Source organism: Eutrigla gurnardus, assembly GCF_963514095.1.
Source record: "Eutrigla gurnardus genome assembly, chromosome: 15".
Lineage (NCBI taxonomy): Eukaryota > Metazoa > Chordata > Actinopteri > Perciformes > Triglidae > Eutrigla > Eutrigla gurnardus.
In genome coordinates, this window is record NC_139938.1 from 19,483,722 (window position 1) to 19,534,571 (window position 50,850).

Consider the following 50,850-nt stretch of genomic DNA (forward strand, 5'->3'; position numbering starts at 1 on the left):
GTGACACTAGCTGTTGAAGCATGACCGTTTAAAATACTCACCTGTGTGACTCCATTTCGTCCATGTAGAAAAAGTTGCTCGCAAACAACCACGGATACAGAAAGTCACCACTTAACACGGTTGCTCATTCAGCTGGAACACCGGTTGCTGTAAACAACAGTGTGAACACATGCATGTTTTTTGATGACATGGCAAGAACATTTTTGTATCCTAATTTTGCGTGATTCAGGTTCGATGTTATTACTTTTTCACTACTAATTTGAATTTGAATAATCAGCGCCCCTAATGTTGCTTAATAATCTTTTTCCCTCCACTTGATGTGCACGTGTTATTCACAAATTCTCTTAGATCACTCGTATGCTCCAATTTAAAAACTAATTTGTTTTGTATAAGTGCTTCTCTCGCTAGTGTCCTTTTACTCCAAACAACTAGCAAGGTTAAACAATTACCACCACGGCTTTGAAATGTTTTTAACTGGGAGATAAAGCGGTTATAACCAGATTAGCCTGCGTCTTGTAATTAAGGGAGAACTGCTACGTTAGCCGATTGGCTAAAATGCTTGTTAGCCATTGGCTCACGAAGCCGTAGGGATGTAAGACTAACTGAGGGGCAGAAGAAGTCAACAGGGATGGGTTTCCTGCATTGCATCAGCAAAAAACACGTTTTTTTTTTTTACTCTTTTAGTGAGCGGAGGTTGAAATGTCACAGAACACCGTCCCCTCCCTCCCTCTTACTCTCTCTTAATAAGGGTTAATAGCCTCCTTTCTGCTCCCTCAAGGCAGCCCATCATAATTAATTCAGTGATTAATATCCTGGTCTCCAATGGTAATGTCTCCGTGGTAACAGGAGAAGAGGGGAGCTTAAATGTAATGGTGACAGGATATATAGTCTTCTTAATTGACTACAAATCCTGGATGAATGGAAGATATTTTGGTGATTTTTTTTCTCCCGAGGCGGCAGGATGTCGCATCGTGTTTCAGGAGTCAGAAAATATCAATATGAATGTGAAGGCGGCAGGTGGGACCGGTCATTCCAGGTGTTTGTAGTCTCGTTGCTTCACGTGGATCATCTCTGTCTATTCTGCCGAGTCATGGTTGCCACATTTTAGCCCTGATACTGATGGCTGCAGATGAAGCATAACTTTGAATTCAGGCCAATCAAAATCTGTGTTTTGGGGGGGAAAAAAAGAATAAATGACTTTCAAGTGGCCTCTTTGCAAGAGTGCCATTATTCTATTAATATGATGCCAATTAGCGTCGTTATCTAACTGACACGTGGTCGTGCTCCTGTGTTGCTCGTTGCTCGTCCTTCTTCACATTCGGCTGGTTTTCGTCACACTGTTCCTGCACCTGTATGAAACGGTGGAGGTCTACAGCTCCAGTCAGCAGCTAATATTACTGTCTCCTACTTTGATATTGTGGTTAGCAATTGCTAATTAAGAAGCGTTTATCAAAAAGCAATCAGCCTTCACACGGGACACACACTGCAGTCTCCTGGGTGAAAGTCCTTCAAAAAACAACCTTCTCCTTATGTGGACTTATGTGGACTTATGTGGACTCGCTCACCTGAGTTCCTTAGATGCAACCCTGCATGCATGTTCTGGCCCCGATCAGGTCAGGTATTACTGATCATGAAGCCTTTCAACTTCATGTTAAATAGACTTATATGAGAGACAGGCTTATTACCCTAATTTCATGATCAACAATCATCAACAATAAGTCCTAATCATCACGCTGCTGACTCTCCTTTTTGTAACAGAAATACTGTTTCCATTCACAAGCTCAGCCTTCAGTCTGAAGAGCATCAATGAAAACTCAACATTTCCTAAATTTCACATTAAAAGCTTTTCCAATACCTCAAAGAACATAATCCCTCCCCTGTTTCCAACTAGGCTTCAAATCTGAAATTAGTATTTGTATTGAAAATAAATAACTGTTTTGTACTTAACTTGTATTCACAGCCATGCCTTTACGGCTTTGTGCTGAAATTACAGTGATCAGGGGGGCGTTGGACAGGAAGTGGAAGTAGAAGCAGACGGCGGGATCAGGAGTGGCGGTCTGTCTGCCATGAATAAGTCAAACGGCGCCGTATCACCACAGGTGACACCGTCGGAGTCGGCCTCCTCATTTATTCCGGCTCCTCTCAAGGACGCAGCTCTTCCTCGTCCTTCTTTTATTCTTCTGTACCAAATCCTCTCTGACAGCCTCAAAGGAAATACAAGAGGAAGTGTGTGTTTGCAAAATAAAAGTCTTCACAGGAAGTTGGGGTCAGGCAACAAAACTACTCTCTTCAGACTAAAGACTGTGACGTTAACTTGACTAACAAACGATGTGATGAAATAATTCAACTTTCAGTTTCACACGGGACATTAACAGCGGTCTCCCAGGTGAAAGTCCTGTGTTTGTGTAAGACTTGTGGGATTGGACACACAAAATGTGAGCTAATATTTGAGAATAGAATTCCTTAATTTGTGATGTAAATTAATGGATTCAATGGATGAACTTTAATGTTTTTGTGCTGAAGAGATGAATTATATAAACTGTTGCCAACATATAAACTCTTTTTTTTTTTTTAAATCTCTCCTCAAATACAAAGTAGCATAACTTTAGTGAGGTCACCAGTGGGGGGAAGGAGTGCTGAGTAATTGCTTTATAATTGCTGAAAGATTCTTTTCCACATTATAATTTATTCTTTATACCCTGAGGCTACCCCCCCCCCCCCCCCCCCTCCCCCAAAAACACTGGAGCAATTTTTGTTTTGTTTCCACTTTATTTCTTTAATACTTCCCGCTGTCTGGGTTTCTTGTTTCCGTGCTCTCGTGGGAAAACCGCACTCATACTTCATTACAGTCAAGTTCTCCCCAACGTTTTCCACAACATCTTTTTTTTTTTGTATTGCAGAAAAATACTTGTAATGACCACACTTGAATATGTGCACAAGTACCACTGGAAACACAATAATAACCCATAGAATAGAACATAACACTAATATTAACATCAAAATCAAGATCCGAAATACTTTATTTTTAGGTTCGTTACAGTAGCTCCCATTCTAGAGCATAAGAATATCTATAAACAAAGAAAGAAATAAGTATGTTAAAATATAATAATAACACATCGATTTTATATAGGGCTGTTCCAGATGCTCAAAAGCAACAAAAACAAACAAAAAACATGTTAAGCAAATCAATTTCGTCCCAAGCTGCACTGCTAATGAAGACCAACCAATTGTGTTTTTTATCATAATTAATATCACGTTGAATCCATTTTACGTTGCAATCATCGGCACCAGAAAGGAGTTAATTGCCTCGTTGTTATAGTTGTAATAGTTCAAAGAATGAAAAACAAAGCAAAGTAGTCAAGAACATGAATAGAAAAAAAACAACAAAATGAAAAATACAACAACAATAATAATAACAATACAATTATTATAACTCCTTCAAGGTGAATAGAGAAACTCCCACATCCCCTCTGCTGACTGCCGACCCACGTCACTGTGGATCAAAGTCCTGCATCAGATAAGAGGTGTGCCTCTTTACCCTTTTTACTCATTATTTCATATTTCTAATTCTCTGAGCTCAAAAGCCACAACGATCCTCAAATCATTTCAAGGGGAAGGAAAATGGAGCGCAGGGGGAGAGAGGGGAAGTCATTTGTATTCAAATCCAGAGCTAATACATCAAGTAAGTCTATTTCATGGTGTGTGTGTGTGTGTGTGTGTGTGAGTGTGTGTGTGTGTGTGTGTGTGTGTGTGAGTGTGAGTGTGAGTGTGTGTGAGTGTGTGAGTGTGAGTGTGTGTGTGTGAGTGAGTGTGAGTGTGTGTGAGTGTGTGCGTGTGTGTGTGTGTGTGTGTGTGTGAGTGCTCTACTGCAGTACTTTCTCTACTGGAAGTCGCCTGAGTGGCTCCAGGCTGCTTTCTTCAGCAGCGAGCCAGGAAACAGAGGTTTTCCTCACCGGTTCTGTGATGTTGGAGAACGTTCTGTTCTGGTGGAACCTTCTAGGTTCTTTGGGTTCCTACGTCATATAATTTCCTCTGTGTGGATTCGAGTGAGAACAAGGATGGAAACATGTAAAGGTGGACTGTAGAGAACTCCTGTGTGTGTGTGTGTGTGTGGGAGGACGATGACGTTTGACCGGATTTATGATAGAAAACAACAACTGCTGCAGATGTCTCTCACTCTCTCTCTCTCTCTCCCTCTCTCTCTCTCTCTCTCTCTCTCACATCCCTCTCTCTATCTCTCTCTCCCCCTCTCTACCTCTCTCCCCCTCTCTACCTCTCTCCCCCACTCTCTCTCTCCCCCTCTCCACTCTCTCTCTCTCTCCCTCTCCCCCCTCTCTACCTCTCTCCCCCTCTCTACCTCTCTCCCCCTCTCTACCTCTCTCCCCCACTCTCTCTCTCCCCCTCTCTACCTCTCTCCCCCACTCTCTCACTCCCCCTCTCCACTCTCTCTCTCCCTCTCCCCCCTCTCCCCACTCTCTCTCTCTCTGTCTCTCTCTCTCTCCCCCCTCTCTCTCTCCCCCTCTCTCCCTCCCTCCCCTCTCTCTCCCCTCCCCCCCCCCCCCCCCCCCCCCCCCGTCTCCCTCTCTGTCTCTCCCCCTCCATCTGACAGGGAGGCCTGAGGGTTTTGTATCCTCTGCTGTTTGATTTGCACCGAGGGGAGATCTTGTTTGTTCTCCTCAATGCAGCATTTATGCTTTAAGATTCTCCTCACGACCTTCTGCTGCTCCCGAGCAACGGGCTATCTGTCTCCCCCGAGCGAACAAACAAGAAAAGAACAGCGCCGTAGCCACCGCCGGGGGGCTGCTCTTTTTAATCCCACCAATGAACAAAAAGAGAGGGGGGGGGGACAGGAGTAACCAATCTTTACTTTATCAAAGCCCGTCAACACACACGCATGTGTGATTTTTTTTGTTTATGAGGCAATCTACACTAATGAAGTGAATGGAGCTCTGGAAGGTTTGATTGATGTCAGAGCTCCACCTTGTGGCGGCACCGCAGCATTGTTCCACATTGGTGGCTCGTCTCTCCATGCTTCAGTCATATTTCATTCCTTCTTATTGTTGTGTTTTACGATCACTGACGGGCTGTTTTTATGTCTTTCTATCGTTATCCCCCTTTCTACTCTCTTCCTTATTTTACCACTCCCAATAATCATTTTTGCCAACTCTACTTTCTGGCAATTCCCTCTGCCTCCCCCCACCTCTTTCCTCCACCTCCACCTCCCCTCCCAAGGTCGCTCTCGGGTCGAATCGTCGGGGGAGTGTGGTGGTTCTTCACGCTCATCATCATCTCGTCCTACACGGCCAACCTGGCTGCCTTCCTCACCGTGGAGAGGATGGTTTCCCCCATCGAGAGCGCCGAGGATCTGGCCAAGCAGACAGACATCGCCTACGGCACGTTGGACTCCGGCTCCACCAAAGAGTTCTTCAGGGTGAGTCTCGGTGTTTAACCGGGGTTTAATTGTCTGCTCACTCACTTCTTACACACCGGAGAGAGAGAAAAAAGGCTGATCATGCACTCTTTCACAGCGGGGCTTAACAGGTCTCCATGGCAACCCCGTGTCCTAGAAATTACAATAATGTAGTCCTAATTAATTTTCATCAAATACATTTAGGAGGGAAACGTAATCGCTGCCCCCGGAGGATGTTCAGTGGCAAAGGTTTTTTTCAAGTGAAGGAAGTTCTTCATTTTTTTTTTTTTTTTTTTTTTACTACACACAAGTTGGAAGGAGGAGGCGGAGATCCGGGTGGATGTAAGGAGATAAGATGAGATAAAAGTCTATCGATCCCTGAGGGGAAATTCACAGTGAGAAACTTGGAGAAGAAAGAGAGCATAAAGTACTTTATGAATAAAATAACCGCAAATATAAAACTGTTAAAGAAATTGAATTAGTGAGCTAATAGGTATAAGTAAGAAGTACGATATACATTGTAATATATAATAAGTATATATTTAATATACTGTATGTGCAGTATTCCTAATAAAGGCAAACTAAAGTCCTAATGTGCAACATTAAAGGGCAACTTCGGTATTTTTGAAGTTTTTACCCTATTTCCCATGCGACTAATGTTTTTAAATTGGTCCAGTACGGAGAGAAAACGCTGCAGACAGCAGCCGCTAACGGGCTTTAATCCAATTTACTTGCCGTCAATATACGTCCACTAAATGTTTGTGCCATTAACTGTCACTATAAGTGACAAAATGATGGGAAAGACCCTTCAGAGGAATTCAAAGATACATTCTATACCTTTCGTTCGATCCAGTCCTGTCTTTTTCACATTATCAACTAAATATCCAGCCCTGGAAAATCGATATCTATGGTAAGATAGAAAAGTAGTCCAATGCAAAGATAAGCAGCACATGTTCTCCCTTGGGATGTATTTGTTACATGTTATGTTTTGAACTCAAAACCCCCCACAGCGGTCAAAAATCGCCGTCTATGAGAAGATGTGGGGCTACATGAAGTCGGCCGAGCCCACGGTCTTCACCAAGACCACGGCCGAGGGCGTGGCCCGCGTCCGCAAGTCCAAAGGGAAGTACGCCTTCCTTTTGGAGTCCACCATGAACGAGTACACGGAGCAGCGGAAGCCCTGCGACACCATGAAAGTGGGAGGAAACCTGGACTCCAAAGGCTACGGAGTAGCGACGCCCAAGGGTTCACAGTTAAGGTGGGTGGAATAGTGTAACAATATGTCCTACGTGTTGTTATGGTATTCCACCTTCCCTGGTGTGCCGCCTTTCTGTCTCGACTATACTTTACTTTATGTGGGCTTTTCATGTGTGTTTTAGGGCAGAAGTAGTGGCTTTTTGTCATGCATGCATGCAGGGGGGTCATCGTGATCACGCTTGGGAGGGAGGGGGCGGTGATGTCATTGTGTTTTTCTTCACAGCTCTCCACGACAGGTAACTCGTTGTGCTTGTGCTTGCTTGTTTATGGGGCAGAGATGTTGGAACGGCGCATGCAAGAAGATCTAGTACAGGTCTTATTTAGGAAAATGCTATTTTTAGATAATCTGCATTGTTAGATACAAAATGTAATGGAGATAGTTTTGCTAATGCTACTTGAGCTTTTTCTTTCGCTGTGCTTCCTTTTTGCAGCTAAGTGACTGAGCGAGTGTTTTTGGGAGCCATTTGAATGCTCAGCCCCGGGTGACTCAGTGGGATTTACAGACGGGCCAGAGAATACAGTGGCATTACTGTCGGGAGTAGCCCCTTGCATAAAGCAGTGGAGGACAGCTCCATGATTGATTGAAAACTTTATTGAACAACAGTTAACAAGAAGTATTCAAAAGGATAAAAAAACACAATAAAGCCCACAAAGGCTTGTTTCCATCGTGGTCCTCCAGTTTATTGCTTGCATTTTTATTATTATTATAATGTTTTTTTACTTTTTTTTTTTTTTTAACACAACAGAGCATTCTGACATTGGACCTGAGAAAATGAAAACAAGTAAATACATTTAAAAATGAATACATAAAAAGAACATTACCAAAAAAAAGGTTTTTTTTTTTTTTTAATAATATGATAAAAAAGAGCTAAATATATGTACCTACATACTTAGTTATATATATGTAAATAAAAGTGATACAAATAACAAACAACTAATACATTTAATTAAACAACAAAACAGAACAAAAAGTATTTCGGCTTTCGTGGTGGTTCGTGAAAAATACCAGTGAGAGCAACTTCTTTGAAAAACTTTGCTAATGGATAATAATGGAGCGTCGCCATCATTGATTGTGTGTAATTAGAGTGCATTGAAAACAGGAGGCAGACATTTAGTTTTTTAATGAATTAATTGTAACTGTGTGAGTACCAACAATCGGCCAACAGTAAATCTGTAAATCCCTCTGCACCGAGGTGGTTTTCTTCCAGGAAGAGTCCCTGACAGAGGTGGTCCCCCCTCCTGGTCTCCATCTTGGGCTTTTTATTTTGGGGGGGATTATCATCTTCTGTCAGTCACTCGTCCGGATATCAGCAAAGAAACACACCAGCAACTTCCAGAGCTCGAGGCTGTTATTTCACATGGCTCCGCAAAACAACATCATGGGCTAGAACTGAAATATCTGCTGTCGCTTCTGTGTTTCTGATCCATTTCCATTTCTGACTGTTTTTATTTTTCATAATGATGCAGATGAATTAATAGGATCAAAACACACACTGAGGCAAACCTCTCTCTCTCTCTCTCTCTCTCTCTCTCTCTCTCTCTCGCCAGACGTCACTACGGCAACCTTCAAAAGAACCCGTGAAATTAAAAACGTGCACTTATTTTTTAACGGCTTTTCATAGAGTCAGTCATGATTTTCCAGAAGAGCTTAATGCTCAGAAATCCCGTGAGCTTTAAATTGGCTGGTGTACATACATGTGTAAAAAAAAAAAAGTCCAAATTATTTGGAGGTGTCTGGTTCTCCACGCGTTGGCTGGTGCAAAGCTGACGGAATTGCCAGCCAATTTATTTTGCCAATATTTAATGTTTTAATTTGGACCTTTTCTGGGCCAGAAAAAGAGAAATTAATTACGAGGTTAAGTCTTTTTTATGCTGTCAGGGTAGAAAATATTAAGAGACACTTACATGAGTCCATGCACACAATAAATCCAGGATATTTTCATAGCATTATAGACAGATATTTGAGTCTGGACAGAAATATTACATTACCAGACATTTGTAATACAGTACAGAAAACAAAAAAGAAAATTCTTCGAATTGATATAATTTGTAAGTATGTTTCTTCCCCTTATTTCTCTCCATTATGTTCATATTCTGTCTCTAGTGGATCAGCTGTAGCTAACTAGCATAAGCTAATGCTAAAACTCTGAAACTAACTTTCTAATATTTTGAACTGATTAATTTTTTTAAATTATTACCCAGTAAAAAGTGTGATGGCTACAAACATATAACATGCAAACTTAATTTTCAGTTTTTAATTTAAAAAAAACAATTATATTGCCAGAAGAAACAAGATTGATAATAATAATAATAATAATAATCATAATAATATAATGTAATAATTATTATAATAATAATAATAATATTTCCCTTAGACAGCACATTAAAGGGGAGAGATTTGTGTCCAGTGTGTGTTTAGGTCCTGGAATGTAAATGCACTTTTCCACCCTTGTCCCTCTCTCACCACTACTCCTCCCTCCCTCCCCTCCCCCCTCCCTCTCCCCCTCCCCCCCAAATTGGACAGCATACTCACCCCCCCTCCTCTCACCAAATATGTCTTATCGTTTTCAAGAAGTGCAGTTAACCTGGCAGTGTTAAAACTCAATGAGCAAGGCCTGTTGGACAAATTGAAAAACAAGTGGTGGTACGACAAAGGAGAGTGTGGCAGCGGAGGCGGTGGCGAGAAGGTTAGCCGCTATGTCGCTATGTGCCCATGTGACCTTGATGCGGGTAAAAGAAAATGTGTTTGTTTGTATTTGGTTTTGGTAACAGGAGCATCTGCCGGGTCGAACCCCACGCCGTCACGACTAAATCTCCATACGGGGGAGCGATACTGTAAAGCAGTAACGTCGTGACGGAGTAGAAAAGTAAAACACCGTATTTGGGTGTTTAAGAATACGATTAAAGTACATTTTCTGGGCTAATACTTTTGGGTTTGCAGAACCCGCCCCTGCTTGTTGTAAGAAAGGTCCCGGCAGTATGTTCTCGTTCCAGAAAAGGCGATGCAGCCGGAGGGGGGGGAGCTGCCCCACATATATATGTGTCTGTTCACTCTGCCCCTCCCCCTATTTATACCCAAAAAACCCCGACCATGCAAACCACACCAAGCAAAGAGACACCAGTGGGGGGGCGCCCTTTCTTTCCCGGCTTCGTCACTTTGTGAAGAGTACTGAGCTGCTCTTGTTGGCCTTCTTCTGATTGAATAACATAAAATAACATGTCCTATGATGTTATTTATGTTATTTTCCTCCCCCTCCCCTCCGTCCCCCCCCCTCGTGATTTGAAGAACGCCTGTAAACCTTGCCGTATTGAAACTGAGTGAAGCAGGAGTCTTAGACAAACTGAAAAACAAATGGTGGTACGATAAAGGGGAGTGCGGACCCAAGGACTCGGGAAGTAAGGTCAGTCTCCAGCAGCCTGGGAGCCTCCCCTCCTCTCTTTGTCTTATATAAATGCACACCTTTTTGTTTGTTGCTGGCAGTATTCTGTTATCACAGCGAGGCTGGCTCATATGCACACACACACACACACACACTAAATACTGTGAGGACGAGCGAATGACAGGTGGTGGAGAGACGTTGAGGCGTGTAGCCTGAGGGACGCAGCGAGACAGGAACAAGGCATGGTGCAGCGCTCACAGATCCTACAGGCTCTCACACTCTCATTGGTTGTCACCTGAGGTGGTCCCGGGGTTTCAGACGCTACTGTATGTCACACTAGAAGCCTCACACACACACACACACACACACATGTTTGATGATGCACTGGAGCATGGAGCTGCCACATATTAAATAAAGCAGCATGCACCTTCCATGTCAGTCATGTCCTCGTTATCAGATCTGTAATCTGCAGGACACACACACACACAAACACACACACATGCTATCACCTGCAAAATGAGAGCGAGCATGACAGGCAAGACTTCTTTTTTTTTTGTTGTTGTCGAATGTCCCCTTAAGGACGTGTGGGTGTTTTATCGGAGGCAGATAAATGACAGGGAGGAGCAGGAGTCAGATCAGCTGCATACATTTGAATAAAAGAGGTTTAAGAGGTGAAAGTCAGAGCTGACAGACGAAGCAGGCGGAGGGAAAAGTAAGAGAGAGGGCAGAACATTTACCTCCGGTTTGCAGTTAGCCATGCAGATCATTTTAATTGTATACAAATCTCAACAGCAACATCTCTTTCCAAAGAACGATGTCTTCCTTTCTTTACGTAATCCACGGGAACCGTGATGTCAGCTGATTTCATATAGAGACCTGCAGTGATAAAGGTGCTAACCAGAACCATACAGGGTTCTAGAACCCTTTTTGGTTCCACCCTGAACCCTTTCAGTGGGTTCTACTACTTTGAACATAAAGAGAACCCTTCTACGATTTCATTCGACTTTCCTACTTTTTAAGAGTGCAAGAACCCAAATGGGGGTTCTACCAAATACCCTTAATAATCCATGGTTCGCTTCTAGCTAATTAATACTTTTATATCCCCTTTCATATCCAATATTTATTTTATAATAACATTAAAATGCATGAGCAACAAATCAAAAGTCTGTTTAATTTACTGCGTAGAACTATTATATTGCCGTGTATTCAGCGTATGATCAGATTGATGTCAGTCTGGCAACATATTCTACCTCACAGTGTCATTTGCAATAAAGTTGCAGCATAGTTGTTGCCTTTTAGATGAAAACTGGATTATCTGAAGTAATTGGGACATTATTTCTGGAAGGGAAACATTTGTTTTGGCAAATAAAACAAAAATGATCTGCATGTTTAGCAGCACTGCGGTAAAAAATGTGCTTATACTTTGTTGTTGAACTGCTTCTTTAATGGGAAGAGCTGGTTATCATAGAAGGTTTTCTAACATATTCTAGGTGATGTCAGATTTTCTTTACTACCATGGCAACATACGGCTGTGACACAGAGGTAGCAGCGATGAGTGTGAACGTGTGTGTCTGTGTGATAATGTGAAGTTGTTGTGTAGTTAGTTTTCACATTGTCTTCTGTGTAAATGTTCACTGTTTTGTGTTTTTTTGTGTGTGTGTTTTTTTTTTGGCTGCTTCTGCTAAAGCGTGCGCTGACGTTCTCTTGTCTTTGTCCCTCTCCCCGCCGGCCGGCCGGCTGCAGGACAAGTCGTCCCAGGCCCTCAGTCTGAGCAACGTGGCGGGGGTCTTCTACATCCTGGTCGGGGGCCTGGGCCTGGCCATGCTGGTGGCCCTCATCGAATTCTGCTACAAGTCACGCAACGAGGCCAAGAGAATGAAGGTGGAGGCCCAGTCCCCGTCCCAGTCCCAGTCCCGACACCCCCATTACTGCCAGCCAGGCCAGACAGGGTCCCCCAAGCATAGCCCCGAGCCTAGCCAGAGCCCGAGGCCCAGCATCCTCAACCTAGCTGAGTTTAGCGAGGATTTCAATGGGTACGGCAGCGATGGGGAAGCTGATAAAATGTAGTTAGGGGGTTTAAGTCTTTGCCCCCCCCTCACCCCCTCACTAGCTCCCTGCACAGAGACTGTAAGTGAACTCTATCATATCTCTGTGCTAGCTTCGCTGTCGTGACCAGTGGCAAAAAAAAAAAAAGATGCTTCCCACTTTCTCTGTCTTATCTGCTCAATATGTGGTCATGTGACGTCCTGGTCTGCGAGCTTTGTGTGACAGGAAGCGATGAGTCATACCTCAGACATGACGTCGCCTCTTACTGCTTCGCAGCTTGTGTTGGCTGCAGACGTTGGTTCTCATTTATCAAGCGAGCGCATAGAAAAACGCGTGACCCATTTTCCAGATCCTCCCCCAAAAATATGTATTACTCATTCTGAGCTCAGAGGGGGGGGAGAGATAATAATCATGTCTGGTAATCATAAGAATTCAATATAATGTTGATTAAACCCATGATTGATTACCCGAATCAAAAATCTGCGATTTGATCAGTTTGTGAGTTAATGAGGATACAATGTGAGTGAGATAGGTCGTTTAATTGGCTTATAAATGATAGAAACATACATTCAGACCTACAGCTTTTCTCCTACACTATTAAAGGCATGTTAAATGAGGACCAATGTCTTACTTGTACACACACTTCTACACATTTCATCCAACGGTGTGGTGTCTGTATACCTCACGCCCCGAGCACACAGGAAGTGTAATAACGCCATGTTTGAACACTGTACCATGCGAGCAAAGTAAACGTGAGCGAAGCGAGCTGAGCAGCAGACTTTATTGAGCTGCTTCCTCGAGGATATTTCCCCCGGGTCCTTGACCGTTTCAGATACGTGGTTACGTGTCCCCCATCGGGCACTTCTTCTTCGCGTCAAACTCTTCATTAGCTTGACTGTTTTTTTGCCGAGTCAGCTTCCCTTCTCCTCACCTGCCTGCAGCCGTCACTCACTGTGTGATAACTGTGGCCACATGGATTCACGTTGTAGTGTGAGGCTGGCTTGATTCTGTCCTGAATGGCTATGAAAGGGCGTTTTTTTTTTTTTTTTGCTACACTGTTTATTATATTGAATTGCACTATATTGTGAGGCTGTTCTAGTTTTTTTTTTTTTATACGGATAATGTTGAAGCAGATTGGAGTTTTAGTTTATATTAGCTAATGGTCAAAATAGGCTAACTAATGTAGCATGATAAAGATAACCCATTTTTTGAAGCCTAAATCTAATTGCCAGAAGTAAAAAACATGAAGCTATAGACAAAGTACACCATGATCACATGACTAAAGGTTGCCACCTCTATGCTGATGACCTGATGAAGTTTTCTAGTTTCATTTAGCTTCTGTTAACCCGACCGTGTTATTATTCGACCATATCTCCTCCAAAAACACATTTCCATGCAACTTAACTGCACTCTCAGTTACTTTTACTCACCTGAGACCCGAACAGCGGTCTTCTGGGTCAATGTCCTGTGTCTGTTTTGACCCATAGCATTTGTTTGGCGCTATAAAAGACAAGACGTGCAAATTATTCCAACTTTATTTATTTTTCAAAATATAATATAAATACATTTCAAAATATATATATAATATGTATGTGTGTGTGTGTGTGTTTGTGTGTGTGTTTGTGTTTGCCTAAACCTAACTTCCTGTGTGCTTTTATGAGTACAATGTTATTATAGAAGATGGTCAGACCATATATTTGCAGGTAATATTATAAGAAAAAGTCTCTAAAGTTTGTTCATTGTTTGTTAGGATCCTAAAAATGGGACATTTAATTAAAAAAAAGAATGTAAAGAGGAAATTAATGGGCATAACTCTTTCTGAAAAACTTAAAAAATAACTTAACATCCTAAAACTCCAATCTGTAGACGTAAAATGTTTTCATTCATTCCCACCCGCTCCTACAAATAGTTTCTCTGTCTGTTCCCAGCTCACATTTACAGAAGCCATGAGGAACAAGGCCCGCCTCTCCATCACAGGCAGCGTCGGGGAGAACGGACGGGTGCTGACGCCCGACTGTCCCAAGGCCGTGCACACCGGACCCCCCCTCCGCCAGAGCTCCGGCCTCGCCCTGGTCTCCTCCGAGCTTCCGTGAAAACCAAAAACCTCTCAAGTGCCTTAATCCAATAACAAGAAAGAAGAAAACAAACAATAATCACACCGCCCACGAAAACAGGAAACTTACTGCGAAGAAACAGGATTCACAAACTCAACAGGTCGACGACTCCGGAGGCGCTGACTATAAATCCCACTGTCAGAGGTTACGACTCGCTGTGGCTCAATGATTTCTCTCGGAAATCCATGGAAACCAGAGGCAGAACAATCTTGATTTTCTTTTTTTTTTTTTTAACTGTGGCCACACGGAAGCGTACGTTGGAATCATGGGCATCCACTCGAGCCACTCGAGACGAGGAAAGAAAATGAATAATATCATGAAATATGATAAAGATGAAGACCAGAAAACTGTAAACTTGAAACTCAAAAACTGTTCATTTTTGGGGGAGGGGATTGCTGTGAATTGGCAAAAAAAAAAAAAAAAAAGAAAAGAAGAAAAAATAACTGAACCACAATCAAGATTGTTTTTCAAAGTGAACAGTATTTGCTACACAGACACGAGCAGCGTTCAGCGTTAGATATCAACAACACTGGGAGAGTTGTAGCCCAGTGTCGTAACGATACCGTGAAAAATATTTGTATTCATTATAACAAAAATGAAGAAATCTATTGATATTGAATATATGAGCAAACATAGGAAAACTGTGAAAAAGAGTAAATATGTATATTCCATGAACAATAAAAATGAAGAATTTAGGCTGTACATAGGAAACGACTGTGTAACATGCTTGCTTTTTAAACAGATGTACATAAGCAGATACCGTAGTTGGACAGACAGACCAGTTCTTTTTTTGTAAATCATCTTTAAATATCTTATTCATCGCAATAATGAAAAAGATGACTGGGGGGGAGGGCGTATTTGCGTGTCGAATACTGTATTATGTAGAAAAAACATTCAAAACTCTTAAATGTGAACCGGGTATCGACTGCCCAAATATTCTGATACCTGTTGCATACAAATTCATTATAATATATTCAACAATGAATGTGAAGTAGCTCCACCCCCAATCCTTAAAAAAACACACACACCCCCTCACTGTGCAAGACGTAGACCCAAGAGAGTCGCTCACCAGGAGAGAGCTTTATAAATCAAGTTTCTGCAGTCAGAATATAACTATTTTTTTCATTCTCTTTGATCTATTTTTTGTACCGAGAAATTAAAAAGAAATCTGTCTGTCCTGTTTTTAAATGTCGACCAGTCCAGTACTATCTGGGTAGATCTTTTAGACCATTATGTGTGCGGAGACTCGAAAACCCCCATGATGCGAAATTAAAAAAAAAAAAAAAAAATGCCATCTCTCTCTCTCACTATATGTTATTTGAAGTGTCTATGCTATTTAAGACGTCAAACCTGAGCTGATGAAGCTTTTTCTATGTTGAACAATGATGATAGAGCCCTTCCTTAGTGAAACACTGTGCGGGAGGCTGGACACACTGTAGCAGAAAATGTATCCGCTCCAGTCTCGCTGACTCAAAGTGTCCTCATCATTTTTTTTTTTTTCTGGGGAAAAAAGGAAGGACAATCTGCAATAGGATACAAGAAGCCACATCTTCAGCGACGCCAGCCGACAATGGCGTTGGTTCGAATTATTTTTTGTTGTTTATTCCCTGGTTCTCATCCAGCCGTTCCCATGCAGATGCTGTGGATGGGGGGGGGGGGGGTTCCTTTTTTTTGTCCTGCCATCTGTCTTCAGATGGTTCAGTTCAGTTGTACATCTTTATTTTGATCTTTTTTTTTTAAAGTAAAAATCAAATTTCAAATTGCAACGCACTGTGTCATTATTTGACGTGGGGATAACAGGAGGAGCATAATTGTCATGACACTGCATGAATATTCATGGTCCTCAGAGGACGAATCCTGTGTTATTTGGGGAACTCTTCGCCAACGACGAACTATACGATGACTTTATATTTTGCAACATACTATAACTTTTTTCGACATGCTATACTACAACTTTTCTCACAACTTATCTACAAACTATACTGACTTTTATCGTGACTTTTTGAGAAACTATACTGACTTTTTCGTGAAAATTTTCTTGTGACTTTTTTCAACATACTAAATTTATACTATGACTTTGTCGTGACTTTTCCCGACATACTATACTTTGACTTTTTTCAATATACTATACTGACTTTTTCGAAATACTAAATTTTTCTTGTGACTTTTTGCCAACATACTATGACTTTTTCATAAATGACATATACTTTTATTTTTTCTACATACTATACCAGGACTTTTTTCACTTACCTTTTCAACATACAGGACTGTCTCAGAAAATTAGAATATTGTGATAAAGTTCTTTACTTTCTGTAATGCAATTAAAAAAACAAAAATGTCATACATTCTGGATTCATTACACATCAACTGAACTATTTCAAGCCTTTTATTATTTGAATATTGCTGAATTTGGCTTACAGCTTAAGAAAACTCAAAAATCCTATCTCAAAATATTAGAATATCATGAAAAAGTATACAAGTAGGCTATTCAACTAATCACCTGAATCATCTAATTAACTCGAAACACCTGCGAGGGTTTCCTGAGCCTTAAAAACACTCAGCTTGGTTCAGTAAACTAAATCACAAGTATGGGGAAGACTGCTGATCTGACTGCTGTCCAGAGGACCATCATTGATACCCTCCATCAGGAGGGTAAGACACAAAAAGAAATTTCTCAAAGAGCAGGCTGTTCACAGAGTGCAGTTTCAAAGCATATCCACAAAAAGTCTGTTGGAAGGGAAAAATGTGGCCGGAAACGCTGCACAACCAAGAGAGATGACCGCAGCCTTAACAAAATTGTGAAGAAGAGCCGCTTCCAGAATTTGGGGGAGCTTCAAAGACAGTGGGCTGAAGCTGGAGTCCAGGTATCAAAAGCCACAGTTCACAGACGTGTCCGGGAAATGGGCTACAATAGCCGTATTCCCATGGTCAAGCCACTTCTGAACTCAAGACAACGGAAGAAGCGTCTGACTTGGGCTATGGAAAAGAAGCACTGGACAGTTGCAGAGTGGTCCAAAGTCCTCTTTTCAGACGAAAGCAAGTTTTGCATTTCATTTGGAAGTCAAGGCGCCAGAGTCTGGAGAAAGGCTGGAGAGGAGCAAAATCCAAGTTGCTTGAAATCCAGTGTGAAGTTCCCACAGTCAGCAATGGTTTGGGGAGCCATGTCAGCTGCTGGTGTTGGTCCACTGTGTTTCATCAAGTCCAGAGTAAATGCAACTGTGTACCAAGAGATTTTAGAGCACTACATGCTTCCATCTGCTGAAAAGCTCTATGGAGATGAGGATTTCATTTTCCAGCATGATCTGGCACCTGCCCACAGTGCCAAAACCACCAGTAACTGGTGCACTGACCATGGCATCACTGTCCTTGATTGGCCTGCTAATTCCCCTGACCTGAACCCCATCGAGAATTTGTGGGGTATAGTTAAGAAGAAGATGAAAGACACCAGACCTACAAATGCAAATGAGCTGAAGGCCGCTATCGAAGCATCCTGGGCATCAATAACACCTCAGCAATGCCACAGGCTGATTGCCTCCATGCCACGCCGGATTGATGCAGTAATCCGTGCAAAAGGATTCCCAACCAAGTACTGAGTGCATCAATGGACATTTTCAAATATTTGATTTAGTTTTGCTGTTATAAAATTATTTTTTTACTTGGTCTGAGGAAGTATTCTAATTTTTTGAGATAGGATTTTTGAGTTTTCTTAAGCTGTAAGCCAAAATCAGCAATATTCAAATAATAAAAGGCTTGAAATAGTTCAGTTGATGTGTAATGAATCCAGAATGTATGACATTTTTGTTTTTTTAATTGCATTACAGAAAGTAAAGAACTTTATCACAATATTCTAATTTTCTGAGACAGTCCTGTACATTTACTTTTTTTCGACTTAGTATACTTTTTTCGACATAAGTATACTGACTTTTTCGGGATTTTTTTCTTCAACATAATAAACTGACTTTTTCGGGACTGTCTCGTCATACTATACTGACGTTTTTCGACATATTGTACTGACTTTTTCAACATACTATACCGACTTTTTTCAATACTATACTGACTTTTTCTGGACTTTTTTCGACATACTATACTATGACTCTTTTCGACATATATACCGACTTTTTTCGACACTATACTGACTTTTTCGGGACTTTTTTCGACATACTATACTTTTTTCATGATATTTTTGTCATTTCTTTATTCAACATACTATGACTTATACATTATTTTTTTGGACATACTTTTTCAACATACTATACCATTACTTTTTCGACTTAATTTTTCAACATACTATACTTTGACTTTTCAACACTATACTGACTTTTTCGTGAAATTTTTCTTGTGACTTTTATCAACATACTAAACTATGACTTTTTTGTGAGTTTTCTCGACATACTTTACTTTGACTTTTTTCAATATACTATACTGACTTTTTTCGACATAATATACCGACTTTTTCTGGACTTTTTTCAACATATACTGACTTTCTCATCATACTATACTATGACTTTTTTCGACATACTATACTTTTTTCGCAAAATTTTCATCATGACTTTTTTCCAATATACTATGACTTTTTCATGATTTTTTTGACATGCTTTTATTTTTTCAACATACTATACCGTTACTTTTTCATGACTTTTTTTACTTACTTTTCAACATACTATACATTGACTTTTTGACTTACTATACCTTTTTCGACATAAGTATACCGACTTTTTGGGGAATTTTTTTTTCTACATAATATACTGACTTTTTCAGGACTTTCTCGTGACTTTTCTCATCATACTATACTGACTTTTTCGATATATTGTACTGACTTTTTCGACATACTATACCGACTTTTTCGTGACTTTTTTAGACATACTATCCTTTTTTCGTGGAATTTTTCTCATTACTTTTTTCAACATATTACGACTTTTTCATGATTTTTTGGACATACTTTTTCAACATACTATACTTCGACTTTTTAGTGACTTTTTTCAACATACTATACTTTGACTTTTCAACACACTACACTGACTTTTTTCCAATACATTCTATACTGTGACTATTTTCAATGTATCAGTACTACCACAAAATTCTACTTTCTACTAAGTACTTGCAGTACTTGAGTTAGTGTACTAATTTGCCTTACATCACTGCAATGTTGACTGCAAGTAGAAATCTTTTCACTGCTTCTGGCCAGCACTGCCCTCTAGTGACTAAGAATCAGATTAAAAATGGGTCATAACAAAAACACTTAAAAATACACAGACAGGAAAAGACAACATTTAACACATGTTAATTTAACATTTTTCCATTTGAAGTTTAATGTTAATTCCATGCTGTGTTTCAGTAAGAATACAGATGGTACTTGTGGCTCCGGTGAGAATATCCAGTAGTACAAATCAGATTCACGTTACACATACCGAACAGAATGAAGAGGGGAAATGAGGAGTAGGAAAGAGACAGAGTTGAGACAAGAAAACCTGAAAGAATCAGGACAGAAAAGATACAGCAGGCCTCTATTTCCCAAACTTTTTTTATATGGTGCCAAATGCAAAACTGCATTATATTACAATCAATAGTGTTGAGCATTCCCCTCCCACGCACACACATACACACGTTTTGTCTGCTAAAAAGCCATTACCTAACTATCTGCCATTAGCAAAAGCGCTACAGCCTCACAGCACAATACTTGGTCCGAGAGTGGACAAGAATAGAGGTCAGAGTGATGCTCCGAGAAGGGGGACATTCTGCTGTTTGTCAATAAAAAGAAGAAGAAGACCTACTGATGTGTTGAAGGAGCACAAAGTAAAGAGGGCACTTAGTTCTTCCTAAAAGCTCTTCCACATCCCTTTTAAGTCTTCCATCGGCGCTTAATTTCCTCAATTTGCAAACTCAAATGTTTCAAAACTGACTGACAATGGACAATATATTGTTCAGAAACACACAAATACAGGAAAAAAAAAAAAAGTTAACAGAAAACTTGTCTTTAAATAAACTCTTGCATATGTGTGTTACAAATACAGGCAAGCGTACTTGGCAACAGATGATACAGCAAAGTAAAATAAAAACAGTAAAAGTGGACATGAACCTTAAAGGGTACAGGCTTGCAAAGTCAGTCATCAAAAATAAGGTAAAACTCCTGGGAAGTGGAAAATGGAGACCCGACAGGGCCCTTAGGGGGATTGGGACATGACATGCATATGAGGATAAAGAGTGAGACAGACTGGTAGAAATGGAAGGAAAGATAGAGATAGAGTGTGGGCTGCAGTACAAACCCAGATGAAAACTGTGGCTGGGGACAGGAGCTAGTGCTGGGAGGAGAGAGACAAGGGGGGGAGGAGGAGGAGGAAGAAGAAGAAGAGGGCTCGTCTTGTGTTGTTCAGTCTCGCTGGGTCTCTTCCTCCGCATCTTGCAGTTCTTCTTTGTTCTGTTCTTCACCTGAGAGAACGACAGGAACATCAAACAATGTTATCTCTGCACACTCAATTAGACATTTTCAAAAAGGCAGCCAGATGTGGCCGTTCTGATGAGCAGATGAAGCTCGGCGCGAGCTTCCGTGATGTCAACCAGGAGGGAACCCGGTCCCCCAGAGACCCGGTTTCTCTTTACGGTTATGACTCAGGGCATGTCAGCGATCTATTTCTATTACGAGATCAGTGACCGAGTGACGAGGATGAGACTAAAACTGTGGCTTGGTCAGTTAACATCACTGAAAGACAATTTTTCCATTAGAAATGATGATTGGGATCAGCTCAGAAATATTAGTGAATTATTGCAGCCCCGACATTTTCAAAGTATACTACTGGTTACCACCGACTCAACATGCATTGGAGTAGGTGCCTTCAAAACAAGCCGTGGTCAGATATACTGAGGGGGCAAAATGCCTTGTGAACCTGTACGACTGGTTGCTTAGAAAGGTTACCATAGAGACAGCACAGTCATCCGTGTAATGAAGAATTAAGAGGCACAAATAACAAAAGGGACGAGAATCCATCATGATTCAAATAGAAAGCGTAACAGTGCTCATTAGCGCCGCAGCTAACGGAGATGTGAGGACGCCACAGGAGATGGAGCAGCAGCCTCGCATGCTGTTTCTGCAGCTCGGCCGTTACATCACACTTCAACAAGCTGCGTTCACACAGGTTTCCCAAACCTGGCCTCGCCCAGGCAGAATGTGCTGCACCGCACCGGTGAGGTCGGGGAGATTGGTGGATGGAAGGCAACTTATTGTTGGTTGAAATTGGTTTCGGTTTTACAGTAAGATCATCTGATGTTGATATAAAAATACGAAGAAACCGATTGTTAATTTGATATATTGTTAATTACATGAACGAGGATCTAATCTAAAAAAGGGTTAAAAATGCTATTTTTATTTAAACTTGACTTCTTGACTTTCGGCTCATATTTTCTAATAAAATGTGAATCCTGGATTTCCTTTTTAATAGAGAGTAGAAGTGAAACCTGAATTTACGGGCTTTCTTCCTGGACTAAATAAAGACTTCTTTTATTCCATGCCAATGGGTGAAAGGTTAAAACCAAAAGAAAAACCTTTGAGAATCCAGCCCTGGAACATTACCTCAACAAAAAAGTATGTTGGCATGGTCACTCCATTCGTGCGGACGGGGATTGCAAACTATGCAATATCATATGGATTATAATTCTGTCGTTAGTGGCCTTTAACAAACACCATTTCCCACAAACCTACAACCGCCAAGGACAAAAGAAAAACCTCAATGAGATGTTACATTGAGTCATTGAGGCTAGCGAAGCAGCAGCTTGCTGGGAAGTGAAATCAAGACGGCAACTGTATTCTTTTTTTACAACACACACAACGCGGCATGCTTTTTAATTGACCAACTTGCAGACACCCTGAAAACATCGACACGCTCTAGTAGTTCTACTTGTGCAGAAAAGGTGGCGAACAGGTGAAAAAGAAAATAATACATGTCTAAATTGCAGCTCCATAACAGAGCTGTGGGCAAACAGGAGAGGCTGTACTCCCCTCATCCCAAAACATCCAACAAAGCTGGACTTTGTAACGTGAGGAAGTTGGTGAGGGATGCCAAGGAGGTGAGACAGGAGAGATAGCTTGGAGGTGCCAGGTAGGTGAGACAGGAGAGATAGCTTGGAGGTGCCAGGTAGGTGAGACAGGAGAGATAGCTTGGAGGTGCCAGGTAGGTGAGACAGGAGAGATAGCTTGTAGGTGCCAGGTAGGTGAGACAGGAGAGATAGCTTGGAGGTGCCAGGGAGGTGAGACAGGAGAGATAGCTTGTAGGTGCCAGGGAGGTGAGACAGGAGAGATAGCTTGGAGGTGAGGAGGAAATCGCAGGAGGAAAAGACGAGCAGGAGGAATGACTTACAAAATACACTTCTATAATGGAAGAGAGAAGGAAGAGGGCTGGCCTTAAGAATCTACAGAAGAACAGGGGAGAGAGGCGAAGTTAGAGCATTGTGTGAGTCCCGAGAGGAGGGAGAGGTGACTTTGATGAGGGCAAAGGTGAGAGAGAAAGTTAGATAGTCCTTCAAGTTTAACCTTTAAAGACAAGCATCTCGGAAGCTGCAGAGGGGTAATTTAAAAAGAAACAAATCGGGGGGGGGGGGGGATTAATGTCAGTGATAGTAGGGACCCAATCATCAGTCAGTATCATCCAGAAATTAAGTCAGATATAACTGCTGTCTATTCAAGCAACTACAGCTAGTTAGAAATGGATGTCTTACCATCTCCCTGCACATCTGAGGTCCATAGTGTCAAGTTGTCACGTAGCAACTGCATGATAAGTGTCGAGTCCTTATAGCTTTCCTCACTCAGCGTGTCCAGTTCTGCAATGGCATTATCAAACGCTTCCTTTGCCAACCTGCCAGCGGAGAAGACACAAGACAACACAGTTACACACAATGGATATAATTGTATAATTAACAGTCTGTCCCCATTCAGGACTGGTTTCAAGGTGCCAGGTTCCCCAGCATCATCGATTATGAAACTGTTTTTGTAAGTAGTTATTTAAACCATGTACTCCCCAACAAGTATGTCCAAAAAAACACTAGACACACTCTTGAACAGTCTATCACATCTGTTCAATAAGAAGTTCAAGAAAAAAAAGAAAGTCCTCCATAGTTGTATATGCCGACATAAAGTGATCACACCTACTTGCAAGCGCGGTCCGGCGAGTTGAGGATTTCATAGTAGAAAACAGAAAAGTTAAGGGCCAATCCCAGACGAATGGGGTGCGTTGGAGGGAGTTCGATCATGGCGATGTCGCTAGCAGCTTTGTATGCAACCAAACTGTTCTCCGCTGCCTCTTTCCTGTCGTTGCCCGTGGCAAACTCTGCCAGGTACCTGTGGTAATCTCCCTTCCTGAGCAGAGGGAACAACAACAATCAACACTTCACAGGACAAACCAGCAGCACTGGATTAAACGTTCAGTAATCAGAACATAAACACTTACTCATGCTCAAATTAAAACCCAAATATATTTTCTTCTGACTTATACTATAGGTTTACTTAACTTCTTGTCACAGCCATTACATTATTATATTTCTGGTCTTAGTTACCGTTTTAACTTTAAAAAGTTGTGCAAAAAAAATGTGGCAAAATTACATTTTTAAAAAGGATATAAAAGTGTATAATATACGCCGGGCAGATGTTTACACAGCAGCTCTTTACAACCGAAGCATGACTAAGCATCTGGAGAGCAGTAATGTATATCAAGCTGACAACCTAATCAGCATCTATAGCCTTGGAAGTACTGAGCCAAGTGAGTCGTGATCAGCAGAAGTGCCGTCAAAACGACGACTGCAGCTTCAACGGGAGAGAACGGCAGACGACTGAATGACTGATGTTTACATTTATTCCATGTGGCTGTGAGAGAGCATGGCGGAAAGTCTCCACCGAACAATACGTGGTTTATTTAAAGGTCTGACAACAAGAATATGATCTTACTTGCTCAGGGGAATCAACTTAGAACCCACTATAGTAGCTCGAAGGTGTTACAAAGGACTGAAATATACACACGCTATTAGATACGTACATTTTGTAGTAGAAAACCTTAGATTCTCCCGTGGTTGCAGCTAAGATGAGGTGCTTGTCCAGTACATCCAGAATGTCATTGCAGATTGATTTCAGCTCTTTCTCGACCTGCAGACCCAAATAAAACACAAACGATGCTGTCAAAACAAAGCTTACTGGATCAAACTTCCCTTTGAATAATCAGCTGCGATGCAAAGATGATACCATTCAACCATGCTGAGATTTCAACGTCAAATAAACAGATTGAGTTTTTCAAATTTGTAAATGAGTTAATGTCTATGAGTTGTGACTGGCAACTTATTTTAAAAACATAAGTATTCCTTATAAAACGTTGCCTCTACCAACAGTTCAAAGTGGGCGGACACACAAGGCAACTTTTCTGGAGCAGCAGTTCCCATGAAAGCATTTGTCACAAAAATGCTGACAGTGCAACTGTTCCAGGGTCAGAATCAGATAATAAATCCAATATTTCATATCACTCTGTGGCAATATTTATTTAACAGTTGCTTTTTTTGTTTATATCATTTTGGCGAAAGTGATTTGAAAGAATTATGATTTTAGAAAATGTATGAGGCAAATTTAAATACAGACAACATTAGAATTGGATTTCAGACAGTCAGATTTAATCCCCAGTATCGATGTGCAGGTGACATTTTAGATCCGTTTGCATTTTAGATCCTGTTAACTGAACACAGTGGAGAAAAAGGCACTAATATTAGTCTTTGTGGAAGACATTCCATCACCAATTTGAGCCTTTTTCAATAAAAATGTACACAAAAGGGTATTGGGTCCCGTTTCAAACATGATTTGTGTTTTTTAATCAAACCAATGCTCATTGAAACTGCAACTTTCCAGAAGGTTATTGTCCGTTAGCCTCCCACTGCTCCATCAAAGGGCACGCATAATAAAAAAAAGAGTGAAAGATCACTCAGACGCAGAAGGAAAGCGAGGCACAAGCGGGGTCGTCTGAAAGGCAAACACAATTAGATTCTCTTTGACCCATTTTATTTCTTTAACCAAAAGGCAAACTATTCAATCAAGGTTGTGATGTATTATTAAAGTGATGTGATTAGAGCCAGTGACTCGAGGTTACTCTGAATGAAATAATGAGGAAGGCTAGGAATGAATCAAAGTGTTGTTGGGCTGTGAAACCCCGACATTTGCTCTCAAACTGGAGAGGTCAGTGGACGAGACCGTAAAAGAGTCCAGCCTAAAGGGATAAAGCATCGCTGGCAAGTTGCCCAGTAGATATCTAAATTAGATTATCTGACATTGTACCAGCTACACTTATCTCCATGAAACAAGGAAGAACCTCAAGTCCTACTTAAGGATTTGTTTTTTTCATTATCGTGTCCAATTCAGGAAGTCAGGACATATTTGCCCTATGTAGTAGGAGAGAACCTGTGACAGCAGCGGGGACATCGGACTACTTCTGCACCATTTTCTCATGAAATCTAACTGAAACCAAGTCTGTGTGTCGCAGCGAGATTCACAGAAGGCCGGCAATGCTTTGTTGGAGACATCGGCATGGATCGATTGTACCAGTGCGATGAGATTCTGTTTCTGCAAGTGAAAACAAGACTACTGTCCTTCAAAGATCTCAGGTTCTCAAGAATAAATGTGTGAGGAAAATACACATTTTGTTGATCACGTGTTTGGCTCTAAATGTACTTGTTTACGATGAAAGAAATGCGTCGAAGTGTTGAACGAACCCTTCAAACTGATAACCATATGAGCGACGGCCCTAAATCTCACACAGCTAACAGACAGTTTTGGTAAATGTTACGTTGATAACAAGTGTCTGACCGTTTTCCTGTATTCGCGGATCATCTTTAGTTTGTCTTCTCCGCCTTTGTTTTCTTCTTTCTGTTCCAGGCTGCTGATTATCCTCCAGGACGCTCTTCTGGCTCCGATCACGTTCTTATATGCTACTGACAGCAGGTTCCTCTCCTCCACCGTCAGCTCCACGTCCATGCTGGCCACGTTCTTCATCGACTCCACCATTTCTGAAAAAGACACGGGGAAATACATGGCATAAGACGTAGGCTCCTCTAGTCCCCCCAGAGATTCTCTTAGGGTTTGATGCGAGGCAAGATTGTCATTCTGGGTTTTGGTCTAAGTTCTGGCCTAGTACTAGTGTTAAATGATGTTTGGACCCCCCGCTGGGCCCAGCATGGGGTATCAAGCCGTAAATACTCAGCCCTCTGACAGGTGACACCATTCTGTACCTCTGACCTAATGTACTACCTTTAAATCCTGCCCTAGGCCAAGCAGAGGACAGATACTCAGGGGCTTGAAGAGGCTTTAAATCTGCATTGTTTCTGCTTAGAGGGGAAATACATTGGCTGGCCCTATTTGGGGTGTTATTAATAACCAATAATAAACATTTAAACTCAATTTTTTTTTACCTCTCATAGTGCCATGTTTTTTTTTTAAATTTTTTATATATATTCAAACACTGATTTATTGATCTACAAGTTGCGGCAATGCACAAAAACATGCAGCTACGTGCCAACAAAAGGTAGAGAAGAAGAAGACTGCGAGATAGTGAACATGGATGTTAACATCACTGGATTTAAAATGCATAAAACATTAACACATTTGTAATGCCGTGCTCACACCCAACACAAAGCTAATTCTTGTCTTGCTTTCCTCCCATGAGATAAACCGCAGGATCATTTGTGATTATTCACGATGCACGCACCGGGAAATAATCACGTTTGCTGCTTTGTATGTTGTGGAAGTCCCAGATATGTCAGGAAAAACTCGACGCCGTCATGTCTGGGTTCATAACATCACCCGGGAGGTGCACGGTGAATTTCAATGAGCTGTATTCACTTCATCTATAGTAATATTGGCATTTTTTGAAGCGATTTTCTTAAATCTAAAATAAGCACATGCTCCTCCTTCCATTAACAAAGAGTTTAAACCACAGTGCAGAGTCCTGAAAGGTTTCTGTCACCCGCAGTACTTTATTAATGGAGTGCCTGGGACTCTGCCCATGTTTTAAAGTCTCCTACTGCAGAGATTCACCCACCTACAGTCACCTGTGATGAGACACAGGGACCGGAGCCAGGACAGTGAAGCGTTTAACATTTCACGTCCTCAAGGTGATTCAGTAAAATGCGGTATTAAAAAATTAATATACAAAACAAAAATAATTTAACACTCTGCTCTGATGCCGTTTCCCTGGGGACGAACATAGACGACACGGGGCACCTCTTTTAATCAAATAAGGAGCAGCTCAAGATGGCATCGAAGGAATAAACATCTAAATAAATTAAAACAATAATAAAAAAAGTTTTAATAAATAATCTGTAGCTCAACGTGCAATTCAAAACACGCCACCCCCGGAGGTGAGAGCAGTGTGCCAATCAATTTGGCTTTTAACTTCACAAGACAGGTTTTTTTTTTTTTTTTTTTTAATCTGTGGAAGCCAATAGCAGGCTGCGACGCTGGAGTAACCCGATACACGATGGGTTCAAGCCAGGAGGCGCACTATGCTGCCTTGATCATCACCCTCCAGCCCAGCCCGCACCCAAACACACTCAATGACCTCCCTGTGCTTTTTTTTTTTAATATACAATTCTCAGCATTACAAGCTCTACGGATCAAGTGAATTGATCACACTGATCGACCAGTTGAAAACAAACTGGGCTTCACTAACCCCCTCCTTTCCACACCAACTCTTACAGATGCAACATTCTGTTTAGTATTTGATCATTATAACATTAATTGAGCAGCAGTAAGGAAGGAGGTCAAGTGGAATTTGTGTTTCACAAATTATAATTGTGCCCTCTGGTGAATACACAAGCTGTGGCTTTTCCTCTCTATGAATAAAAATGAGTGCCGCCACAACAACACTTTGGTGTTTTGTCTCCATTTGAAATTGTGCTTGCTCAGCCGAGCAGCTCGCCCGAGATATTGCTTTTATTTGCGGATTACATTTTGACACAAATGAAATTGCACATTCAATCATATCTTCTGATAATTAAGTTACTTTCTAGCATCACTTAAAAGAAATGCTATGTGTGTTAGCATCCAGTTTAAGTGTTGGGATAATTTTCCCTTGGTTTTCAGGTATGTCTGCTACTTAACAGCATGTCTCCCTCTCTCACTCACTCACCCACAATCCCCAAAAAATAGCATTTTGATTTATATGGACATTAACATAAAACATCAATTTTTTCCCCTCATTGCAGAGACACGTGGGGCTTTAAATGCATCTAAAAACAGACCAGATGACTGTAGAAACCAAAAGCAGAGTGGAGGCGTGCCCGACACATCTGGTGGACACACTGAACAGCAGCTGCAGCACGATGCAGCCATGTCCAGTGGAGATTAGGGGTTAAGGGGTCGTATGACTCCATAGCACAATAGGACCATAATCAGAGTCAACACTTGAATAATTGGCCAGCTGCAACCACATTTGACTCCCAGTAGTGATGCATGTGTATTAATCTTCATTAGACAGGTGGAGCTGTGAGAAGTCTGAGATGGACATGTTAACACACGGCTGACGATTCACACAACCAATGTGTTTTAAACTGTCAGCGCGGCTACAGCAGACTTTAAAATGAATAGGGAGAGGCTGCAACACAAATAGAAACCAGTCACTGTGGATAAGAATATGTTGGAGTGCCTCCAGGCAGACTAGAGTGTTCTGTAAAGCTGACAAAAGTTTGCGTTTTTACATAGCAGAAGCCTGGCGGGCTACACCCAAGATAGCTTACCGACTGTCGATGCGGAAATGATTAATCAACCCATTCAAAAGGCGTGGACATTTTTTTCGGTTCTAAGAGGAATCGGCATGCGGACGTGAAGGATCCTGCAGCGATGCAGTGACAGCAAATTATCAGGAGTTTGGTTTAATTTTCAGCTCAGCGTGCTGTCATTTATTCTGAGATGATTTCTCTCCTCTCTCTTCTGTCCTCTGCATCACTGCATTTCACCGAGGGTCGGGCACTGAAAAGATGGAGCTTTTAATATTACTCTCGTAGTCTGATTTTTAAAAGTGCTTTCTAATAAGTGAGTTTAGATTCACCGGACTCCTTTTAACAACTGATAAAAAAAGCTGCAATACATTAAGATGCATAATTACATATCTTTTGATCATGTCAGTAAGATATTGCTGCCCAGTACGCTGCCAGTAACATACGTGTGTGCATTATGGGCATAAATTGATGCAACACAATCAGTCAGTGTCTTGCAAGGTCATGTTAGTCAATAAAAGCTGTGCTCCTGTGAGCAGCTGTGCACATTCACGCCTCAATCGCAAACAGAAATTAAAAATGAATGCACGCATTGCAAAAAAAATATATATAGATATATATCTAGAAACGGAGAAGAAAATTCTGAAAAATTACAATAAAAATATGTATAATATATTAGTTTTAAATGAAAGGACGCATCGTTTTTAGAAGTGAGAGGCCTAGCTTTGTGCAGAAATGTGCAAGAATTGTTTAAGTAATGTAGAAAGGTTCACAGTACAACATATTCATGAAAATGAAAATAAAAAGTGCACTGACGTGTGAACGGATATGAAAACGTTAATGTTATGTTATTTACTACTAAAATAAATGACAAACATATTGTGATCATCAATAGGTGTTGAAGCTTGCATGTATTGATCGCTGGAAATGATCATGTTCATGGCAATGTTCAAGATTAAACCACCTATACTGTAAATTAAATAGTAAAGGATAACCAGTGAATTGCTGGTAAAGAAAAGATGGCTCACAGTGAACTGATTTTGCTGTTTGGCAACCAATCACGTAGCAGCAATACTCAATGCCCCACCTACTCCTGCACAGCCTCGGTGCTACATCCATCAATCAATTAGCCCCCATGCCTCTCCATGCAGTTAAAGTACAGGAGCAGACACGACGCTACGCCTAGATATCACCAACACAAAGCGTACTTCACATTTTTACAGTTTTTGTAAGCCTTGTTCACGTATGCCGAATTGTCAGACCATAAACGAATTGTTAAAACAAAGGAATGTCACTCCTTAATTCGGCTTGCAACCCAACTAAAGATAGTTTGTCAAATGTGTGTTGTCCATTGCATATTATTGGTTAACCAGGCCTGATTAAGACACTTGCTTACGGGCAGTGACCATTTAAATCGTGGCATGATATTCGGGGTATATTTTTTTGTTCGACTGAAGCTGCTTCGTGTTCGATCACATAGCAGACGACTAGCACAGAATCAAGGGCGGGCGTACGTTAAGTTTGATGGGACGTGGACGCTCGCTGTATCGATGTTTTTCTGAATGGAGTTTGGCGTGACGCGTGTCGAGGCTGAAGAACGGCTAGCCAGCTAGTTAGCAATGTAGATAGCCAGCGTTGGCTAGCCGACGGACTAGCGTAGCTGACCAGCTAACGTAAGCTAAAAATGGGAATGGGGACGCAAGGCCACGACAAAAATCACGCCTTTTGCCAATGAAATTTCCCCTTTGAACCGAAAAAATAATTGTTAAACGTGTATCGATTCATTCGGCTGGAGAAATCTCCGCCATTTTGTCTCTCACCCAACAAATCCATGTGAAGTGCTTTACCTGCGTCTCCGAGCCCCCCGTTGCAGGGAGACGAGGAGGGGGGAGAGGGGCCAAGCGTTTCGGCAATGGTGGTTGTTTTTGTGGGTTCTTACCGTCGTATCTCTCCGCCTGTTCGGCCAGTTTCGCCTGGTATACTAAGTTCTCTCTGTCCGCCATGGTGCTCGGGTGTCGGAGCTGCTCGCGGCGTCCCAGTGGGGAAAAGGGAGGATTATCGGCTGCTCGGCGATTCCTGGTGGCAGATCAGCAACAGCAACCGTCGCTACCGCTGCTGAACTGAAGACCCACCGGTAGCACTGACTGGCGTAAAGATGGCGACGATACTCCATCCGGGAAACCCACGCCAGCAACCTCAACTACGCCTACACCCTTCCAAACCAAAACCCCCGAAATAACCCCACTCCGCGAGATTGCTCCAACAAACTCCATTCAAACAACGGAAAATACAGTTTGGAAGCAACTTCCAAACACATTTAACATTTCGGTGATTTTAGATTGATTCAATGACAGCAACTCTTTAATTCGGCATACATATAAAGCACAAATAACCACTTATTTTATCAATTTAACTTATTATTGCCTCACAGTCAGTGTCCTCTTACAATGTATTAAATAACTGCACACCACGTGGAGACATTAATGTAAAAGACCAAACCGACAATTTGGTATAGCTTTATTGACATGCTACAGAAAATAAAAAATGTACATTTTTAACTTCAAATAATATATGTTCATAAGACTTTGACACATACAATCTTTTTTTTCTTTTTTTTAAAAATCCTATTTGTTTTTGCTTATTTCTGTCCTCTTCAAAGTGAGGGCGAAATGGCACAAAAAATACACGATTAAAAAACAAGTTAAAATAATGATTAAACATTATTTGGCATGATGACTTTTTCTTGAGGTGTCGTGGAGATAAGGTGCACATTGTAGGATCATTAGTGGTGTGTTAATTTAAAAAATGTGGGTTTTTTTAGTATTCATTGGTCTTCAACTAACAATAATGACATGACTATGAAATGAGAATATTTTCTTTTAAAGGCAATAGTAGTAAGTACATTCAGTGCCATGCATCTGAATGGAATATCTGGTGAATGCTTAAGTAAGGCATTACAACAAATAGGAAAAAGGAGTACAAAAAAATAATAAAAATAAGTGGTATCACTCTTATCACTCTGAAAAACAATCTCTTCTTTCCATTCAAAGACAGGAGATCACTTGGGAATTGTGGGCGGCAACCACCATTTTAACATCATCCTTTTTTTGTATCCAATCGATGAAAAAAATGCATTTTCGGTTTAGATTTTTGAGTTTTGTAAGAAACTATACAATAGATCAAAGGCCATCATTTAAAATAATAATAATAATAGGATGACATGTTTTTGGGGTACATCTTAAATAAGATTTTTTTTTTTAAATTCTACTTCTCCAAAATCACAAACACCACATTTGCAGCAGCACATTTCATACCTATTGGTCTTTTGTTACTAACACTCATTTAGTGTTAATTGGTCACCTATATATATTTATATATCCACGTAAGCTCTTCACAGACACACTGTGCTAGTAGTGAATAATGTAGTTAGATTATTTTTTACCACTGAATATACTTGATTCCAATTTTTGACCTTCACAAAGAAACACAGAATATGGGGACTTAAAATCTATTGCAATTGTTTATTAATATATACATGCCTGTAAATGACCCACAGATGTGGCCCAAAAATTCTTAATAAACATATCTCGGTAATAAAAAATATGGCATTTAATGTAGCGTACAAAAAAATATTTTTCTTTAATTTGAGTCTCAATAACAAGAAATGGAGGGAAATTTTCACAATTTATACACATTGTAAACTCAGAAAACATTTCAGGATATCTGGGGTCAGATGCATAAAAAAAAGAAATCTGTTTAAAGAAAATGCAGAAAAAAGGTTTCTTAGGGTGTAGATCTTGTTGTGAAATTGTGTGCAGGTTAACAGGCCTGATTTCAAGCTAAAACCGAACACTTAACTGTTTGCAAATCAACACTTCTATTTGCTCCACCAGTCATAAAAGTCGAGATGAAATGTATACAATGCCCTTTAAACCCTTTTGGATCAAATCCCCAGTTATAGCGCACATATTTTACAATATTTGCAAAAAAAAAATCAATTTATTCATATTTTTATATCAAAATCTAATGATTGCTTCCCCGTTTGACAAAATATCTGTGCTTACGAAAGGAAGTACCAATCAATTTTCTCAAATATCCATCCATCAATAAATCTGCAACTTTTAGACTTTTTTTTTTTTACCAAATATCAGTTGCATTTCAAAAGAAGTTCTTCATAACAAACAGCTGGAGCAACTTTCGGCACGCAGAGCAAAATGTGCCTTAGATTGAAGAATATATATTATAGATACAGTAGGTGTTTAGACTGCTAAAGTAATTTCTGCTTTACCATGACGCGCTCATTCGATACAACCGTGCATATGTGCATACCGCCTTTACTATAAATATATCTGGGACGTCACACACGTAGTGATTTTAATGCATAGGCATCATATATATATACATCTGACCCCAAGGCTGTGATGAATGTGTGATTTGAAAAACAAAGACAATGCTGTTTATGGGAGTGCTATGGCAAAACCATTTGGTGCTCGCTGTTCATTTTTAACATATCAATAACAATACTGACTGACCAATGGGAGGCCAGTAGATTCCTACTCAAAACTCATCTGTTCCAACACAAAACATGACGCAGATCCTCCCTGGTGAATGACCAACAACAACATCAACAACAAAAAACAGTCTATGTGCATCTGAGGTTTGTAACTTTAGCATTGCCAGCATACAAGAAGCATTCATTGCATTCATGCATCACAGGGAGTTGATACATGTAAGTATAAAGGTACAACCCAATCATAATTTGTTATTAATACATAAGTAATAAGACTATGATCACAGGATGGTTCTTTTTTCTTTAAGAGACAGTGTTGTTGTCGGTGGTAACCCCATTTTACAACCATTTGAAGGTCCAGAGTCACATCAGGGATCATATCAAGGAGGACACGCTAAGTGGGTGATTTCTCTGCTGCTTTTTAAGGAAAAGTTCAAATTTTAAAAGGAGAGCATTAATAGACCATTTGACACTTTACGTAATATTAGTGTGTGTATTCAAAGTGGCTGAGAAAGACGATGAGAAACAGCGAACCTACAGCTTATGTCACTCTTGGCACTAGAAAACGGTGTGACATGCAGTAGCAGAGTTTAGTGTTTAAAAAGGTGGATTTGAACGCCTCTGAATGATTATGTCATTAAAAACCCTGCTGGAAGAATACAAATAAAATCCCTCTGCCTTTTTCTTGTCTCATCTTTCTTAAAAAAAAAAAAAAAAACAGCCTCAGGGGGAGCTTTTCCTTCCGGGTGCTTCTTTTGTTCTCACACTCTGAAATCATCCATGCTGGCTGTGAATAGTGTTTCTAAAAGGAGGAACATAATATAATAATAATAATAATTATAATAGGTGTTTGGTAACAAAACAATAAAATATATAAGGAAAAATACAGTATTTAGCATGATTCAATTCTATCATAATATTTTCCACTTTTGGTACAAAAAAAAAAAAGAGGACTTGGTTCGTAGTGTGGGATGTAATAAGTCGGTGAAGTCGTCTTCGGCATGAGACGGCATCATCGGGAAAAGTCTTTGTTCGGTTCACTCTGAGGTTCACAGTCTAGCAATACAAAAACTCACGACTCATGATTCAGCGAGAAGCTGCTCCTCTGCATGACTCAGACGTGGCGGGTAACACAGGGAAAGGGAGGAGCGAGTCAACTACACTAGGGTTGGACTGATATCGGTTATTGGTGCCTAATACTGCCCATTCGGGATTGAAACTAGCAACTTCTAATTTATTACACATGAGCCTGTAAACATGAAGTGATATTGACCGACAGGGAAGTCATTGATTGGACAGTTTCAGTGACAGCCATCCAGCGTAGAGTGCTACAAAGACCCACGAGGGGAAATCAATGAACAAGTTAGAAGCATCAGCAGTGGAGACTGCAGCTGGACCTCGTGTGTTATAAATAAAGCCTTATAGGTAAATAACAGGTGTTTGTTTTTTTTCCGCTGCAACATTACATTCAATTATTAATGAAGACTTGCTGAATGCATGGAGTAAAAGAGATCCAAATATTCAAGAATTCTCTAGAAAAGAGGTTTGGTGTGAAAGCCCATTAAAACAGTGTCCCAATAAACATCATACACAAAGGAAATAAACTTGTTATCCTATTCTCTTCTCTTGCTTTCAGTTGTGGAGCTACGCTAGGCTAAAATTAAACCGATAAATCAATACTCCCATGTGATTGTGGTTAAGACAACATGTGCGTGTTCCTTTAAAATGACCAATAAATGCTGCTATCTATCTGAATGAAAGCCATTTAATTGCAGTTTTTTCTGGACAAGTAGTCAAGCAGAGAGCCAAACAATGGCAGTGTGTGATGTTGACTTTAAAAAAAAAAAAAAAAAGAAGCTAACATAGGCGAACCGATATCAGTCTGCCCTTCGTGTAAACGCTTCAAAAATGACAGCAGGCAAGATGCACCCATGCCCTCGTGTTGGCAGGGCCCAGTTGAGTTCATAGGTTCGTATACCGTGTGCTTGTATAAATCCGTGTTTTCTTTTTCCGAGCATGACAAAATGACCAAGAGGGAGAGAAAGGTGGGGGGGTTGTGTGTGCTGGACACGGTGGAGGTGACGGGAGTAACGCGTTTCTCAGCTCTCGTCATCGGGATGGTTTTGTTCCAACAGTCGGACGTGGGTGAAGGGAAAATGGCCCCGTTTGCCCTTGCACTCACCCTCCCATTGGCCGTTCACGTTGATCTTGGTCACTTTTACCGTGTCTCCCACCTGTAAGAGGACAAAAAAAAAAAAGAGATATAAAAAAAAAAGATAGCTGATGGGGTATAATTCATGCAAGTAGAGCAGATCAATACACGTTCAATGTTTGACGGCTCGCAGAAAGAACCGTATTGATGTCAAATTGACTGACCCATCTTCATCTTCGCTAACTGTAGAACAGCTAACCCCATGATGGCGTCCTAGCGTGACACCACTTGTTTGATACTATAGTGGAAAGTCTTTGATAAAAATTCACGTTTGATTAAATATGAGGCGCTTCAACAAGCCGGCCAGAAGTTCAGCTCTGGGCCACTCGATCCTGGACACCAGGTTATGAACTCTTTTGCAGAACTTAAAATCGGATTTAATTCCCAAATAAAACCGCCAGTTGTAAATAACAGAATAATTGTTTGTTCTTATCTGCACGAGAGCACTGCAAAAGCTCCATTTCTTAACAGCGCTTCCAGCCCATGATCTATACTTCAGCAGGCTGCACAAATATATTGTGACCCATTTTAAACAGCAGCCGCCGAGGCACGTAAACACAGCGTACCGTCATCCGGTCTGCTCTCTCTCACACTGCGTGCTCCGCTCTCGTTATTCCAAACAAAATGGTGGCATGCGTTTCTGGAGACGACTCGGATAAACAGCTGGGAAACCACTGAGACATGTCACTGTGTTCGAAATCAGTTAGAAGGACTACCGATATAACCAAGTATTCCAATAGTGTCCTGTATCAGAGCTATCACTAGCCACTGGCTAGCGTGTCAGCAAGAAATTCACGTGCTGAAATTGGTAAAATAACAAGACGGCTAATGACAAGTTGGCTTCGACTCTGACAAGAAAGTGAATTAAAATCTTCCTTCTCGAATCGATGGAGTCTTTACGTTATTGTAGCATGTTAGGCTCATTAACGAGCAGCTTGGTGACAGGAAACAGTGCGTGTGTGTCTGTGTGTGTCTGTAGTATGGAGACACTGAGATCCTGTGATGCAGCCTCAGAGGACTCACAACATATCAGATGATGTAAACCCATCTTTATTACCCGCCATCATCGTTTGCATCTCGTTTACTAATCTGAGCAAACACTTTATTTATCTGAAAACAAATTAAAAACAGCGTGGCTTCTTTCACTGAGCTCCAGTGGTAACGAGCACACACATCACATCAAGAGATGCTGCTGTAAAAGGAGCCGTGTCTGTCCGTCTCTATAGTGCCATCTCCGCTGTCGAGTGTCTCACGTGCGCTGTCAGCCTGCATTTGTAAAGACACTTTGTGTGCATGCTCACATGCATGAGTAAGCCATTAACACAATCGGGACAGTCCACAATGCCTCAGCTGAGACCCACAAACAGAAAACAGAGAGGCAAAAAGAGGGTTTCTCAGTGAAAAGAAAAGGAACGGCCTTGGAGAAAATCAATGAATGGGCAGTGTGGGATGGCTACCTCCAGAGCGAGCGCCGTCTTGTCGTAGGCGTTGGGCACCCTCTTCTGAATGGCTCGAGCGTAGACGGGCCCGTTTTGTAAGTTAGGGAGCTGAGCGTTGACCACGGGCTGAGCGTACTGGCCCGGGTCCCCCAGAGTGTTGGCCGGTGCGGCCCCCGTTCCGTCTGTGCCCGCCACCCCTCCAACTTGCCCCCCCTGTCCACTCCCCGCAACAGGGGCAGCGGCCGTCGGCGAGGCAGGCCGGTACTTCTCCACGTAGGGCACCGGGATCATCCCGGCCCGGCCCTCCTGGTTAGCAGCGTTCCACCACTGCTCCTCCGGCTTCTCCAGCACCCGCAGGATGTCGCCCTTGCGGAAGGGGAGGTCCTCGTCATCGTTGCCAGGGAAGTCAAATAGCGCTCGCACAAACTCTGCCTCGTCGGGCTGCGGCGGGGCGCCAGCAGCGGAGGAGCTGACGAAGCCCGTGTGTTTGGTCTTGTTTATGGGCTCTATGAGCGTGGTGGTGTCCAGGTAGTGGATCTTATAAAACTCTAGCAGGGCTGGCAGCGCCTCAAACTCCTGATCCCCAATCCGAAACCGAGGAGGAGCCAAACCTGGCGGGGGAAAGGAGACTTTGTTAGGAGAAAACATCATAGAAGAAACAAATAATCAAATCGAGGTGGTTGTGGCTCAAAAGAAATAGAGTGAGTCCTCATCCAAAACCCGAACCTGTGCCATCGGTGTTTGAACGTTAGTTAGATCCCAGTAGGCAGGCGGCACCTTGCATCACAACCTCTTGTGTAAAGCGCCCTTGAGTGGTTGAAAAGACAAGAAAGGCTCTATAGAAATGCAGGTCCATTTATGAAAAACCAATGGCCTTGGGAAAATAAAAGGGCAACAATAACTGCCGGCACGGACAAGGCTTGCTCTAACTTTGTATTCACAGAGCAGCACGCAAGAGAGGATTAATCATTAATTGCAAAGGTCGACCACATCCTTTAGTGTGATGTGCATGGGGAGACTGCTATATCTAGTGGATGGTCAGGCTCCAGAATGTAGTCTGAAATTGGACGAATTCAGTTTTATCATCACCATATGAGGGATTTAATACAAGAAAACCATAAATAAATAAAATAACCTGAAGGTCTGGTTTTGGGTGGTAATTCAGAGGTTTATGTGCAATGGCAAGTTAATTATCTCAATACAAAAGTACCACTGCTCTGTGATTGTCCATGATATAACTATGTAGAGACAATTTAACAAAATCTCTACAGCTTAACACATCTACACCGTAGTATTACCCAATCCCATCGAGATGTGTAACAAAATGGCGTGGCATTCTGACAAGCTTTACATTCTTTTGAAGAGTAAACAGCAGATATTTTTAGCCAACATGTTCAGGCGATAAGTCAGATAATGAGTCAGTTTGAATCACTTACTTGAATTCTGTTTTATTATTGTCTTCTAGATACTCTTACAAGCCACATTGGAACACATGATTTACGATAGGGAGACAGATGAAATGTTAAGGAAGCCCAGAAGGGACAGGAACAGAGCACCAGCCATGAAGATGTACATGCACATGTACGTGCAACGGTGCAGGATCACAGACATTCCAGACACGCCATTCTGACCAGTCATCCTCCAGTTGTGACAGCCCAGTCTCCCAGTCTCCCCAGTCCCATTCAAACCCAGCAGCAGCAGCAGCAGCCCAGCCCACCTCGCTAAGGCTAGCCGCTGAGCTACCGTCCTACACGAGGGAGAAAACACCCCTCGATCCTCCGTCAAGGGAAAAAAAAGTACCGTAATAGCTAAGAAAGACTGATACTAGCTAGCTAGCCAAAGTGACACCAAACTGTATTTAAAACGTAGCCCGTTTAACTTTATCTGTACTATTCGTACAATATCAACGCTACTTATCGTTTACACTATCAGATTCAATTGTTACATCTACTCCATAAAGATTGGCCACAATAAAAAAAAAAACAACAATGTCAAAAGTTTTAAAACACTTCACTCTTCTTCTCTGTTCTACCAACGGTAGCTAGCCAGTTAGCTAACGCTACACGGTTCAAAATAACGGTAGAAAAGTTTTCATTTTTGTTCAAAAGAGTGGATACTGCTCTATTAAACACACGCCGAATTTGAGGGTGTCTTCCGAACACATAAAACACTACAATGTCTCTGACAAAAGGGCGGGTATATCTTCAGATTTAGTGAGATCGCGTTAAATCGGAGGATTCGTGAAGGGCGTTTGGCGTGGCATAACGAGAGTGGAAGCGCGAAGGCTGCTAAATCAAAGCAACCAACTAATTCAAGATGGAAAAACAACACATTTTAACGTTAGTTTACCAACGTGAACATCCAGTCAAATACCGAGCTATTTAACCTTTTTTTTACGTTACCTGAGCCAGATTGCCGGTTGTTACTGATGCTGTTGATTATATAATGGGACACTTTGGAGCTCTCCGAGACGGACAGCACGTAGTCGCCGGGACTGGTGATCGAGTCTCGGACCAGGAAAACGCCATGTCTCTGTCCCTGTAGGAGAGAAACGGCTTCCTGGCGGCTTAGCCTCCCCCAGAACCAGCTAGCACGGTCTTCGGCATCAAAATTACCGGCCATGGCTGTGGAAAAATCCTTGTTACGAGGCTTGAGGCCTTTCCCCTTCGCCTCTCCCTTATCCGCAACTCATACAAAAAAACTTTGGTTGACTAACGTTTCCCGTGAAAAAAAAAAAAAACCCGGTATAATACCACAATGTTCGCAACTTCCACGACTAATTTCAAAACGGTTAAACTTCCGTTACACCGCAAAAAAAAACTTCTGCTTGGACGTTAAAATGAAAACAACAATAAAAAAAATAATCAAAAACTAAATGTGCAACAAGAAACTCCGGGACTGAAATGGCGGATCTGGGGAAAAGTTGACCTCATCTACCGGAAGGGATGCCTGGTCAATGGGAAGCGCTGCATTCAAGCCCCTTAAAAAAACACCGTAGATACGATAACTTTTAAATTGCAGCTTATACCACTCTCATTATTTATGGAGCATGTCTATGATCATTTAGTTTACCGCGAAACATAGTTAAGAATAAATCAGAACAACGTGTTCCCTTAAAGCAACTACTTGAATTGCCATTTGTTACAATAACAACTATTTCGAGGACGTAAACGCACCGTAATGTAACTTTTCTGAAGATTTGCGTTGCGCTTATTTAGCTTTAAATCATTTTTTTACCTTTGACTATTTCGTTTTTGTCAAAGACAAACAAAAATGCAGTAAAACTAATAATATGGAATCTTAATTAAGAGATTGTCAAACCTATAGTTTTAATTAAAAAATACAGCGTAATAACACACCTGCAAATGTTGCATCTGAAAGTTTGAACTGACTAATTGCATCATAAAATAAAGCCTTCACAAGTGGGCAGTGACATAGTTTAAGTGAAGATTTGTTAATTAAAAGAAATAATTCTATAAATATTTTTCTGTCACTTCCCCTTTGCACTACATTCAATTCACCACTAGATGGCGACAAAACACACTGTTAAAGTATCGAGCTTCATTTCAATAATGAACACATTATTTATGACATAATCAGACGTGTTAAAAGTACAGACATTTTTAATGGTAAAAGTTTAAAAAAAAAAATACAGGCTTTGAAATATGGTATCACTTTGAAGGACATTTCTACGCTGGCTGTTTTTTTAGTTTTTTTTGCAATATCATCAAATGCATTTAAAACTAAAGTAAGTAATGAGCTTGTTTTGAACATGCAATCTATAATTAATTGTTTAATAGTGTAAAAGAAATATGTGGATACTTTCTTTGACGCCCATGTCTATAATGCATTCCAAACATACTTATTGTGCATTATAATCTGCTGATGCAGTGTATAATTATAGTTTTAAGTACTCATACATTTTCATGATGCTTTATTGAAGTGTGCAAGAACAACACACAAAACGTTGCAAAATGAAATCACTTTACTCAAAGCAAACAATGACCACCTAGAATTTATAATCACATTATAATGCATTATAATGTGATTGTAATGCATTAATAAAGGCTTATAATATATAACAACAATGGTAATTATAATACTCTATGATGCTTTAAAAAAACTATATGTCTGATTGACCTTATAAGTCATTATAACATGCTTTATAATGAGTTATAAATACTCCAAATGCGAGTGCTTTTTTATGCAGAATATGAAATAAGTATATATATAATGCATGTAGACATGTGTGTCATAAAAATAGTTACCAAAAATACCTCCAATATCTGTAAGCACCATGCCAACTACTATCTCTGGCAGCGGCTATTTACAGAATTACACTCCACCTCATGACCTTATTTGTCTTTGCACTTCAAGATTGCCACAATGTAAGATAAATGACACTATAAATGAAAAAAATATATTTTTAAAAAATAGCTTTATTTCACCACATTGCAAAAAAAACAACAACAAAAAAACCCAATTACTGTAGTTTGTGACTGATGCGTCTGCACTGGTTCACTACTCTTTGGTTTGTAATATGGCTGATTGATCAACAGCAGCTGTTACAGGCTTTAGTGTTAATCTTCTTTGATTCCAGCATCGTTAGTGATTTAAGAACTACATTAAAAAAACTTGTAAATACAGCAACATTCATTGGAGCAGCACACGTCACAATGCAAGTCATAGGAAAGTCAGTTTGAGTTCACTATGAGTTCCAATGGAAAATGGGGTAAATAGTATGAAAGTGATGTGGCTGAGAAAAACGTTTAATAAACACTAAAGTTTGTGTTTATGTGATCCAAACAGCAGTGAGTTCCTATTGGCTCGTCAAGAGGCCGATTCCGGGCTCACTCCACGTTTCCCTAACACAGCGTGGTTAAAAACACGTCTGGACTCGGAGGTCTACTCTGATACAGAGTCACTCAAACGGCTTCAGGTGGTTGTAGAGGGACTGGACGTATGTAAACACACACATGGGGTCCGGCTTGTCCCCCATCTCCATCATGTCCTCCACCTCGATCAGACGGAGACAGTCGGCCTGCACCCTGAAATGTAGGAGTAAACATTTAAATGTTCGATACAGAGAAGTCCAGTTCAAGCCCCCGGCCTCTGGTCTGAATGCAACAAAAAAAAAAAATTCACATTTTGGGTGGAAATATGCTTCTTGAGAAATGAAGATGCCGTCTGTTTGTTAAATATTAGCTTAGCTTAGCATAAAGACTGGAAACGGGTGGGAACAGCTAGCCTGACTGTGCAATGGTAACAAAATCCACCTGCTAACTCCAATTAAAGCTCTAACTTGTTTGTTTTTTCACCTAAAAAACTTATAAAACACGTTTTATTATTAAAAAGTTATGTGTCTGTGATTATTGATAACAGTTTTCATGACTTAAAGAATAAATAATGACTTTCTCCTCTTACGAATTAAGTTGTATATGCCTCCAAAAATACTACTGCAAAAGTGACATGGCCGTGCTTTAATATGAATATTGGTCATAACTGTATACTTGAATGTTGAATGTCCATAAATACTTGCTGTGAGAACACATCTTGTGAATCTTTTGAAAGGAATAAATAACATGGCTTGACTCCGTCATGTTTTCCAGCTTACTCTGCGGTGGTGAAGGCCAGCTGGAGGTTGTGTTTGCGGTTCGCAGAGTCCAGCGTGTTGTAATCAAAGTCCAGAGGGAAGAACGAGTGAACCAGAGCGCAGAAAGCCAAACCGTCGCTCCAGCTGGACGAGTAGTTCTGGATGTCTATGTTCTGAGAGAGAAGGGGACACCGGCATCGCATTAAATCTTCCCCGTGTGTTTATTTACAGTCTCTTTTCTCTTATTTCGACACGCCGCTTCTCGCTGGTGTCAACTTTGGAATTGAAGATGTTCAAACGTCTGTTTCTTCTGGCGATGATCGAAAGCACAAGGACAGTTTGGATGTTTTAAAAGTCAAGAAAAAAGTCTCTAAAGAGAAAATAAAAAATAGTCTGTGACATCTGGCTAAGTCCACCTGCCAACAAAAACAATGTGAGGTCATCCAAAAGCTACAAAATGACCTCAACTTTTATGAATCATTCTATTGAAAAAAGTGCTACAAAGAATCTTATTTGCCAAATATGCAAAAGTTTAATATCATTGATTTAACATTTTGATTTTAAAATGTGTAAACAAAGCGTCGGAGAATTCGGATAACAACACACACAGAGGGAAGGGCGACTCCATTCTCTCCTCGGGAGATTCTGTTCAAAGCATATTAGTTGTTCGCCGCTTCATTAACGCTCTGAGCATCAAACGTAGCACCGTGAAATAGAAAGGTACCTGATAGCCGATGGTTTTGGAGCGGCACCACTCCAGCAGCATCTGCTTTATGCCGCTGGCGGTCGACACGCCGAAGCTCTGAGAGCGCTTCAGTTTGGGTTTTGCATCCTTCGGTCTGTTCACGAGATATGACAACGTGTCACACGTAGATATGACATGAGGGTGAGTGTTTTTTAAAATGTACTTACTTTATAGGTTCGGAGTTCATCCGCTCAAAGAGCGCCCGCTTGGCCTGGGCGCTGTTGGAGCGCGGCAGCGTTTGGGATTTCATCAGATCCTGTTTGAACTCAACGGCGCCCGCCTTGTTGACTTTCCTGTCGGAGAAACAGACAATAAATGGACACATCCATCTAAGAATATAACAGTAGGTTATGCTTTATGTTGATGAAGACTTACTTTTCCAATTTAGGTGAGAAACCAGATTTTATGATGGATTTGGAGGGAAGTAATTTTTCTGCAGAAACAGGAGGTCAGACATGAAAAAACAAAACAATAAATGCTTTGGACTAGTTGTAGATACTGGTGTAAACAGGACTAACAGGGGTTTATTGTACCTGCAGGCTGAGGGAAGCTCACACTTCTCTTCAGACTGGGACTGGGCGTCTTCAGAACTGGAACTGAATAGAAGAGATGGGAAAAAACAACGATAAAAAGCTGCGAATGTAGAAAAAGAGAGAAGGAAATCTTGAAAAATATGTGAAAGCTGGGAACCACTTTTATTTTAGAGGCACCTCGTTTAAAGGGATATTCCCCCGGTTTCACTGAGTCCAGTGATGCGGATGAAGACGATGAAGACTCTCCAACTGTGTTGGTTTTGCTCATGTTAGAAAGAGGCAAGAACAGCTTGGCTTCAGTGACGTCTAGAAAGAGAAAACACGTGAATCTCACAGTTCATACAAAAAACATGGATTCTGAATATTTTGTGAGATCTGAGCAGAGAGAAACAAATCAAACTCACCGCGTCTAAATGGGTATTCGCCTCCTCGCTTTAACGTCGGGGATTCTGGGATGGAAGGATTCGGTGCCGAAGCGAGACTCTGATCAGGTTTGGATACAGCAGAAGTGTCGGGGTCGCTCTTGGTCACCGCTGTGAGAGGATGACGGAATGAATGGAGTCAAGAAACAAAGATAAAAGGACAAAATAACAACAAAAACAGGCAAACGCATCACAAAGTCAGGCAAAGTAAAAACTGAAATACTCAAAGTACAAGTATGTGTACTTATTTCACCTGTTGGAGCCTCTGCTTCCGCTTTAGGCACCAGCGCTGCAGACTGGGCGGGCTTGGTTGTCATGGCGATGACGGGAAGATGGGGCCGCGGTTCGCCGGCGTCTAAGAAACGAGAGCATCTGAACAGTTGAAGTAATGAGTGTGGTTCTACTGACGAAGCAGACGCAGACAGAAGAAGAAATCGACTTCCCCCCTCCCTCACCGCATTTAGAAGGAGTCTCTGCTGGTTTTACTGGACATTCTTTGGTTGCTATGGGCGCCAAGGCAGCGACGGCTGGGGACTCGGAGCTGGGTTTCATCACTGCAGTGAGGGGGTGATGGGGTTTGGTCAGGAGACCTGAATCTTCCTGGTCTGGAAGAACGAGAAGATCAACCGAACACGTTCAGTATTTGTTGCGTAAATGAAAATAATAACAAAAAAATACAGTGGGATAAAAGTAGTGACATAAAAGTGTGACGGCAGTTTCTATCCACAGTTATTACTTTTTTACACATTAGTTTTACATTTTAATGATAAAATAAATGTAAACATACACATAGACACACAGCACTAATGTAATCCTTCCATAATTTAGAGCTTATTCATTGTAAAGCTGTATTTTTACACCTTAGCAGACATAAAAGTCTTGAAATCTTTCAATCTGATCTTGATTTTATGATACTGACACAACTTTTTGGACTTATTGTTTGACTAATTTATAATCAGTTTCCATCTGTTATCTTCAACTCATCTAGCAGGTTCCAATAAAGCCGGCTAAGACACATAATGTCGGGTTGATCCACCTACCTGGCGTACCTGCAGTCGCAGCATTCTTCTCCCCTTTTGCATCGCTGCCCTGTTCAGCAAAGACAAGACGTGCAAAACATGCAATCAGAAATATTTGTCTTTTCAGGAATAAAACGGTGACATTGAATCAGAATTATGATCCAGTCATTAGTGGTATTGTGTTTCTATATAACTTCATTATCAATACATTTTTAAAGGAATCAAAACCAAATGAGAAGCTTGTGATTATCAAAATATCAATACCATAGTTTTAATTCACTTCTGTCTGTTTTATTTTTTACAGCGACAGATATTTATTGATGTAAGTGCTTTTACAATAAGAAGTTATTACTAAAATAGTGATATTCAGTATCCAGAAACACATTTTTTTTCTAATTTGGGGTCTGCATCAGGTTACGACTGTGTTGACAGTTATTTGCTTTGGTAATGACATATATATATATAAACGTAATATGGGAGGGGGGAGGGATAGGGGCTTAACGATCTACCCACAGACCTTGTTTATTCGTATTAAAACAAATGATAATACACAACAAAAGTGAATGCATATCTGTATGAGGAATCCCGTTACCTCAGGAAGGTAAACGAGTTATGCAAGTGTGTATTTATACATTAGTCATAGCAACATCACTCTTCTAAATCGCTCACAACAAACAAAGACGGCCCTTTTCGTCTGTCAGACGGCCGGCGAGCTAAAATTAATGTTTAGGCCTTTATCCTGCACAGTAAATCTGTCGGCGTGGGCTCACTCCACCAAATGTGTGATCTTCAGCTGTTAACAGTTGAAAGCTTCTCCCTTTAGTGACAGCTGTGGCCAACAAACCCACGCTCTGCGCCGAGAAGAAGCTATTTTAGGTTTTGCAATCAATCCCTCTGCGAGAGTTTCCGCTCCGCTGCTCCTCTTACATCCCGATATAGACCCAAATGGATGCTTTGGAAATCAGGGTGTTAGCCTGAGCTGTTCGAGTGTATCAGCCTGAAGCTGGCCTGTATTTGCCCCCCCCCCCCCCCCCCCCCCCCCCCCCCGCCCGCCAATGTTTGCTTTCCAGAGACACGTAGTGGTCTGGCAGCCACGTAATAGAGCCGTTTCATCCAGGTCCCATGTCAACTGGTCCTCAGGAGGGAGATTAGCACCACGGTGAAGTGGTGGGCTCCACAATAGCTCCGGTAGTCTATCACAGTCCGACCCTGTCTGACCTTTCAACCCGGGACTTAACGCCGCGTCACGTCTCGGAACATGCAAACATTCTTTAGTTGGATCCGGAAAACATGTTTCACCTTTCAGACACGCCACCAGTTTGTATTTTTCTACTGCAAACAGATGATTCTGTGATCCAACACTTGAAACAATGGTGAATTCAGAGTAGAATTTAAGCACCTAGTGGCCATTAGTGGTACTGCATTACATCTCCAGGCACTCAGCATTGGCTTCAGCTTTCTGTTTTCATACTTAGATGTGACATTATTTGGCATTCTGTGGACAGCCAATGAAAGAATTTCACTGTCTCTTTGCTGTGAATATGACCAAAAAAAACCCTTTGAATGTTTGAATCTTGAATATGAGACGAGACCAAGTAGAAAGACTGGAGACGTTCTGGTCCGGCCTAGAAGATGAACTCAACATAATTTTAAAATACTGAAGGAAGGGTGAGGGGGGTTGAACTGTGGTACGTCAGTGTTGGGAGGTTTCAGCGTGAAAGGAATGCTGGCGTTGAAATGGACAGCTGGTTGCCCCTCTCAGGGTGTCGGCTGGAGAAGAGGGGGGGGGGGGTTGTATTCTGGACCGGGACGTAGACGCAATTCAACTTTCCGTTGGGAGATTTGAGACCCAGATTGGCCGGGAAGCAAGATTCCTGAGTGATTAGAGACGTAGATTTGTGATACACCGATCTTCTGAGAGTGCGTACGCCAGGAAACACAATATGTGTCCCGCGGTCACCGCTAAGATATGTGGGTAGTGTAGTTTACTGGCCTTGTTTGTCAGGTAATGAACTACGTAAATCTGACCGAGCATCCGAGTTCATATGGACTCCAAAGACAGGCAGCTCTGTCCCAAATCTCAGACCCCGAAATACATGTGCCCTTTGGAGGACCTAAAAGAGGGTCATGAGCAGAAGAGTTGGGGGGGGGGGGGGGGGGGGGGGGGGCATGTGGAGGTGGGGTTGTTCTTAAATTCATTACAAAATATAAGTATTTATATGTATGTATTTTATACGTTTACTATGCTTATTAATCTAAATAATCATGGAATTGTTATTATTGTTCTGCAATTGAAAATAATATATCTATATATGTACATATAAGGCTCGTTGGCTTGGCTTAGGGTGCTATAGAAATGGTTCAGACAGAGGCGAGGGCCAATGAGATGCGAGGGAGCCAACAAAGAGGATTTCTGAAAAAAAAAAAAAAAAAAGCCACAAAAAAAGCCAAAAAGTCCACAAAGTGGAATTATTTGCGTCAGTAAATCAAAAACATGCACGGACTGGACTTCTTAAAGAGTTGTATTTTAGTGTCGCTTATAACACAGTAGATGATGAGATGTCAAGAACAACAACCGTGGTCTGGTGATATCGGTGGTCTAGATCCTTGTGCATGAATGAACATTTTTACCAAATTTTGACTTAGAACATCACCCATTTCCGAGTGACAGAAGGGAACCGGATCACTTCTTGGTGATCGGGATCATTAAACCCTACACCTCTCGATCATCCAGGCTTCGTCTCATTGGCATAATATTCTGTCTCAGCTAAAGAAAATCAGAGTACTCACGTTGATTTCGGCGTGTCTCTTTGCTCTCCACGGAGGAGGAGCCGGAGCAGCAGCGATATGGCTCGACCCTCCACTTGATCCGGATGTTTCAGAGTACGGGGAAGTGGACTGCTCCGAGTTGATCAGACCTTTCTGCTTCCCTTCTACCTGTCCATTCCCGATACCATCCTCCACGTTCTTCCCCTTCCCCTCGGTGGGACTCGCCTCCATCTTGACCCCGGCGAGACCCTCCACCAGGCGCCCGAGGGCCTCCAGCTTCGCCCTGAGCTGCAGGTTCTCCTCCTGGAGCCGGGTCACCGCCTCGGCCAAGGGTCCGTTGGAGACGCACAGCTCGTCCACCCGTTGCTCCACGCGTTGCTTGAAAGCATTGACGTCCACGTGCATCTCCCTCACCGCCGCTTGCAGGGTGGCCCTGAACTGGACCAGGGACTCGCCGCTCGTCCCCCGAACCCCCTCTGTGGCTTCGTCCATGGCTTCTTCAGTGACCCCTCGCCCCCCCTGAGATTTCAGGTGAGTAATGGAGGTTCAAATTAAAATCTTCAATCTTAATCTCTAACAAATGTGTCCTTCAAAGATATCGGCAAAGTTGCAGATGCAAAAATGATTTTTTAAAGGGAGCCTTGCTGCAGAAAGACCTGTTGGCACCGACTCTCGAAAGTCCCATCAAGCTCCATGGAGGACTTCTCTGTCTTCTCACTCTCTCCTCTCATCTGGTCAGAGCGAGAGCAGTTGTTTATTTATAAGCTGTGGAAAACTCATACATAATGTCATCTTGGGGGAGAAGAGATTACGCAGTCGCACGGCCGGATCAGGTTCTCTGGTTGCACGCGATGAGCTGAGCAACGATCAAACTAACCTTCCAGAAGGATCCGGTTGAAGTGAGGGTTGGTGGTGGATCTCCTATATGTGTTTCCTGGATGATGACCCCCCCCGCCCCCGGCTGCCTCGGCTCAGTGTGTTGTGTAAGCTGTCTGTCTCGGGAGCAAGAGGTTTGCCTCGGTATTTTTGGACAAAAAGGGGGCGGGAAAAGATCAAATGGTGGAGGCGGAGTCAGGCGTATTCAAATGCTTTCGTACCTTTGCTCGCTGGTTAAAGTGTGTAACTAGACAGCATGAAGGTCCGTTTCAAGGTGTTCACCTTACCCTGAAACGGATTTAAAGTCAAGCTGAAATACAGAATGCCTTTAAACTATTTCGGATCACATCCACAACCCATAAAATAACAAAACAAATAACAATTTCCAAATTTTTAACTAAAAATCCAATAATATCATGACATCCATCCATCCATTAATCTGCATAGAGCAATTTCTTCCAACATTATGTCCCCGTTTCACTCGGAAATACGTCACCGACCGGTAATTAGATCCTCTTCAAATGCTGTTTCAGTTTGACTTTAAACAAGAAGACCAGCTCAATAACTAACTTAATTTAATTATTTTTATTTAGGTGAGTCAAATCTGAATGACTTGTTGAATCACGTTTTCTGATCTACAAAAACCCAAACGTATATGTTTTGACTCCATTTCAGGATCATAAACTGTCTCAGCTTTTAACCATTTAGTTAAATCAACTTTAAATCACTGGCAGATATAACTTAAAAAAAAAAGGTAATTATTTCAAGCTTGCTATTTAAATCATTTCTAAGCATCGGTGCTCTGAAATCCATCATACTACCCACAAATCTAAGCATTATTATTCATTCAATTAGAGATATTAGAGATATATATTAGATCCACGTCTCTGTTCAGCCTCAGAAGTGAGTCTGAGCCAACAGCGCCTCTGTGTGGCCATAACGTCCCACTGCAGCTCAAATAAGCACCAAAGGCTCCAGGACACAATAAATAAAAAAATAAATAAAAAAAGATGTGCCAAGCATGTGACAAGAAAATGTAGATCATCTTTATTTAAAGCAGACACAGACGATGACAGCGGACCTCTTTCTTTCATGATAGCTGTATGGATTATATTCTCTCCATCCATCAAAATGCTGCAGAAAATTCCTGACACTTCCGTCACCACAAACACATTGTATGTTCTGTATGACCAGCAACACACTGAGCTGCAGATTCAGGTGATACTTCTCTTTACTACGAGCGACCCCTTTCACATTTCATATAAAACATTTCAATCATCGCTGCTATAAATCGGCTCCCTAGCAACCGTTGCTGCAGCAACGTCAATTAAAAGAGAACCGTTGAGTCGCTCACTACTGATTAGAGCAAAAGGAAAACAAATGAGCCCCCCCCCCCCACCCCTCTCAACATAACACATCAATGGGTTAATGAAGTTACGTTAACATGAATATTTAATGTTTTCAATGGCTTTAAAATCAAATACAAATTTGATGACGATGGGAGCACAGATTTGAAGACAAGGAAAACAAAACAGAGACTTGTTCAAAACAGTCTATCAAATCAAATTTATTGAATTTTTAAAGGGGTGCTCTAAATTCACAAGTTGCAGCTACAGTACATAACTCCTCTCACATCAATAGTTTGAAGCTATTTTGTAAAACAGTCCAGTCTCTTTTCCAGATTTCTGTAATTTCCTCGAGAAAAAAAAAGTCACGCTACAAAAAGAAAAAGACAGATGCATCAAATCTGATATATATATAGATATATGTATGTATGAAATTAGAATGCTATCAAAAA

General features: G+C 41.3%; 4 protein-coding genes across 5 annotated transcripts in view; 1 reads left to right on the forward strand and 3 right to left on the reverse strand.

Moving 5' to 3' along the window:
* gria4b (glutamate receptor, ionotropic, AMPA 4b) overlaps window positions 1-15,862 on the forward strand; it is a 94,215-nt gene extending 78,353 nt beyond the window's left edge. The window contains exons 12-16 of one of the 2 annotated variants that reach the window (XM_084029334.1): window positions 5,233-5,431; window positions 6,421-6,668; window positions 9,240-9,354; window positions 11,791-11,928; window positions 14,022-15,862. In XM_084029334.1, the coding sequence (XP_083885460.1) occupies window positions 5,233-5,431; window positions 6,421-6,668; window positions 9,240-9,354; window positions 11,791-11,928; window positions 14,022-14,186 (865 nt within the window). In that variant the 3' untranslated portion in view covers window positions 14,187-15,862. Of the gene's footprint in view, window positions 1-5,232; window positions 5,432-6,420; window positions 6,669-9,239; window positions 9,355-9,953; window positions 10,069-11,790; window positions 11,929-14,021 lie in introns of both variants that reach the window. The other variant, XM_084029333.1, reaches the window with a different exon arrangement.
* A 3,625-nt stretch (window positions 15,863-19,487) lies between these two features.
* LOC311025910 (14-3-3 protein epsilon) lies at window positions 19,488-31,059 on the reverse strand. The gene is made up of 6 exons (XM_084029065.1): window positions 30,874-31,059; window positions 26,029-26,228; window positions 24,224-24,330; window positions 23,344-23,550; window positions 22,914-23,050; window positions 19,488-20,633 (listed from the first exon to the last, which is right to left on the reverse strand). The coding sequence occupies exons 1-6, from the start codon at window positions 30,935-30,937 to the stop codon at window positions 20,575-20,577; spliced, it is 774 nt and encodes a 257-aa protein (XP_083885191.1). The 5' UTR covers window positions 30,938-31,059; the 3' UTR covers window positions 19,488-20,574.
* Window positions 31,060-33,079: 2,020 nt separating this feature from the next.
* LOC311025713 (adapter molecule crk-like) lies at window positions 33,080-40,003 on the reverse strand. The gene is made up of 3 exons (XM_084028797.1): window positions 39,498-40,003; window positions 37,114-37,706; window positions 33,080-35,678 (listed from the first exon to the last, which is right to left on the reverse strand). Exons 1-3 carry the CDS (start codon window positions 39,715-39,717, stop codon window positions 35,544-35,546), a joined length of 948 nt encoding a protein of 315 aa, XP_083884923.1. The 5' UTR covers window positions 39,718-40,003; the 3' UTR covers window positions 33,080-35,543.
* Window positions 40,004-41,159: 1,156 nt separating this feature from the next.
* Window positions 41,160-49,128, reverse strand: LOC311025584 (uncharacterized protein). Its single transcript, XM_084028557.1, has 12 exons — window positions 48,198-49,128; window positions 45,429-45,477; window positions 44,844-44,993; window positions 44,642-44,743; window positions 44,371-44,499; window positions 44,144-44,272; window positions 43,967-44,029; window positions 43,809-43,866; window positions 43,601-43,726; window positions 43,413-43,527; window positions 42,710-42,861; window positions 41,160-42,143 (listed from the first exon to the last, which is right to left on the reverse strand). The coding sequence occupies exons 1-12, from the start codon at window positions 48,666-48,668 to the stop codon at window positions 42,017-42,019; spliced, it is 1,671 nt and encodes a 556-aa protein (XP_083884683.1). The 5' UTR covers window positions 48,669-49,128; the 3' UTR covers window positions 41,160-42,016.
* Window positions 49,129-50,850: the final 1,722 nt, after the last annotated feature.

Coding starts and splice junctions, on each gene's coding strand:
- LOC311025910 (XM_084029065.1), bottom strand. CDS start 30,937: ATGGCGGACAGAGAGAACTTAGTATACCAGGCGAAACTGGCCGAACAG. Junction 24,331..26,028: donor TCCGCGAATACAGGAAAACG/GTCAGACACTTG, acceptor TTGGGTCTGCAG/GTCGAGAAAGAGCTGAAATC. Junction 23,551..24,223: donor AAGGTTTTCTACTACAAAAT/GTACGTATCTAA, acceptor CCCTCTGCTCAG/GAAGGGAGATTACCACAGGT.
- LOC311025713 (XM_084028797.1), bottom strand. CDS start 39,717: ATGGCCGGTAATTTTGATGCCGAAGACCGTGCTAGCTGGTTCTGGGGG. Junction 37,707..39,497: donor CAACCGGCAATCTGGCTCAG/GTAACGTAAAAA, acceptor TTCCCCCGCCAG/GTTTGGCTCCTCCTCGGTTT. Junction 35,679..37,113: donor AGACGGCGCTCGCTCTGGAG/GTAGCCATCCCA, acceptor GTCCTCTTACAG/GTGGGAGACACGGTAAAAGT.
- LOC311025584 (XM_084028557.1), bottom strand. CDS start 48,668: ATGGACGAAGCCACAGAGGGGGTTCGGGGGACGAGCGGCGAGTCCCTG. Junction 44,500..44,641: donor GGAAGCAGAGGCTCCAACAG/GTGAAATAAGTA, acceptor ATCCTCTCACAG/CGGTGACCAAGAGCGACCCC. Junction 43,528..43,600: donor ATGAACTCCGAACCTATAAA/GTAAGTACATTT, acceptor TCTCGTGAACAG/ACCGAAGGATGCAAAACCCA.